The sequence below is a fragment of the Nicotiana tomentosiformis genome, chromosome 6, assembly GCF_000390325.3.
Source record: "Nicotiana tomentosiformis chromosome 6, ASM39032v3, whole genome shotgun sequence".
In the NCBI taxonomy this organism is placed as follows: Eukaryota; Viridiplantae; Streptophyta; class Magnoliopsida; order Solanales; family Solanaceae; genus Nicotiana; species Nicotiana tomentosiformis.
The window spans coordinates 26,041,262-26,113,350 of NC_090817.1; the positions used below are offsets into that span (position 1 = coordinate 26,041,262).

At 36.1% G+C, this 72,089-nt stretch overlaps 2 protein-coding genes across 4 annotated transcripts; one reads left to right on the forward strand and one right to left on the reverse strand.

Annotated features, from left to right (window-relative positions):
* Positions 1 to 15,739: 15,739 nt before the first annotated feature.
* On the forward strand, positions 15,740 to 28,646 carry LOC104108588 (probable E3 ubiquitin-protein ligase ZFP1). Of its 3 annotated transcripts, none has more exons than XM_033659269.2 (7): positions 15,740 to 15,884; positions 16,137 to 16,230; positions 21,728 to 22,593; positions 23,018 to 23,385; positions 23,512 to 23,613; positions 23,796 to 23,963; positions 28,149 to 28,646. In XM_033659269.2, exons 3-7 carry the CDS (start codon positions 21,774 to 21,776, stop codon positions 28,293 to 28,295), a joined length of 1,605 nt encoding a protein of 534 aa, XP_033515160.2. In that variant the 5' UTR covers positions 15,740 to 15,884; positions 16,137 to 16,230; positions 21,728 to 21,773; the 3' UTR covers positions 28,296 to 28,646. The 3 variants fall into 3 exon arrangements, with proteins under 3 accessions (XP_033515160.2, XP_070033303.1, XP_070033302.1); XM_070177202.1 differs by having other exon boundaries at positions 21,728 to 22,536; XM_070177201.1 differs by having other exon boundaries at positions 15,771 to 15,884; positions 16,190 to 16,230.
* Positions 28,647 to 39,309: 10,663 nt separating this feature from the next.
* LOC104108590 (ras-related protein Rab11B) lies at positions 39,310 to 42,522 on the reverse strand. The gene is made up of 2 exons (XM_009617663.4): positions 42,105 to 42,522; positions 39,310 to 39,971 (listed from the first exon to the last, which is right to left on the reverse strand). The coding sequence occupies exons 1-2, from the start codon at positions 42,326 to 42,328 to the stop codon at positions 39,542 to 39,544; spliced, it is 654 nt and encodes a 217-aa protein (XP_009615958.1). The 5' UTR covers positions 42,329 to 42,522; the 3' UTR covers positions 39,310 to 39,541.
* Between the last annotated feature and the right edge of the window lie 29,567 nt (positions 42,523 to 72,089).

Sequence of the window (72,089 nt, forward strand, 5' to 3'; positions counted from 1 at the left end):
GGGTGGATAGATATTCTTACCTTAAGGCTCTTTATCAAGAAGCTTACACGTCTTAGTACACACATGTTCTGCTGAAGACCTCACATTTACTCATCATAAGCATGATGCAAAATCGAGTTCCTCTGACTCAACTCTTCCACATCCACATTCAATCTCTTACCAAATGTCTTTTTAGAAGTAAAGATCATTGTATTATGAATAAGATAGAGTTTAGAAATTGAGTTCTTACAACTGAGCTCTACCACACGATCTAAAGTAAAAAGAAAGAGTGACGGTCCTAAATGCCCTGTAGCCTCCTTCTTATAAGTGTGGTGCACAACACACCCATAAACAAGACTCTACTAGACACGCTTGGAACTGCTCTGATACCACTTTTGTCACGACCCAAACCAATGGGCCGCGATGGGCACCCGGTACCTTACTCAACCGAGTACCAACATAACGTATCTTTTCGTATCTTGATATCATAGGTAAATGAGATGGAAAGGGCTATGTGGGATAAATAGAATAAAACATGCAATACCAACTTATACATAAGACATATAAACCGATAAGACCAAAATGATCACTTGTACACTGAACATAGGCCAACAAGGCCATACAATCTTTTACGTACATGACATATGTCTACAAGCCTTTAAGAGTAGATAATTATCATAAAGGTAGGGACAGGGCCCCGCCATACTAAACAATATACATCCAAATCATACTGACCAAATAAGCAACTCCGGAGCAAATGGAGCGCACTAACATCTTCCGCTAAGCTGATAGCCTACTTGGAGGACTCTCGACCTATCTATCGGGACCTGCAGGCATGAAACGCAGCATCCCCAGGCAAAAGGGATGTCAGTACAAATAGTGTACCGAGTATGTAAGGAATGTAAATCAGTAAATAATAGACATGAGAGAAACATGGAGTAAAAGACTCAATATGTAAGTCTGAATAGCTTTATGAATCATTTCATATTTATAATGTCATGCATATGCATATAAATGTCATACCATGTATAGGTATATGCGTTGATAACATCATCAAGCCTTTGAGGGCATCCCATCATATCATCTCGGCCACTGTGGGCAAATCATCAACGTATACCAGTTGATCAGGTGTTGGTGCGTATATAACATCATAATCTTTCCCATATCCCATATACATATAATATATGCGTATATAACGCCATCTGGTCATGGGTCAATGTATATGTATAATTGCATGAAATGCATAAGAAATATGTTAATAAGATTTCTCGGAATGTCATAAGATCAATATGCCTTTCGGATAAACTTTATCAAATACGTATTTTTCTTAGACCCATGAACAAAAGATATAATAATAATTCACATGGGGAATCAAGAACATAGGCACCTCTAGTACTTCTATGAATAGAGTCATTTATGAAAACTGTGCATTTGCTCGTTTCGTTTATATCGTATGAATCATGGCAAAAGGAAAGAAGGGATAGGCTTAACATACCTGAACTGATTATCTTGACAATCCCTCTACAAAATTCGAAAAATTTTCAATTGCCACATATACATTTTGAGTCCATTCGAACCCTCTCGGGAGTCATCTACTCTGCTCAAATATAAATTGTACATCCCAAATGGGCCGAAATACACGTGCCGCATTAGCATAACAACACTCAAAGAAGTAACCATGCTTTAACATCACCAATCAAATTCATACTCCGTGCACACTACATCCTTCAAATAACAACTTAATCATTCCATGATTTTCATATTTTTATAAAGTGTAATGTAACCCGTATGCAGGAATTTCCTTACTCGAGTAATCCCCGATCTCAATCTCTGCAGTTATAACTGATCCACAAGTATGTCTCAAACCAAAACTAAAATTTAACATATAACTGTGAAATTGAATTGTCAATAGTAGGCTCCCCCGCTTGGCTCAAAGCCATAGATTAAACACTCGATAACTCACAATACTCATACTCTATTACTGCCATAGTACTGCAGTCAGTTCAACCAAAAATTTTCTCAAGCTCATGCAACACCAACCATAAAGTACCTCAATCATCCGCTAAGCTCGCATTTATTCTCTTGATAGTCACGTCAACTTTCTCAACAAGATTCAAATTCAAATCTCAATACATACGCTCCACTTGTAGAAAAGAAACACTCCACTCAACATTATAAGGAACACACTTATGTAGATTACTCCGTAGGAGATAACCCACCCGCTTAGCCTCAAATTGGCATCTTGTTATACCCTTTTGCAGCCATAATTATTACAAAATCACTTAATCTGTCTGAGTTTGAACTCATCAGCACGACATAAAAATGTACTTCGCTCCACAATTAAACAGCATGACAGATCCTTCAACACATTCATACTCGAGACTATACATCAAATCAAGACAGACACAAAGCACCCAATGGCCCTTTTCACATCTCAAGCAAACTATTCTCGTCCCAATCCAACCATCTGAACACATTCGCAGTCACATCATGCTCATCATATAGTTATTCAGCCGCTCATCGAGCCACAAATTCCACTCATAGGGACACTACCGGACATATGAATCCAAATTTACAAGCTCACACAACTGAAGCTACCGAGCCTAAGCTGCGGACTAAACCTGGCCTCTAGTCCTCCAGATTGGCTCATCACCTAACCATAAAATACACATATCGAACCTCGTTCATGAAATCACAAGCCATCGATGTATAGCTGATACCGAGCGCTCATATGCGCACACGAATATCGTGGAAGGAATTTAAAGAATTTCGATACTGCACGATAAGGAAAGAAAGATGGGAAGTTTATCCTAAATGCCCTGTAGCCTCTAGAAGATAAGTATGGACGTCATGATACGATCCGCAAGACTCTACCAGAAACTTGCTCATGACTTGTAGAACATATGAACCTAAAGCTATGATACTAACTTGTCATGATCTAAAATCCAACTAGTCGTGATGGCACCTAACCCAACCCGTTAGGTAAGCCAATTTACAAATATCCGAATCAATTAATATTTAACTAACTCTAATACACTCCCCTAGGACTGATAGTACAAATCATGAGATTCTAAGATTAGAATTTAAAAAAAGAACTGGTGTGAAATAAAAATACGTCATCTGTTTGAAATATACATGAACAGATTAAAAAGAATTCTAAAGCTACCATGAACAAGAGGCAGCAATGACTGGAACGCAGGTACATCTTCAGATCTAGCTCCCGCCATGTACAGCAGCATCAACATCTAAAATCTGCACGCAAGGTGAAGAAGTGTATTATGAGTACAACCAACCCCATGTACTCAATAAGTAACAAACCTAACCTTAGGTTGAAAGTAGTGACAAGACGGGACAAAGGTTAGAGTCCAACACCAATAGCCAATCAACAGTTCATAACAACATAATAAAAATGATAACAGAATTAAATCATAGATGTAGTGCTCATGTCATTCAAAGTTCCGGAAAATAGGCATGCTTTTCAAGAATATTAGTGAAAAACCAAATCTTTTACCGAACTCACCAAAATATGAGTACGTTTGTAAAACTATGATTTTTTTTCCCCAAAACTTTCAACAATACTTAAGATGTTTCATTTTTCAGATAGCATAAGGAAAGTACATCTCTATGCCTACATTTCAACGTATATGTGAAGTCATGAATGATGCAATATAGTACAACATAAAGAAAATGCATCTCTACGACTGTATGTTAAGTGTGCATGTTGAATACAATGCAACTCAGTGATAAAACCATATGCATACTCTCAGAGTATCAATCCACTCAATCCTCCAAGTAGCTCTGCACTCGTGCTCGATACTCACACTCGCACTCAATAGGTACCTGCGCTCACTGGGGTTGTGTGCAGACTCCAGAGAGGCTCCTTCAGCCCAAGCACTATAAACCGCATGGACAACTCACGTGCTGCACGGACAACTCACGTGCTATAATATAAATATTTGGATCTGCAGGGACAACTCATGTGCCATAGTATAAATATTTGGATTCGCACAGACAACTCACGTGCTGCACGGACAACTCATGTGCCATAGTATCCATAACCTCACAATCAGGCCCTCGGCCTCACTCAGTCATCAATCTCTCTGGTCTCTCTGGACCACAATGCCATGAAACTAGCCCAAAAAAGATGATATGATGTGTCAATATATAGCAACAGAGACTGAGATATGATATGAAATGAATGAACATGACTAAGTATGAAATTGCAATGTAAGCAAATAACTCAACAATATTAATGACCTCAGTGGGTCCCAACAGAATAAGCATTTAGCCTAGGTATGGTTTCTAACATGGATCACAACTCAATAACACTAGTACGTAGAGATTTCATGATTACAGATAAGTTCAGGTAACTACACAGTACCACAAAAATAACGGAGTTACAATTCACACGATGCACGCCCACACGCTCGCCACCTAGCATGTGAGTCACCTCAACAACAAACACATAACACGAAATTCAGGGTTTTATACCCTCAGCACTAAGTATAGAAGTGTTACTTAACTCGAACAAGCCGAATCCAATGCCGAGCAGAATAAACAATACTCCAAAAATTCCATTCTGCACGTATCAACCTCCAAATGCTTGCTATCTCCTCAATTCAAGCAAAACGATCCGTACCTATTCAAACAACGTGCAAATAAATCACAATTTACTCTAATTCTTACAATTTAACAATTTACAAAAATTCCCAACTCTGCTCGAAAAATTGATAGTGGGTCCCACGACTCAGAATCCGACGAAACTCACAAAATCCAACAACCCATTAAATTACGAGTTCAACCATACTAATTTCACTCAAATTCGACTCCGAATCAGTATTCAAAACTCGAAAATTCATTTTATGAAATTATAAAAATTTCCTTCAATTTTCTCTTGAAAACTCGATAATCATACACCAAAAATGAAGATTAATCCATGAAATATAATCACAAGTGAGCCAAGAACACTTACCCCAAGTTGTGTGGTAAAATTCCACTCAAAAGTCGCCCAAACCGAGCTCCAAAATCCGAAAATGGGTGAAAATATCGAACCCTCGAACTTAAAGGGTTCTGCCCAGCGTTTTCGCATTTGTGGTCGCATTGTCGCATCTGCGACCATCGCTTCTGCGGTGTAAATCTTGCTTCTGTGAGAAAAGCTTGGCCAGCAGTGATCGCTTTTGCGATGCCTAGGACCGCACCTGCAAAGTGTTTCGCTCCTGCATTATCCAGTGACCGCACATGCGATGTCGCAGTTACGCAAATGTGTCCGCTTCTGCGATGAGCAGCCTAACTTCCCATTTCGCTTCTGTGAGGATCTGCTCCCTTCTGCAACCAAGGTTCAGCAAAAGCTATGACACCAGCACCAGAATTCTTCAGCATTTTCCCAAGTCCAAAATTCGATCTGTTAGCCATTCAAAACTCGCCCGAGGCCCCCGGGACCTCAACCAAATACACCAACAAGTCCTAAAACATCATACGAACTTAGTCGAAATCTCAAATCACATCAAACAATGCTAAAACCACGAATCATACCCCAATTTGAACCTAATAAAACTAAAAAATTCTAATCAAGTACGATTGACCTCAAATCTTTCACACAAGTCATACATGACATAACAGACCTATCAGAATTTTCAAAACTGGATTCCGAGCCCGATATCAATAAAGTCAACTCCCGGTCAAACTTCCAAACTTTCCATTTCTAACTTTCGCCATTTCAAGCCAAAATTAACTACAGACTTCCAAATAAATATCCGGACACACTCATAAGTCCAAAATCACCATACAGAACTATTGGAACCATCAAAACTCCATTCCGGATTCGTTTGCACAAAAGTCAAACTTCGGTCAATCCTTTTCATTTAAGCTTCCAATATGAAATTTCTTCATCTGAACTAATCCCGAAACACCTGAAAATCAAATCCGATAATACACACTGTTCATAATACATTATATGAAGCTATTCAAGACTTCAAATAGTTGAAAGGAGCGTAACTACTTAAAGCGATCAGTCGGGTCCTTACACTAAAATACGATATTATAGCCTGCGATCAACACCCCACACTTAAACCATTGCTTTTCCTCGAGCAATCAAACTATACTTCACATAGAACGCGACCTATTTTCAACAACTATCATAACTCATCACACCAAGAATATTTAAAACAGATTAAGTACAACACCGTAACATCCTAGCCTCAAAATTTGACTCAAAAGCACCATGTATTTTTATAACTTGCTCACTTACTCTAACACATAGGTCAACGACATTACCTTTCCTTCGTGAATCAAGTACCCTCATACAACAATAGAGAGTAGTTCTACACACAATAAAATTTAAGAACAATCAGGAACTCAAGATAAAAAGAATTCACTCACTCTCAGAAACAACATTCATATGCCACAAAAGACATACCATAGGCTTGCCCGTAATGTACTATTCTACTAATTGAGCTCATTCAGTCAAGGATCAAGTAGAATTTTAATTGGTTGTAATGTAGGCTACGGAATGAGTAGGATACATTTAGATATAAGAGTGATTACACCTCCCTAAGCACTTTAATACATACAATTTACCATTCAACACCCGACACTTATGTCTAACCAAAACTCCACCTTCACATCAATATACATTAACTCCCCACTTCTTTAAGCACAATTATATCAAGAGTCATCATTATCAAGGAACAGTTTTTTACAATTATACACTTATTATTATTTTTTATTTTTCTTTTCTTATTCAATTCAAGTGGCTCTTACTTTTTCAAAACAGTGCACCTTCTTCCTTATTTCATTAGTTCTACTCAAAAGCCAAACCAATTACCCCACACTTCAACTTTTACAAAGCTCATAACAAATTCAAGTGCTCACGAGAGGTAAAAGGTTCAAATAGATGGTCAATTCAAACAAATGGGTAGCGCTTGTAATGTGGTTGCCAAAGAAATAGGATTACAGGCTCAACGAGGTTAACTAAGATACATAACAATTAGATGGGTAATAACATATAACTGGCTCAACAAAGAAATGCCTAAATCACTTTCAAGACTGAACAAAACTACCATTTCGCTTTGCAAACACACGGGGCAAGTTCTAGACATCAAATGTAATGCACAGAATAACACAAAACCTCACACACACACCTGGCACATAACTAACTCAGGATCGGACTCATCACGATACTCTAGTCAAAGCAGTTAAGCAAAGTTAAAATTCTACATTGTAAGGTACTTATACAAGAGTCAAAAACTGAGCCTAAGCGTCACAACTAAAACACTCACTATTCTCAAGGCATAAAAAAGTCATGAGACATTGCTTTAAATTCAAATCATAGCACAAGGTTTCCTACTCTTAAAAAAATAAAATTAACTACACCCGGTTCAAACAAAATCTTTGAAAAATCGCGGCACAAAGAAAAACCAAGGGGGAATTGTTACACTACCTAACAAAAGAAAATCTTTTTGTCTTTTTCTTTCAACTTTAATCCCTCAAGAAACCCGTCGAATGATATCCATCATCGGGAGAAATCAAAAAAATTTCAATTTTCCAACTACTACAACTAACAAAACTAACATATATACATACAACATACAATTGTCAACACCCCACACTTTAAGTTGTGGCATGTCCCCATGACACACAATTAAAAAGTAAGAGGTAAAGGAAATTTTCCTGAATTTTCTTCTTTTCCGAGAACTTATGAACTCCACCCCTAATTCTGAATTCATTCCTCGTTTTTGCTCCTTGGGATTCTTTGTGGAGCTCATTAAGCCCAATTGTTCTGAGGATACCCGCAAGACCCGCTCTTTTCTTTCTTTCTTGTCCTCATCTTGAGCGGTGACTTGCTCGTTCATGATAATCATTAACTTGTTTCTACATTCTTTCACATGATCTATACATGCATATTCCTATAAATCCCCAAGAATAAAATCCACATGATCAATGTTAGAATAAGAAACACAAAGAAAAAAGGTCATGTGAATATTCCTGTGGCATGTCCAAGACAATTTATTTCTCATTCTCTTTTACTAAAGGTTGCAAAGGTGGATGGGGGTTTGAACTCTTCCTCCATTGCTTCACAATCAACCAAAACCTTATTTTCAATCATCTCAGTTGAATCATAGTCCTCCTGCATAGTGAAATACTCTCTTTGTAGATGCTCATTCTCTTGGGTAAACTCATTCTCACAGGACATCTCCTCCATATATTCACTATCACAATGTAATAAGCTTTCTGAAAGTATATTTACTATTTGACTCACTTGCGTTGTTAGGTTCTTAATGGATTCATCAATTTGTATAAATCCTTCTTGATTTTGTGTAAATCTTTCTTCAACACTATTCATGAACTTATACATAAGCTCTTCTAAACTACCATTCTCCTCTTGAGGTGGTTGTCTCACTTTGCTTTCATTCCAGTCATAATACGGGTATTCATTCCAACCAGAGTCATAATTGTGCCCATATGAATCTTTATACCTATACGAACTAGAAACAGAGTAAGACTGCTCAAGATACGAACTATAGGAAGAATACATACCCGCTTGACAGTCAACCCATAGATGATTTCCACCGCATTTAGAACACATAGCAGACCGCTGATAATGTTTAGCTGCTAACTCTTCAATCATTTTTTTAGGTTGGTTGTACTCCATCTTTACAGCATTTAGAGTTCAAAATCTACAGTATCTTCTCCAACTTGTTAGGTACTACAAAACAAATCTTGAAAAGAAGTTAACTAATAAAGAAAATAAAATAGAAAAGGAAAAGAAAAGAAAAGAAAGAAAGAAAGAAAAAAAACTAAAACCTAATTCCTGAATTAGCACCAAAAACTATTTCAAATACTATTGATTGCCAATTCCCGACAACGACGTCAAAATTTGAAGAGCACAAAACACACACTTAAACTCTGCTCGCTAGTTAAATATAGTTTAGTATAATATCGTATCCACAGGGATTGAATTTAAATAATTTTCTCGTAGTTTCTTGCTTAATTGCTATCCAAAATGATCAACAATTGAGAAGTATATGATTTCTAACTAAAATTACTAAGAGTCCTAAGCTATTGACTAGTGATAATCGAAACAAGGAATAAGCAAAGAAGGTTATAAATGGGAGAAAATAGGGGTTGATAGGATAGGTGCAAGATAATTGTTTGGGATCTAACTCTAGATAATTCACTTATAATGTTCAAGTGAGTCTCTCGAATTCACTCAATTATTAGTTCAAACGTTTAGCAAAAACTCCTCTCTCGATTAAGTCTTAACCTCACGAGATGAACCAATTTAAGCACATGAAGATATACAAGAATGCGTCGTGGATTGGTCTTTAGGAGAACCTCTCTCGATTATCCTCCTAACTAGGTTTAATAAATGATTCAACTAGCCTCTTTCGATTACTAAAAAGAATTAATGAACTCAACCAACAATTTAATGTAAAGATATTACAAGTTATACCTCTCTCGATTACATGATCAAGTGAATATAGATGCAACAGTTAAATCATTCAAAACGCTTCAATACACAAAACTAGAGTTATAATCCACAAACAGTCATCAATACACCATATCCATCAAACTCTAAAGGGAACTACTCCATAGATATGGAGCAATTCATCACAAATATAATTAAAGTATAGAAAAACATAAATTCAATCCAAACTCGGATCTTAAGTGAGGAAAAAATGATGAAATCCTTGTGCTTGTATTCTTCCAACTCCTCCTTAGCCTCCTTAGATCGAATATTTATCAAAAATCCTGAAAATAATATTTTTTCATGTATTTATAGCAAGTAGGGTCGGGCCCAGACGAAATCATCTTCTCCTAGCTGAAATAGGAAAATTACTCTGTAAAAATTACACAGGCGAGTCGCATGGGGCGACGCGCCATGCAGGGCATTAGTGGGGAAATCCAGAGAGTTGGTTGTGACAGGAGCATGAATTTTGCACAGCCGCGGCGCGCCACGTACCGCACTAGTGCACTTTTCTCAGAGTACGGATTTTTCTTGCGTTTTGACGTCCAAACTTGGTCCTCGACCTCCGAACACGATCCCTGCTTAATCCCTTGGGCTTTTACTCAGACTTCAAAGCTCCAAATTACTCAAATTTATTCTATAACATCTACATAGCTCAGAATCGCTCTTACAAGGCATAAAACACATAATAAGTACAAAACACTAGCGATTAAAGCTCAAACACAATAAAAGTGCAGTAAATTAGAGTGCAATAAGCGACTAAAATATAAGATTATAGCCTACCATCAAGGCCTGTGTGGTTGTAGTCTAAAGTCGCTGAGTTGGTAACCAATACATTTAGATTGATCTTATAAACAATAAATGAACATTTACGTATAGCATACGAGATTTATAATTTCACCTAAATCTTTCATTTTATAAAAGATAAAAATGGAGCAATTCTGGTAATATTTAGTAATTAAGCTCTTAAAGAACTAACTTTTGAGTTTGAATTAAGCCATATGTCTATTTTATTATTAGGTTTAATGTGCTTGGCATTTGAACCTTTGCATGTTTTAGGTCCTTGAGCTCGTGAAGTTTGCTAATCCCTTGCACGGGTACCACCCAGCACTAGGGATATTCAAGTTAATTGAATAATCAATCCAAACCGAAAATCGAACTAGATCACATTTCTTTTGTTTGATTCGGTTTTACTCTTTTAAAAAGGACAATCATTGGTGTAGTTGATTTTATTTAACGAACTAGTTTTAGGATACGCGCGATGCGCGTGTACTCTATATCAATGTGTATAAAATTATAAAAAATATAATCCCTTGAAAATAAAATTTTTAAAAATATAAGCTCTTGAAAATGACGAATATTGATCCTATTTAGTCAATAAGTAGCGAATGGCCTAGCTAAGCATGAAAATAACCAAGAATCTTGAAAGATTAGTGTTCTATTATGTATCCCCTTCTTTTATTTTAATTTCGAGTCAAAATGATCGTCTAGGTACTTAATATAGACATGTCAACTACAAAAAGAAAAAAAAAATAGTGATGGACCAATTATGTAGCTAAATAATATAAAAAATTCGCTAACCATATTCAATGACTGAATTAGTGACAGATTATAAAAATATCCTATTAACTACACGATGAATTTTATAACTAATTCCTATTTTGTGAAGTCAAATTCTGTAATAAACTTTCTTAATAATAATATTAGTTTCTTTTTTACCAAAATAATAATAATTTAGGTACTTTTGTAATTAATTATGGAAATTAATTTTTATCACAAATTAATAATTCTTGTTTTTTCCAACAATAATTACTATTTTAAAACCTAATGCCGCCGTAAATTTTAAGAACAAAAACACATGGATTGAACAACCAAGCTTCTAAAAATATACGTCGTGGAGTTTCCTGAGAAAAGGTCCTCCTACTTTTTGGAAAAGAAACTTTCCTCCTGCTTTTTTTGTATTCTTTAGTGTCTTAATATTTTGTATCCTTATTAGGAGAAGTCTGAGAAGATATCAAACACTAAATTATAATTTCTTTTAAACTTCTTTAATTTAGAACTCCAAAATATTAGGAATCTTTTTGATTTTACAATTTTATCCAATGTAAAATATATTTTTAAAGGGTAAATAAGGCGAACGACATTTCGCTAAGGGCCTTCGTGCTTAAAACCTTCAAAATGCCAACTTTCCACAATAAGTGCCGTAATGCTCCTGGGCGACCCAATACTCAACTCGAACATACGCCTAAGTCCGAAATTACCATACAAACCTATTGGAACCTTCAAATCCCGATTCCGAGGCCGTTTACTCAAAATTCAACCTTAGTCGATTCTTCCAACTTAAAACTTCCAAATTAGAATTTTCTTTCCAAGTCAACTCCGAACTTCCCAAAATTCAATTCCGACCATACGTACAAGTCATAATACCTGAAGTAAAGCTACTCGAGGCCTCAAACCGCCGAACGACGCGCTAGAGCTCAAAACGACCGATCGGGTCGTTACATGTAAAAGAAAAAAGTATAAATTTCTAAAAGTTATGATTGTTGATCTTGTTTAGTTAACTCGGTAAAGGAATAAACTTCCACAAAAATCTTTAGTTTATCTCCGTCAATATATTAAACTTAAATTTGTACCGATATAAATAAATAATCTTTTAGAAACTTGTTATATAAGAAATACTAAATGATTTTAAGGTACAATCTTATACTAAAATATCTCAATTAAATAACTATTTTGTCTAGTGTGAACTCTATTTTAAAAGGGTAAATAAGGCGAACGACATTTCGCTAAGGGCCTTCGTGCTTTTAATATAGTATAGATATAGACAGATCAAAAGAAAATCAAACCAAACCGATAAATTTTATAATTATTTACAAATAGCATTTTAATTTTTATGCATAATTATAAATAATTTATATATTTCGTCCACAATTTTATTTTTCTTATTGATGTGACCACTAATTGGCTATTGGCCTTTAGAGTTGAAGCACTTTTCTTTTAGAAAAATACACTCAATCCAAATAGGCAAATATGGCAATGGCTCAATTCTATATATTTTTAGCATCTGCAAGGAATAATCGATTTCATGTTGGGTGATGACTAAAGCGATTTGCTTTTTACCTGTTCATATGCTCCATTCTTGTTCATATTAGCTTCTTCCTGATATTATAAGTTTCTTTGTTGTGTATTTTTTCAAGAAACATGTATAGTTGAGGAGCCTATCTTAGACTTCATTTTGTTTATATCCAATAGCTTCAAATAATGAGACAATCCTTACATCTTGTATTGAAGTAGATTCTTTTCTTTATTGTAATCAAATTTCTAACTAATGTTAGATTTTTAAGTTATTAGTAAAGATAAACTAAAGAACTGACAGTAACTAAATCAATAAATTTGTACTATATTGCTTTGATTTAGTTTTAATAATTTAAAAGCTAATTAAATTAATTTGGTTTTCAAAGGGAGGTGTAAAGTACTGTTGCTTGCCCTTTTTTTGTGGTTTCTTACAGTATGTCATAGATGAATATTGCCAAAACTCTAAAGCAATTAATGCGAGCAATTATTCTTGTCATATGTTTTATACGCATTAAACAACTCATTTTCAATAAGTTATACATTTGTTTTCATGCAGTGTACTCTTCTCTTTAATCAGACACATACTCTGAACCTAACACACTACACATTAGTCGTTTAATTAATCGTATAAGGTATCTATTGAATTATTTGTGAATTGGAGAAATAAACAATGTAAATATTTATTACTAGTTAAAGAGAAGGAATACGTAGCATCAAGGGAGAGGTTGTGCAATGATTAAAATTTTATTTGTTTTTATTTTATAATAACACTTTTAACAGATTTAAACTTGGAGACCATGTGGGAAAAGAGCTGTGCAATCTACCGTGCAAAGCCGCAATAAACCTCTTCCCATTACAGCAAATCGCAATCTTGTAAAGCACTTTAATTAGTTATACCGAAAATTATGGTGGATTAATATGATTCTTTTATCTTAGTTAGAGTTTTTGGATTTGAGTTTTAGGAATAACGAAATTTCTTAGTGGAAAGTGTTTCCATTTTACCGAGCTTTACACATCGCAAATTTAATGAATTAGTCGAAATCCCAACCCATAATGGAAAACCAAAAAAAAAAAAAAAAAAAAATTTAGCAATGGAAGCTTCAAAGAATTATGGGTATATTGGTTGTTTAGTTGATCCAACATGGTCTTCTTTGAAATCCTATTCACATTGAATTTGGTAGTAATAGTAGTTAACCATTTTTTGCGTGATAATTGGTACTATGATTCGATCTGCTTTTCCAATTGATTACTCTTTACATGTCAAAAAGATACATAAACTAATGCACCCCCATAATTCGATGCTTTAATTCATTTCAACTGATAACCAGTTCATTCTCCATCTTTCACATTTGAGATATTTTTTGATCCCCGCAATTATAGTGACAAATCCAACAATGAGTTTGCGTGTTTGATAATACTTTAAATCGAACTTTTTTTTATATGTGTTTAGAAAAGATAAATATAAATAGAGTTCTCATTTTGTATTTTTGAACTTAGAGTCTAAAATTCTAAATCTGTCACGATTCCAAAAACTCACTACTTACAAAAGTCTTACAAGTTGATACTAAGCATATTTACAAGTTGTACAACCTAAGATGAATGATGCTTTTCCAAATTAACAAAATGCACTTTGCTTTGGTCGTTCAAGGAACTAATTAAACAGCTTCAAACAAAATATTGACCCTAGTTTGGCGTAAAAAATAATGGGAATGTATATACAAGGGTGGTAGAATTATCATCATAATTTCATAATTCGAATTATATAAATAGCTGGTATTGTAGCTTTATCCCATGGCCATTAAGTACTCAATTGCAAATATAACCATTTTATTTACTATGTATTTCTTAAATTGTTGGATTATTTTTATTCTGTCATTGTGCATATGTCGTCTTTGATCATTCAATCATCTGCTTTTCCATATTTAACAATAACAAAAGAACCAAATTGATTATTTGCTGATTAGTATTGCGTTTTGATATATTACTTTCTTTTTCATTCAAGTTATCCAAAATTTAGTGCTTAAAATTCTCATTAGAAATAATTTCCTGATGAATATATATATATATGAACTTTATCTACTGTACGAATTATTGAACTTCTAGCTATATAGAACAATATGCATAACTTAATTGTGTTTTTGTGTTTTTCATTTTTTCTAGTTTTGGGAATATACCTTTTGTGATGTTTCAAAATAAGAATATACCTGGACGACGGTTATGTAAATTGCAAAGAAAGGGAAATCACACGAGCAGTTAGCTAGCAGTGCAAGCATCGGACCTACTCTTTGTGTGGCAGAAAGCATTTTGCTCACTTCACCTCCTCAACTAAGCTAGTATATTTTTAAATGCATTTGCAATCTTTTTTCATCATATGTATCGAATTATTCTGTCTATCAATATTTAAGTCGATGGAAAGAAAGTTAAATTTTTTAATTTATGATGAAATTTAAGGTTTACACCTATTTTGTTGACCATTAAGCTAGTCTTGAGTGCTTCACCGGTAAAAAATAATTTAAATATTATAATTCCAATCATAATTTTACAAGTTCAAATTTTACGATGTAGCAACTTTTTACTAATAAATTCATCAAATTTCTCCATTAGATTTTTAATATATATTATACACGTATGTATAGAGTTAATGAAAATAAAGATATTTCAGCACTCAAAAAATATTCTTTATTGGTTAAACTGTCAGCATTATAAGCCAAATTATTAATTCGTTAAATAATAAACATAATGTCAAGCCAGTCAATTTGTAGGTGTTAATCGAGTTTTGTAGTCTACCTTTCCATTTTTCACGTGATTTTAAGTGCACCATTAGACATGAAAAAATACTTTGGTATTTTAATTCATATCTTGAGTAATTGTGAAGAGTGAATTTTAGCTTTTGAACTTCAAGTAAACATTACTCATAGTTTGATTTCTTGGTATATATTATGTGAAAAATTAGTTTCTCGTCACGACTCTTCATGTTTTATATTCTTCTTCTAAGTAAATAAAAGTTTATGTCTAAATGCACTTCTAAATACACTTTATCAATTTTAATTTCTAAGGGATCGTGTGATTACTGGGATTCAAATAATAATTTTAGCATAGAATTTGAGATTGTAATAGCGATATAAACATTATAATAGTATTGAATTTTACATGAGCGCAATTACTCAAATACCCTCGAATGTCTTATCTTGTTAAGGATGACAACATAAATTACTAAAAGAAATAACGTGGCCAATTAATATTAATATGAGAATCAAACAGCCAATTAGCAGTTAACCGTAAATAATTTTACTTTCTCCATTGAAACCTCTCTTCTCCATTCTCCCTCTGGGATCTATCGATCGCCTTGATCAACCTCAATTTGGTTAGTTTTCGTAACCCATTTGATTAAAAGTTTTAGTTATTATCTTTAATTACATGAAATTTTCAAATTGGTAGTGTATAGTTATTTCTTTGTTTTCTTCTTTTTAACATGCAAAGGGTCCAATAGGAAGCAAATATTTTGTGGGGTTTTGTTAAAATTTCAATTTGCTGATTGTTGATCACCATTTTGATATCTAATCCAAATTTTGGGGTTTTATTGTTTTTAATTTTTAATTTTTATTTATTTATGTAGGGGTCTCCCACTGCAGTTAATTTATCTGAAATTTCTGTTAGTTATAATTAAAGGCCACAACTGGGAAAGAAGTCGATATTTGGATGACAAAAAGGTCAGGCTTCGATTTGCCATATTTTTTCTTTTTTCATCCATGAATTGCATGTGATTGTGTATAAGTTGTATGTTACATTGACCTTAACAATGCTAAAAGATTATGTTTTCTATGTTCCTATTTGGATGTATGCCCGCATTACTTGGTTTTTCTGTGATGGGGTTTGGCAATAATCAAGGTCTTGTGATTTATTATTTGTTTATATACATTCCTTCACTAAGTTGGTTTGGAGACTTTTGAATAATTCATGTAGTTTCTGGGTAGTGTTTTTTGACTAGCAATTGAAGCAGTTGATTAAAATCTGTGTAATTTGTCTTTCCCACTCCTCTAGTAGCTAAACATAAGAAGGGAAGCCTAGTGTACTAAGCTTCCACCATTTGTGGGATCTGAGGAAGGGTTGGACCACATTTGGTCTTATGCATGCAGCCTTAGTTGCATGCTTGAACTTGTGCCCTCGTGGTCACACGACAACTTTTACTGTTGCGCCAAGGCTTCCCTTCCTCTAGTAGCCACACATGAGATGATTTAATCCTGAAGTCCTAATGTAGGGTTTGGCTGTTTTTCTAAACTAAATTCAAGATTTTATCCAGGTGTGTTCCTTATATAAAAAAAGTATCCGGGGTTATTTGGGTGTACGTTGATGTATTAGGTTTTAAGAAATTGGGTTTCTTTTGATTTGGTTAGATCTCTGCCTTGGCTACTCCTTGTCCTAAAGGTTCTTTAAGTTACTTAAAGTAGGTTCAGAAGCGAGAGTATGTTTGACTGCGTGTTCTAGCTCTATGACGGTTGATAGGTGTTTCCTGAAGAAATGTACCATGTATAGGTGACAAACAACTCCTCCTATCTTGTCTAAGAGAAATGTTCATTCTAATCTTGTGAAGATTATGTCCTAGATTGCCTGCTGCTTTGCATCAGATAGGAGAGCAATTAATTATTTTCTGCTCTCTATTCTTTCTCTTTATATCTCCATTATTTTTTCTGTCCATGACTTTCTCTAAACATTGTTATTTTGTTACTCCACAAGAAATGCAAAGCCAAACTCGCAAAGTTAGCTAGCTGGACTTTAGGACTGGTGATCATAACTGAAAACCAGCCTGTGCATAGTGGTTGCAATTCAAGAGTGCTGATATGGCATCTCTCTTAGACCAGAATGGCTATTATCTTTTTTGTCATTTTTCTCTCATTTTACCTAAACAACCTCTTTCTTTTGTTTCATGATTAATGCTAGAATGGGAAACACTAGGATGTTTAGAATGTGAAAGGTTGGGGCATTTACCATAACTGACCATTATGTATAACAGTTATATGGGAAAATAAGTAGAAGACAACAACTTTTAATCGTGCCAATGGTTTATGAAGGACAACCCCTTGAAAGATATATATAAACCGGGTAATAACTGGCAAGAAGACAAGATGTAGGTCAGGCTGGATTGGAAGGTATTATAAAGCCAACTGCAAAGATGGCTGATGCTGGCGTCCGAGTGAGGCTGCCGGGAAACCTGAAAGATCTGTGGTGGGAGGATTCATGAGTTTCAGACGAAGAAATAAAAAGGCTAATTCAAGGAAAGAACGGAAGCAAGAGAATAGATAACAGTTCGGGCTTTGGTGCAAGAAGCATAGTATCATACCGTGACAGATGTTTGCTAGGGATGGTGGAGTAGTGGATAGCTCTTCTTGGTTGGCATCAGTGGTTTCGACATTGGGATTTGAGAGGGAGGAAAGTAGGGTTGGTTGGGGTGGAGGTGGGTAAGTTCTATCGTTCAAAGTATTTTCTTAAAGCTGGTAAGTGTATATGCGTAGAGAAATGAAAGATCTTGATATTTTTGGACTAATCTGTGGTAGATTTCATCAGGTACTTTCTCATTTGCTCCAACATATTGATAGTTGATACCAAATCCCAGTCTACATCAATGTATCTACTACATTGCAAATAAGAAAGATTTTAGTCGATAGTTTTCAGTGGTTGATATCACTGTAATGAACGAATGTGTTTTTATTCAATGGTAAAAAGTACTTTGGAGTTAAAACAGAAAATGAAAAATATCGCTAACAAATAAAGTCGATTACGTTAGATGTTTATTAATATATCAAAATTCATGTTAAAGGAGAAAATATTTATTTATAACAACAAATTGTATTTTCACTATTTGGGGTTTAGTGCAAAGATTAATATTGTGATGTCTGGTTCTTGATTTGCTCCATCTATGGATAACTAGAAATGAATTTTCTGGGTTTGGTGTTTAGCGCGGAGATAGAGATTAGTACCGTGATTTACCCATTTTATATTGTTTTCATTTGGATGGTAAAAAGAACAAAACATAAAAAGGTTACTAATAATTTATGCACGGGTATTTACATGATTGACTGTGTTTTTATATCCTTATACATTTGATTTTCAGTTTTTTCATGTGTATGTATTAAGAGTATAGCATTCATTGATTTTGGTATTATAAATTTTTTATTCCCTTCTATAGCACAAAATTTACAAAAAGATATATATCTAATCGCACGAAGCGCGAGCAAATTAACTAGTAAGATATATTTGAGTTTTACACAAGTGGCATCAGTTGGATGCTACTCATCTTTAACCATGAGTCTTCTGTCAATCATCACATATTAAATTGTATTTTTTGGGTTTTTAAAACTGGAATAAGTATCTCTGCAAGATGGGTCTTCTCTTTTTTGGTTTCTAATTGGACCTGTTATCTACTATTTGGAATTGATTCTTATTGTTAGTTAAACGGTTGTGATTATATACCAAGTTCTCATCTTCATCTCTATGATTCTCGCTTTTTTCTCTTTGTGTGAATTTTTTCTGTTTATGTGAAAAGGAATTTCTATTTGGCAATATGTGAGGATAGAAGTTTCTTTTGCATTCTATGATAGCTTTCATTAAGGACACATGGCCTATGTAGGTACTCATTTTACTTACCAAAAATAAAAATAAAAATGAAAATAAGGACACATGGACTGTTGTAGATCACGAGACTTTTATATGCTTTTTTAAATGGCTATAGGAAAATTACTGGGAAGGAATGTTAATTCAGAACAGAGTTGGCTTTTCGACAACTGTGAGAGTGTGAAGCTTTATTTGGTTTGTCAAATTGGTCAGAAGTTTCAAATCTGAAAGATATATCCAAAAAAGAAAAATTGGTGTTCTTTCTGTGTGCCTTTATTTAATATATCAGGAAGCTACAAGGAAGGAGACCTCAGCATTTTAACGCATATTTGGATACATAAATGTGGAAATGGTTACAAGGGAAAGAGGTTTGGTCATTACTTGCTAAAAGTAGGAGTTTGCATCTATGTTGTATGATCAGGCAGAAGACACCGATGTAATTTTACATTACTTTTCTTCATCTTCCGTTTGGTTGAAACAGACGGAAACGTGGTTTGAGCAAAGAATGCGTCTTAAAAAATTAGCTAATTCCTTTTTATTAAGGTTATACAGATGATATATCTTTACTAGTTCTAGTAAATTGAAGTTGTCTGTGAGTCACTGTTTGATGTTATTACTCTTTGGCCATGGATGCATGGGTTGCTGATAAGTCCTCATCTCTGTTTAAGGATGACAATAATTACTATTACCTAGGAGTTGGTTGAGTAGTTATTGCTGATTTCTAAAATCACTTTGTTGTTTGGAGGTAAAGCTATGACATGTAATTGGCAACTCGTTTTGATTTCATGAATGTGGGCAATTATGTGTATCACTTAAGTAGAGTGTAACAATATCAATTATTTTAATCCAGTTCACAGTTATGAATATTTAGGAGATCTGAGTGGTTCAGAACTGTTGGTTATGAGTTCTTTTCGTTTTTGTTAAAAGGTTATGTGTTCTATTATTTCGATTATGTAAGAGTTTATGAATACATATAAGATCCGTACTCTAATTTTGGTAGAACAGTGACTAGTGGAATCTTTGGTATGCTAGCTGCAAATGGGTTCTAGTTGGTTTGATTTCACAAGGGTGCTTTTGGTTGAAAACTGCAGAAGACTCCGTTCTGCTAAAGCCATGTTGTGACTCAATAAAATCGAAAATATTTGGCCCTCTAATGCTTTTCTATTGCAACAGAAAAGACTCCATTGTGCTAAACTGCTAATGAATTAAAACCCTACTGCCAAGTGCTACCAAACATCAACGGCTTCTCCTTTCCAATCTGTTTTATTTGTTTAGTCGTACTTTACTTATGGCGACTTTAAGACATCATCATATTTATGGTGTATATCGGTTTCCTCCATCAGTGAAACCCACGCCCTCCACCTTAACCCCTTAATGTAACTTCTACATTAGCATCCTTCTGAGTTCATTGTTTTCTGGGGCAGTGTGTATCAGTGTCACTCCCCTGCCTGAATATCTACCACCAGAATGGAGATCTCTATATCTTCGGTGAAATGGCTGCTCTCTGCTAGAACTGATGTTCTTCTTGATTTTTGGGACGGGTGAAGTTAGAAAGATTGTTTATCTTCATCTTTGTGCTTCTGCTACATAAAGTGATCTCTCTATCGCAGCCTGTTTGCTCAATCTGAAGATGAATGATGGGTCCAATAGTTTTCTATGCAATTTGGTTTGCCATCTTGAAGATATACCCTTCATGAGTAGTGTATTCGGCAATAATAGGTTGAGGTATTACTGATAAAAATATAAAAATTTATTGGTTGACGTGTTTGTTTTCTGAATCAGGAAGAAGAGCTTGCTAAGTCTCCGCATGCCATATTTATTCGGTTCATTGTATTGTTTCTATTTCTATACGGTTTGGTTGCTTTTACTGCATAAAACTACTATAGAAAAAACACAATCAGCTATGTGGCTACCCAGTGTGATCCCATGATTGGGGTCTGGGGAGCATGTAGAAAGGCTTTTTCCGATAGACCCTCGGCTCAAGAAAAGCGTTTTCAAAACAGGTTTAAAAAATACAAGAGTGAAAAGCTATGATAAAAATACTGAAGAAACGAAAAGTATTGACAACAAAAATAGTAAAGATAACCAGAGAAAAAAAACAATACTAGTAATAAAATTTAAGAATAAGATAATAATAGAATAATAATACTAAAATTGATAAGGAGAAGAGGGAACAAATAGGGTGCTCTAAATCTCTCCCACAGAAAGGAGGGAAATGGCTCGATGACCTACTAATCTTCTACCCTAATCCTCGACCTCCATGCTCTCCTATCTAGGGTCATTAGTGTTATATTGAGCTGATGATGTGTTAGCCGAGCTCAATTTTCTGAATCGAAGATGTGGATCCTAAATATCTTGAATAAGAACGGCTAAGTTTTAGAGTCAATATTGAACTTCACTTACTGAGATGAACTTAGAGAAAGATATTGAAATAATAAGCGTCCACGGATCTAAATGTCAGTGTTCTAAAGAAATGGTTATCACACAACTTTCTAAATAAATGATTTTCAGTTGGCCATCTATGAAGTTTACGCAGTGCTTTAGTCAATGATATTACTACAATGCAGTACGTCTGATAGCTTGTTCTCCTCCAAGCAGGCATCACCCGAAAAAATTGTAAACCACCAAGATAGGCCAAAGGAGTATGTCACACGGTAATCATATATTTAATTTGGAAGCAGATCAGCAGGGTCAAGAGTTCTTTCATTCTGAGCCTTGCATATTTTATGGGAGCTTAGCGGCTTTACCACAGCCTAATGTTCACACAGTAATACCAGCTCCTGGAAATGCTGGTAATATCTATTTGCACCATGTATCAGACCATCAGCATGGGGTGACACAGTACAATGCGGTTCAACATCAGCATCCAGCCACCAATCTTGACCTTGCCATTTCTGCTTCATCAAATCACTACAATCCCTACATGGCTGTTCCATCCGCTTCTAGAGATTTCCCCATTCCAATAAATCATGGGCCACATGATCAGCGTCAATCAAGCTCTCACAACATCCTTGGAATGAATTCAGACAGCTATGGAAGGAACAATCATTACATGGATGATATCAGAGGCTCATTTAAGAGAAAGAATGCTGAAGGAATCCCTGCGAATCTTCAGTATCATCATGCTTTGGCGGGCTCCAGTTCTTCTGTTGGTCCAGTGATTACAAGGGCACACGAATCTGATGTTTTAATGGATGCTGCATCATTTACACCACCAGATTATGGAGGCAATTCATCATCATTCATTGAAGATGGAGCACCGAGAAGTATGAGTAACAGATCTGGTACTAGTGGTCCAGATAACGTCGCAGCACATAACAATAATCATCTATTTCAAGGAAACTATGTAGGTCAAGCCCATCAGTTGCTTGGCAATCCTTGGTTGGACGTGCAGTTTAACAGCAATGGTAGTGAGACTCAAACTTGGGCCTGGAATCATGCTGCTCCTTTGCCCTATGTACCTGGTAGTTTATGGTCATTTTTTAGTTGAGATTTAGGGATCTATTTTCCCTAGGTTTACTGTTGCTAATCTTCTCCTTGTTTAAAGTTTTGTTTTCTTATGTGCTACTGGCATACCATCCAGCTGAACAATGAATCTATTAGATTCCTTCCTTATAAAAAAAAAAAAAAAAATTCTTTTAGCTTCTTTTGGCCTGGAAAAATCCATAGGAAAACACGTCTTATTTTCTTTTTGCCTTTGCTGATTCTAATTGCTAAAAGTTGACTCTGATAAATGATTGCATGTGTCCCACCTTTTTCTATATCTCCTCCAGTAACGTCCTCTCCCCCCCCCCCCCCCCCAAAAAAAAAAAAAAAGAAGAGAAATTGATGTCACTTGGAACCTCAGGAACTGATTACATCTGTTTTGCTTTTCTCTATTACTCGTAGATGCTGGAAACATGGGTGTGCAAGGTTATCAAATAACATCCAGCAATGGAGGTTTAAATTGTTTTCAACATCCACCCATTCCTCAAGGGCACCCAAGCCTTCATCATCTGCCACCTAATTTTCAAGGAATGAGAGGACAGACTATTACCTTCCCTCCGCAAATGACAGCATCCTCACGCAGACACCTACCAAATAATTCGTCCAACATCACCACTAACTTACTGCAAGGCGCTGTAGAGGCAGGGCCAAGATATATGCCCTCACTACCAACTGGCATTGGGTTGTACAGACCTCATCGAAGGGCTATCATGCTTGAACGGAATACTAGACATCGGAACCTTCCTAACATGAGAGTTCTGCCAGAAGATGTAAACCTTTTATCTGTTTGACCATGTCCCATCACTTCCTTTGTCATATTATTGTCTATTTTGATGCATCTGAAATTATGGGATTGAATGCTAGTGGGATTATCTTTTCTTGGTTGTTATATGTAGGGAGTGGCAATGCTGGATATTCCAGTCTACCGTGAAGTTAATAACCTCCCCATTGATCAGCACAGAGATATGCGCTTGGACATAGATCACATGTCCTATGAGGTGAGGAATAGGTTTGTCGATTAGATGTACTGTCTAACATTTGTTGTGATGGTTGATGAGTATATGCTAATTCTCTACTTTATTTTTATGTTAGTTACTAGTTCGGTATTATTCTCTGCTCCGCAATTAGTTTGCATAACATCTAATAATTAAATTTCTGCAACTTTAAAATTCTTTACCAGGAGCTTCTTGCACTGGGGGAGCAGATTGGCAATGTAACAACTGGATTGTCAGATGAAATAATCATTAGCCATTTGAAAATAAGAACATTTTCGTCCCCTGCAATTCCCTGCCTTCTGGAAACTGCTGCATGTGTGGATCACGAAACTGATTTCTGTGTCATATGCCAGGTATTAGTGCTTATTTATACTTTGAGTAGAGTAGGTTTGCCTATGATATTTGCAGGGATTACCGTTGGGATGGCTCTGTTGCCTCATTTGTTTTTTTAAGATTAAGACGTCTGAATCTGAATGCTCATCTGGATATCAAGATGTGTATTAAGATTAAGATGTCTGAATTTGAAGTCTGAATACACATCTGAATACACATCTGAATGTTAAGATGTGTATTAAGATTTGAATACTAAATGATTAAGACTGTTTGTTTTTTCAATATTTGAATGAATAAAATTTATCTTTATTTAAAAATTAATAAATATAAAATTTAAATAAAATACTAATTTACTTAATATTTTATCAACAAATTATTTTTTAAAACAAATATATGGCAGTTGATAGTAGTGATGACTAACGGTGATGTTTGTTGATGCCGACTAGAGGCGGTGGTTGATAGTGGTGGCTCGAGCTAGTAGCTAGTATTGATTGGTGGAGACTATGGTTGAGAATGGTGGGCAGTGGTAGTTGATAATGGTGGTGGTGGTGGTTGAGGAAAGTGGTGGTAGTTCATAATGGTGGGTACTGACTGCTATGGTTAATAATGGTGGTGGGGGTGGTGGTTGTTGAGGTGGGTGGGTGGATGGTTGTGGTTGAGGATGATGGTGGCTGTGGCGGTGGTAGTTGATAATTATGGGAGTGGTGAGTGGTGGTAGTCAATAATGGTGAGGTGGTGATCGGTGGTAGTCAATAATGATGATGGTGAGAATTATACTTGATGATAGTGGTAGTCGGTGGTGGTGGTTGAGTATGGAGGTGGTGGGTGGTACACGGTGGTAGTTGATAGGGAAAATGGCCAAATATACCTCTCTACTTTCGGATATTGTCTACATTTAACTTTCGTTATACTATACGGACAAATTTACCCCTACCGTTATACTATTCGGTCATATTTCCCCTACTATTAACAAACTTTTAAAAATTACTCCTCAATCCGTCAGGTGACCTAGAATCAGTGTTTTAAAAGGCGTGGGCGTTTTACATATGCCTCAGCGGGGCGTAAGCCCCATAGGTATTTAATTTTTAATATTTTATAAAATAATATAATGACAATTAATATTTATAAACAGGTAAAATTGCATAAAAATTGAAGAAAACTATATATATGTGTGCTCCATCCCCACAAAAAAATTAATCAAAACAATCTATTATACGTTACTTACAAGCACAAGTAATTTAAGTCTAAAAGAATAAAGTTTTCTATATAGAGGAACAAAAAGGATGATTAACCTGCAATTTGAACTTTGAATTTGCTGCTATGAAGAAAAATGTAGTTCTCTTTGTATTTGTAAAAAAAATTAAATATTCATTGCTTTTGGAAGATATTAGCAGACTAGCGGACAAGATAAAAATTTGAGAAAACCATGAATTAGGGCTTGAATCAATAAAAAAGGTCTTTACTTTTAAATTTAATACTTTTGAGCTCCTTTTTAAACCTTTTGAGTAATTACCAAACTCACTTGTGAGAATTTGGGTATTTTATGAAGGACTAATTCAACAAATTTTGTTTTAATTTGAAAAAGTCTCTGGGGCTTACTCCTTACTAAAAAAACGCGCCCCGAACGCCCGGGCGTACGCCCCGAACGCCCGGGCGTACGCCCCGAACGCCCGGGAGTACGCCCCAAATTGCGGGGAGTACGCCTCTTGAGACTTTCGCCCCACACCATCGCCCCGGGGCGTTTTTGGTACGCCTCGCCCCGGGGCTCGCCTCAGAAATGCCTTTTAAAACAGAGCCCAGAATCTCCCAAATCATTTTAATTAAGTCTTTTATTCTTCTTCTTGATCCACTATTTTTGAAATAATTGGCAATTTACCTGCTTTCTTAATTGGAAAAAAAATAAGAGATAGAAATATTAAAATAATACAACAGTTCGTAAAGAAAGTATAGTAAATTGAAGAATCTAAATTACGTAGCTTGTCAAATTTCAAAAGTATTTACAACACCTCAACTTTAATGAATTCGGTGCACCAAAGGTATGGAGACTTTGCAAGTATTAGTGATAGAAGTTGAAGTTCCTTGAAGACTTTACATTGTTGAATTCAACTTTGCTTTAATAAAATGCCTACGTATTGTGCACTCTTAAGTTAGTCGATCGAACTCTACACTAACCAGACAATAACAAAATATATTTGAATATACATGTACATACATGATGAGTAGCTACATATAATACACAATAAATAGACCCACTAAATTCTACGTTGTGTATATGGTTGAAAAATAATAAATTTTTTAAACCAATTCCAAACCCGTTATCACAAGAGAAGTTGGTGCATTGGTAATTAAAAATATCCATGAATAATTTGTATAGTCTAGTACCTTTAGCATTCACATTAATAGTAATTTCTGAAAATAGTGGAGCAAGAAGAACAACAAGTGACTTAAATAAAAGGAAATTGGGAGATTTTTGATTACCTAATAGATCAAGGGGTGATTTTTAAAAGTTTGCTGATGGTAAGGATAAATTCGGCCGGATAGTATAACGGTAGGGGTAAATTTGGCCGGATAGTATAACTGAGGTTAAATATGGATAATATCTGAAAGTAGAGGGGTATATTTGGCCCTTTTCCCTAGTTGATAATGGTGAGCAGTGGCGATAATTAATTATGAATGTGGATAGTAACATCTTAATGAAATTAAGTCTCTGTTATGGATCTTAAAAATTCAGACCTATTCAGACCCATTAAGTGGTTGTAAAATTTAAAAAACACACTTAATGTGTGAGATCTGAAGATTTAGACCTATATAAAGTGCAAACAAATGAGGCCCTCCTTTTCTCCGATCATTTTATTTTAGGTCCTGTTTAAGCACACTAACCAAGACAAAGCGTTAATCTCTTGCACAGACAACCAGATTAGTAGGTTCTAATTTGTTGTGAACTTCAACTCCATTGTAGACAAAGTGTTAATCTCTTGCACATACAACCAGATTAGTAGGTTCTAATTTGTTATGTTCAACTCCATTCTAAATCAACTTCCTAGGAAATGTTCTTATATCTCTTAGTTTATGTTCTTATAGTTATTCTTGTTTTCACTCTCATAATCATTAATCTTCTATTCACCATTTTTTGTAATGTAAGTAGTCGCTTCTAAATCCTATTTTAAAAGCATTACCCCTCCAATTCCCCCCAAAAAAATTTACCTATCTCTTATTTTCTCTCTCATTCCGACCTTGGTTTATTATTTTTTAAAGTTAATTTATAAAGCTAGAATCTGAAGGGGAGCCTTGGCGTAACTGGTAAAATTGTTGCCATGTGACCCGGAGGTCACGGGTTCAAGCCGTGAAAACAACCTCTTGCAGAAATGCAGGGTAAGGCTGCGTACAATAGACCCTTGTGGTCCGGTTCGGCCCTTTCCGGACCCCGCGCATAGTGGGAGTTTAGTGCACCGAGCTGCCCTTTTTTATAAAGTTGGAAACTAATGGCAAGATTACTAGTTACTAATTTAGGATTAGAAAAATATTGAACACATCTAATTAGAAAAACCACGGTTAAAGAAATTTCGCTTGATGCTTCATTTGGTAACTAAGTCGAGTGGGTGAGAAATTTTATTAATTAGAAATATGAAGTTAGCACCACTGTCTCCTTATAATGCTTTATCTTCCTCCTAGTAAAGAAAATAATGATTTTGCAAATCCATCCACATGGAAAACTTTTTTGCGCTTGGAATTGATTTTGTCTTCTTTTCCTATATTTTCTTGTAACTCTAGAAGTGACAGTATAGAATATTTTGAAGAAAGAATAGGTTGATATCCAATTATAAGAACCAAGTGTAGTTGCAAGATTATGCTTAGAAAACTTATACTAGGATCTTAGGTCGTATCTATGTAAGAAAGAGCTTACACTGTCAGCTGAATTGTTGACAACAGTTTACTAGAGGATGCTTTGGATTCCTTCCTAAGTCTTTATAAGCTTGCTTACCATCTCAGTTGGATGACATCATTAATTTTTGGATTTCCACCAGCCAAATTGTTGCGATGTTTCTTTTCCATAGAATGCTGTGTATCGTATTATGTTGTCTTGGATTTGTAATGCATGATTATTATCCAATTATGTGCTATTAATTCTTTGCTGTGCTTCCCTGTGGAGCTACATTTCTTTGCTTTTCCTTTCTTTTTGAGTATCTTTATATCTCTGCTTTCAGGCTGATTACGATGACCAAGAAAAGATAGGAACTCTTGATTGTGGGCATGAATATCATGCAGAATGTGTAAAGAAGTGGTTGGTCGTGAAGAACACTTGTCCCATCTGTAAATCCACAGGATTGTCAATAGCAGGAAAGAAATTGTGAATACAGGGAGTTGGTTGGTGGATGAATAATTTGGAAGAGTGGGACATTTTGCTTCTCTTGCTAAATATTTATTCTCTAACAAGAGGAAACGTTCCTGAACCTGTATTATATATATATATATATTTGTATATACTTGGCTAGATGTCCAAAGCATGTATGTGGTGACCTTAATTTTGTCACCTGAATTTGTACAGACCCCTTAATTTTGCTGAACCGTGCATAATTGTGAATTTGTACAGACATGTAACATTTTTTTGGTTCGACCGCGCATGATTATTGTATCCTTTATGGATTAATGTGATGCGTTGTGTATGATGGAGATATCCAGATTTAAATGGTGGATTCAAGTTAGCAGATTTGTACATGTTTGCCTATGATTTTTGTTAGCAATGGGTTCTCTGGAAGCAGTTTCGTGCATAGCCTAGCATAGTTCTGATATGGTGCAATTGTTTATACATAGCTAATAATTTCTGAAAATTTGTGAATATCCGCACGGAAAGGGATCAAAAGTGCACATTTTAAGTAATGGAACGTTTCATGTGTTTAATCGAATATTACAAGGATTACAATCAGACTTTTACAATACCTGAGAGACCAAAAATTCGTTGGAGTTTGTTTAGTCGGTTAAAAACTAATTAAATACTACCCTGTTTCAAAAATATTTGACACTATTTTCTTATTAGTCTGTTTCAAAAAGATTGATTTCAATATTTTCTTAATATGGAGTATTTATAGCTATACAAATGCTTAATAGGAAGTATTTTAAAATTTAAACCACAAGTTTCAAAAGTTTTACACTCATACAAATGATATGACTAATGAAAGATTTAAAACCATGTATCTCAAAAAGTTTTCCCTTATTTATTAAAGTTTGTGCCAAGTCAAACTATGCCAATTTTTTTGTATAGTTCATAGTTGGAAGTTTTACCTCATATAGCAAAGGTATATACTCTATTTATCATAAACCAAAATTATTTTAAAATATTATTTTCTATAGCTACCTTTTATATTTTATAGCAAAATAGGTATTTATGGTATATACTAACATTGAGATATGAAATACGCTATTTATATTTTTCCTCTCTTTCTTTCAATTAACACAAGATTCTCTCCGAGATTTTTTCTTCTTTCTCTCTTCCTTTTCTCTTTCTTTCAATTAACACACGATTCTCTCTCAAAATCCCAATAAAACTTTTCTTCTTTCTCTGTCTCTTTCTCCTCTCCCTTCGAGCAAAATACCTGCTTAGTTTTATATGCCGGATATTGCAATGGATTTGTACTGCTTAGTTTTTACGCTGGATATTTGCAATGGATTTGTACTACAATATTAGAAAGAAAGAGACTGCGGCTTTTTTCTACGCCGGATATTACAATGGATTCCTCTACACGGACACTGCAATATTTTTTACGCCGGAGAAGATTTTGAGGGCTAGGGTTTTTGTTCGTCTCCATTTTTAGTTTTAATACAATGTATACAATATTTTGCTTGGCCATAAAATACCATCTCCGGTGAACTTTCTTTCCTTCTTTGCTATTTAATCACATACAATGATACAAACACATTGTATTATGTACAAATTCACTCAAATACATTATATTTTCATATAAATACACTATTTTTTACATATATATATGTATTTTGAAGGTTTATATTTTTTTAATACAGCTGAATACACTTGTATTCATACATGAATACAAGATATAAACATTGAAATACACTGAATACAAACATTAAAATAGAACAGAAAATAACAGTGAATACATTTAATTTTAAAATACAGTAAAATACACTGAATACAAATAGAAATACAGTGAATACAACCAATAAAATATATTGAATACAACAGTAATAACATATATTAGGACTGACTAAAATACTGTTAATACAAATTCATTTGAATATACTGAATATAAAATATCGAATACAGTAAATACAAACATTAAATCTAATGAATGCAACAGTAAAAAAATATTGAAACACACTAAATACAACAGTTATATACAACTAAAAAATTATTCTAATTAATTGGATTGATAATGAGGCATGCTAGAATTGATTTTGTTGAGTTATATTAGGAATGTATCACGCTAATTGATATTATTTCCGTTATTAGATAACTGGACATACCTATTTTTAAGGTGATTGTCATTACTGTATTCATGAATACATGACGCTAATACATGTGAATACATGCGCGTACAGCTGGACTGCTATGATTTTAGGCATTTTTTGTTAGCGCGAATACATGTGAATACATGCGCGTACAACTGGACTGTTCTGATTTTAGTCGTTTTTTGTTGTTGTATTCATGAATACAGCAGCGCGAATACATGCGCGTACAGTTGGACTGCCATGATTTTAGGCATTTTTTGCTGCTGTATTCATGAATACATCACCGCGAATACAACGAATACACTACCGTAACAACTGAATAGTAGCTATAGGAAGTAATTATGTATATGATAGCTATAGGAAGTTAATAGCCATTAAACATTAGTGGTTTCTGAAAACTCCTCTTCATAGTTTAGCAATTTGTTAATAGATCATTTCAGATACCTCTCCCGGGGTTTATAATATTATTTTTACCTTCATGTTTTTATTCCTTTATTTTTAATGAAATTTTTTTTAATTGTTATAAATAGAATTGTATTTAAGGTGAATGCCTATCTTTTAGAGAGCTTTTAAAGTTTGTTACTTTGTGGCTAATTCACTTTTCTCCTATAAATAGAGGGGTTTTATCCATTATAATTCATCCCAAATCAATAAGAACTCTCTCTCTACATTTCTCTGCAATACCTTTCTTCTTCTTTTATTGTTTTATAACATGTTATCAACACGAGACTTTTTGCATGAGCCTCTTGTGTGAATGCATTGATATTCCTATACTAGGCATCTGTTGTGGTCACCAGACTTTGGGATAAGTGCAGGTACTTAGCTTGTACATAATATTAAGCATAACGATTGTCAATTATTACATGAACTTACTTCAGGAATAAATTCTGGATTTAAGGTAAGTATTTTACTTCATTTTTCTCTTTAAAATTCTAATTTGATTTTAAATACAAGCATGGACAATAAGTTTTAATTATAACTCTAATAGAGTTTGTGAGAAATTATAACCACACGAAGTGATAAAATTTTTATATCTTGCTATGATCAAATTCATGTATGATTATGAGCACAAGAAGTGGAAACCCGTCCCATTGAATTTATTTCATTCTCGTTCCCTTAAGAGAATGTGGTAGCAATATGTAATAAGTCTGAAAGAAGATAAAATTATTACCGTGAAGTATCAATGGTTGTGCACGTGACAATAGATGAAATTATAATCATCATCATTGTGGTAATGAGAACAATAAGTATTTTCAAAATAATCCTTCACTATGTGAAAGTAATATTTATCATTGATTTGACATGAGATTTTGTAAAGCACATATAGATGATTATGGTCCATTCATGATGTGAATATGACAACATGTGATTTATGAATACATATTTATTTTTGGAAGAATATGAACGTGCTAGTGGTAGTGAATATGTCATTCACCTCTAGAAAGAGGTTTGAGATGAAATAAAAAAATAATTTTATTATTATGGCATGAATGGTCATTGATCACATACATATGGTGATTATGCCAAAATACTATGGCAATGTGATTATTACAGGGTAAAAGTAATGGAATCAACATATCTTGCCTATAATGATTTTGACCATAACCATAATGGTGGAACTCTCTTTGAAAGATATATTTACCATATGGATATTGATGAATATGTGGTAGTACAAAATTAATTGAGAGCTCTGGAAGAGCCAGTTATTACTATTTTGGGAAAATAAAATTGATTATCAATAATGTATTATGTCGTAGTAAGTCTCAAAGAAACTTGTTTAGTTTCTAAAGTATTCACGAAAGTGGTTAGTTATATTGAGATTATAAATAAAGAAAAAAGTTAATATCTTCTATTACTACAACTTGTAGCGGGGTAATATGTATGTGAAAAGTTACCCGCCTTATTCTCCAGTTTGTACTACACAAATAAAAGAATGTCACAATAAAGTAAAAATTTATTGATATAAAAATCCATATCATAATAAACTTGAAGTTTATTGATAATTGTACATGTCATGGTGTAAACCTGAAGTTTATCAATATTGATAATTTATTCCTTTGGCATAATTAATTTTGCAATGTTAATTTAAGTATGATGTGCAAGAATAAAAGAGAAATTCACATGGGTAAATATTAAAGAACTAGAAAGTTCTTTACGAATTCTCTTATGTTGCTTGTTCTTATTAATTAATAGACCAACTAAAATTGGGATTGAATCCCATGAATGCCGGAAATATCAAAGGTGAATATGGGCTCATTCACCTGCCATGTATACCACATAAGATGCATTTATGAGATGGTTACATATGTGATTATTATTAAGCCACAACCTTGCGAAGTAACTTGCTCAATAATTTAATTTAGAGCATAATTTTCAGAATTTCTATTCAAGACAATTCATCTTGATAAGTTGGTTTAATCACAGTTAGTTTAGCAAAATAATATGTTAACTGCCTCCACTTAATAGCAAGCAATTGCTTATGAGAACAAAGTTATCTATATCAATTTGATATACGCAATATACGAAAGTATATTACATTCTACCCTCATAAGTGGTTCAGGGTGAGGAACCAAATAATTTCATCTTATTATTATTGATGTGCGGTGTATATTTTGATTAACATCATAACATACAAAAAATAGGTTTTCAAAGTTGAGGAAGCAAGTTAGTTTTTCTAACATGAGGGGGAGACATGATAAACACTTGAGAAAAAGTTACGTGGAATGAATTATCATCTACATCCTCGAATAAAATAATATGAACTTGAAATTCATAAAAAAATAATTCATCTGTAATATATTGCAAAGCATACTAGACGCATTTGTTGACCCAAAGAAAGTAACTATATTCTCACTGCAAATGTTCTTATTAGAATAAGTCCTAGAAGGACAAAATCTATGGTACACTTAAAGTGTATAGACAAATCGGTTTCAAATAAAATTCTTGATAAAGAAGATGAGCAAATAATCATAATAAGGAGGCAAGTGATCTGGAAGATCACATGACATAACACTTCATAAAGTCTTAGGAGAAGCTCAGGTACCTGAAAATATGAATGAAGAGATCTTTATGTCATATCTTTATGAAGAAAAAAAATGGTTGGAACCAATATAAAATGTTCGTCGAGTACATCTATGCTAATGATAAATATATACGAGGATCTTAAGTCCGGAGAAATAATTCAAGTAGAATTGGTTTCATATGAAAGACATATAGTTTTGGACTTGCAGTTCAAACACTTGAAAGTATAAAGTCAATGGTGTGTGCAATTACTTTTATCTATCTTATATATCTAGCATGACATGAAAACTTGATATGCATCTAAAGTCTATTTATATGGCTTATATGACTTAACTTATATGACAATCCCTGAAGGATTTAAATCGCTTAAAGCATATAAAGTTCTTGGTCCTTAAGTACCATTTCCTAAGTGTAATTTTTGTACATATGCATTTTTCTATAACCATAAGGATGATAATGTGATAATGAGAATTCTTACCTCTATGAAGATATTGAAAATACCATTCCACGACATTATATGAAGACATTACATATCTATCAAGAATGATGATTTTAAGGTGTAACATATTCTTTAAGTTAATATGGATGATTTGTTTATCAAATCTCTACCAACCATTTTTTGAGGATGATGCACAAGATTAGAATGCGAAGGCTCAAAGATGTGAATTGATTATCTCATCAAGGGGAGTTAATACGTGTTGTACTCTTTTTTTTTAATAAGGTTTTGTTCCACTGAGTTTTTCTTGCAAGGTTTTTAACAAGGCAACCAAAAGACGTATTGTTAGATATATAAACTCTTTATCCTTCACTAGAATTTTTTCCCACTAGGTTTTATTTTAGTTAAGATTTTAACGAGGCACATTATCTCTTGAATAGATATTCAAGTGGGAGTGTTATAGTTTGTTACTTTATGGCTAAGTCTTTTAGAGAGATTTTAGAGTTTGTTACTTTATGGCTAAGTCACTTTTTCCCTATAAATAGAGGGGTTTTATTCCATTGTAATTCACCCCAAATTAATAAGAACTCTCTTTCTACTTTTCTCTGCAATATTCTTATTCTTCTTTTATTGTTTTATAACATTAATATAAAAAAGTTACTACAATTTAACTAATTTGCACTTGCTAATATATTCTTTTGTTTAATTAAAAAGAAATCCAATATCAACAAAGGATAGAAATATGCATGAAATGCACGGTTACTATTTCCAAATCAAATTAAGAATTCCGATATAAATTGTGTGTCATTTTTTCGTTCCTCGAGATTCAAACTAGGTAAATTTTGATCATTTTAAAATATATTGTGCCATCATATTTACATGAGAAGAATGTTCACTTGTAATAATTTTCATATAGCTTTTAAATATCTAAATTTTAATTTTATATTATTGAGTTGATGTAATCCAATTTAAATTCGAAATTAGTCAAAATTGACTCTCGAAAGTGAAAAGTGACACTGCTTTTGGGACGGAGGAAGTGTAGTAAGTAATTTTTCTATCCAATAAGAAATCCAATATCAAAATGGAATAGGAGTTAGGAACATATTTGTAAAGCACCGTAAAATTTGGTAGATTTAAATATTTTATGATTCGCTAATGATTTATTTGGTCATTGTTTTGCATGCTAGGACTAATATCGGATGAGAAAAATATTATACATGCATGGTGTTATTTATACGAAAGTTTGGAAGTTGTCGAGTTGGAAACTATGCAATGGATTAAAGTTTCAAATAAGTTTGTACAAGATCCGACTTCAAACAAGCACAACTCCGAAGATATGAAGAGTTATTTGGTATACAACCTATCAAATGAAAGATCTAGGAGTCTAGTTTTCAACGCATTAAAATTGTTTATTATTTGGATATTCCTACGATAAGTTATAGTGTTTTTACTAAAGGGTATCAGAACCGCCGTGAAGCTACGCAAAGCATACTTAGCCGAGGCACCATCCTACGCACCTTGCATAGGTAATTCCAATAGCTTGCCAAAAGAAGAAATAGAAGGGCCTGGCCATGTGTAGCCTATGCACCAACGCTACGCAGGAGACTAACAAGCTAGGCAAGCGTTCAGATCATTTTTTTAAGGGGCTGAAATGTGGGTTTAGAGAGGGGAGAAATTTAAAAATAGCCAGATTTATAAGTGGTAATTGAAAAATAGCCATATTTTCAAAAGTAATATAAATTTAGTTACTTTTCATGTAAAGATAAATCTGAACGAAAACACTGTTCAAAATTCGGAAAATATTCCACTATAATATACTGGAGTTCCAGTATAATATACTGGAACTCCAGTATATTATACTGGAAGTTCATACACAGATGCTCCAATCTCCAGTATATTATGTTAGAACTTTTCGCGTGTTGGAGTTCCAGCATAATATACTGGAAGTTCATACACAAGTGCACCAATCTTCAGTATATTATGCTGGACCGGTCCGTGTTGCAGCAAAATAGTGACTATTTTTCAATGACTTTGCAAACGGTGACTATTTTTAAATTATCAGTCCGAAAATTGGCTAGACCGTGCTATTTTTATTTTAGAGAGAAAAAGAGTTACGTAGTTCTTGGATTTGGTCTTTAATCCTAGAGAAAACTCCTGCTGAAGGGTCTGTCGGGCGAATACAATCAAACATAATCCAATTCTGATGCAAAAATTCAAATTCAAAACAGTATTTTATGAATTAAAATTTTTATACAAAAAATTGAATATCTTAAAGTTAAAAGGTATAAAACATTTACAAAAAGGAAAAGAAAATTTTAATTTGTTACTGATATTGACCCTTGAGTTTGAATAATCCGAAGCGTATAAAAATATTTTTGATTTTTTATTGAGTGGGTAAAAATTGAGATCACTAGATAATAAAAACCTGAAAAAATATTGACTTAGCCTTGATTAAAACATAATAGCCACTCTGACATGGTAGTTTAGGCTTATTTTTTAAATTATATTGCGTTAAAGGAAATATTACAAGTAGAAGATAAAATTATAATCGATATACCTAATAAGATAACAAGACTTGATTTTTTTCTAATGCTTATATTCTTTATAGAATAAAATATACTATAACAATTGCATCCGAGGAAAGAAGTTTTTTCAAATTAAAATTGATAAAATTTTGTATAGGATCAATGATGTCTCACGGGAAGCTAACTGGATCAGATTAACAGTATTATCAATTGAAAAAGAATTATTAGAATAACTCAATTATAAGAAAATTATTAATAAAATTTTGCTTTAGGCCACCAACAATGTTGAGCCGCTCCTGAAGTTTAATGATCTTTTTAGGCTGATTCCAACTCTCCAACAGTTATATTAACAAGATTAGACCTTGGGAACGTTAGATTCTTGCTTGAATCTTCATTTTGGACGAACGACAAGAAATTTAAAATTCAAGATTTGGCCATGAGGTAATTTCTTCACCCCATACTTGAATATGTTTATGGATTAAATATGTGGAAGGTGTTGTGAAATAGAAAATAATATTTGTATGAAGAATCACACTATTACTTGAAATGGGTATTTTGAGCTAGGGTTTATAATCAAGAAGACGGTGAATAATATCGGGTTAAGGTAAACGATGAAATTGGGTTTTTCTAATGAATGGATTGAGTTCTTTAACATCTTAAATGGAGGAATTATGGTCGCTATTAGAGGTGTACATGGACCGGGTTGGTTCGGATTTTATCAAAACCAAATCAAACCCATTATATCGGTTTTGATTGGTTCGGTTTTATCGGATTTTCCCTATTTTTTGGGTTTTTTTTTACATAAATATTATTTTAATCTTGCATTATTAAAGTTATAGATAAAATTTTGATAAGTGAATATATGTTTACTAAAAATTTTAAAAAAAAATAAACATATGATCTATTAAAGTGATCTTATGGGAGAATTTGTTTTAGTAACACATAATAGTTTATTTTCTTTGTCGTCTACCAATAATTTTTTGTTGATGTACGCTTTCAGGGTTAACCAAATTTAATAATTAAACATAAAATTCAATATGATACCTAAATAATGATATGTTCTATGTAATTTTAGATTATCGAAATATCACTTCAAATTCGAAAAACAAATAATAAATCTTGGCATATGAATATGAAAGAATAAAGAGATGATAGACGCATTTCAATAACACATAATAAGAAAGTGATACAATCTATAATTTAAAATAAATAAAAATGAATGCACTTTATAGTTCTATTAAATATTATATCCCATGAGAGGATGTCAAATATTTCTAGACATCTTTTAAATAAAATTCTATACAAAGTCTTAAAATTATATATAAAAAATTACTATATATTTATATGTCGGTTTGGTTCGGATTTTTTTACTCAATACCAAACCAAATCAAACCAAACTTAGTCGAGTTTTTTAATCGATTTGGTTTGACTTTTCGGTTTGGTGCGGTTTTCCGTTTCGGTTTGTACACCCGAGAGAATCTTATTGATGATGAGTATGTATTGTAACTTGTAGATTAACTCTTGTTGAGTCATTTGTGATACATGAAGCTATAGTTAGCTAGAAGGACATGTTGAGCCGAACTTTTACATAGAATTATTTCTCCAAAATTCCAAGTCTTCCAATACATGTCTATATGTCTAAGAGTATATGAAATGTTAATGTATGGGACAAGTAATCATGCATTACTCCTCTGTTTTGAAATGAAACTACTCGAACTTTATGTTTTACAAGGTGTTGTGACTATAAGTGTTTCTAAGATTTCAAATAAACATGATAATACAATTTTCAAATGAACATGACTACGATTATAAATGTTTCAAGCCTTAAATGAAAATGAACATGGTGTTCATGCTTTCTCATGAATATGAATATGACTTCATAGCTTTCAAATGATAAATGCAAATGAATAAATGAAAAGAAATTTTTATGGCTATTGAGCCTAATCTAAAGATTATGTTAAAGGGCCAAAGGTGCCGATTTTTTTATGAAAGGGCAAAAGGTGCCAAAAGATATAAAAATATTTTGAGAGTCTTATTATGTAACGAGAAGGCATTGGTCGAAAGGGGCCAATACCCAAAGCTACACGTGCTGGTGTAGGACTATGGTCGTACCATTGTCTTGGACGAATAGATAGTCTCCCTTAGTTGGGAGTAACGAAATTGCTAGCAAACTAACGGTATTGTGGAAAGATGACTTAGCCGATCAGGCCGAGCTCGGACTCCATGCAGTACACATGGTGGTTTAACGAAATGTGGTAACTAATGAACTCCCACCAATGATAATAAGTTTGCTTAAAGCTCAAACTCTTATATGTTTTATGAAATGAAATGGTTATGATTTAATTTGCTAAATGGATATTTTATGCCTTGTTAAATTGATTCATGTTATTTGCATAGTCCTCTCATGTTCTCCCAGGGGGGTTTTCCAAAATGAATAAAGCAAAAGAGAACATAACTGCTTTTAATAATTGATTTCTAATTGGTCGAGGATCCTCCTGTAAGGTGCAAAATCTTGAAGGAGATCAATAAAACAAACTGCCACCTTGATGCCTAAAAACCAGGAAATTTTTCCACAAAGATTCTGCTATAATATATATACAGTAAAACAAGAGCTGATTTACTGTATGAAGAAATACAGTAAAAACTAAGTAATATATGTATAACCTTGATTTACTTCTCAAAATACAATACAAATGATGTCATTTTCCCAGCCTCAAATAATACTGCATCAAAATTCTTCTCCTGTAAGATAAAATGGCAACTAATCAAACAATCCAAGAAATATTACTTCTTTAGATAATCTCTCTGCAAAAGGTTTTAGGAGCCCTTCAACATGTCCTACATTAGCATGTAGAAATCTCTTTAGTAACAAACACTGCAATGAATTGTATGAAAAAGATGCAAGATGCAAAGAGCCAAAGACCAAAACAAAGTAGTGTACAAACTAAAGGTAAGTTAATGAAACAATACAAGATGTCGAATAAAGTGATTAAAGACATCATCCTGCGGATAAGGATGAACATAATGCTACATGTCCTAAGAGATTCAAAACTGAATGCAACTAAGGAGGAGCATTTGCTGGTTGCAGTAAGCATTTGGAAGTATAGGCACAGAATCGCAGTCATCACTCACTGATTTCTTAATCTTTTGCTTAGACGGAGCAGCAACCAACTTTTTTCACAGCTGAAACATCATCCTTGCCAACATTAATAGTTTGCCCCTTTGGCAATGCAGCAGGATCATCCCCAACTTCTAGCGCTTTACGACAGACCACCTTGTATATCTCAGTCAATACTTCTGTAAAGGCATTCTCAACATTCAACGACTCGAGTGCTGAAGTTTCCATAAAGAAGGTACTCTCTCTTTCAGCAAACGCCTTGGCATCCTCTGTCGAGACAGCACGCAAATGACGTAAATCAGCCTTGTTCCCAACAAGCATTATGACAATATTTTGGTCCGTATGGTCTCGAAGCTCTTTTAACCATCTCTCCACATTTTCAAATGTGACATGTCGAGTGATATCGTACACTACTAATGCACCAACAGCCCCTCTGTAGTATGCACTTGTAATTGCACGGTACCTGTTTCCCCAAAACAGGAAAAGAAAGTTCTAATTAGTCTCCACTAATCTAATAAGATGCCAATTTAACCACACCAAAGAGAACAGAACAGAGTTCAAACCAAAGATTGAACAGGGTTCAAACATAAATTTTCATACTTAAAATCAAACCCTAAAATGAACTTATCAGGAATTAGGCTAGCTGGCAGAAGAAAGTCACAGGTTGAACGATAAAAAAGCAAAGAAGGAAAGCAAGCAAGATAAGGCTAACCTAAGAGAATCACAACAAAAGAACTCTAAATTTCCAACAGTGAACCACCCCTTAAAAATGGCATTATAAGGAGATTAATTGTAACAGCTAAGCTGCTGAAGTAGATAACAGTCGACTGTCATGATAGATAAAGTGCAAATGGTACCCATTCTTTAAAAAAGAAGAAAAGTTGCTTGAAAAAGTCAATTAACAATTCAATGAGATGGTGTTAGATAGGAGAATATAGACTAGTAACCATAAATGCAAAGTCCAACTGTTCCAGCTAGCCTGCTAGAAACATAATGGTGACAACCAGCTAAATTTGCTCCATTCTTTAGCTATCCGTACTTGAAGTGCTTCTTTTTTTTACTTATAGATAAGATAATATTCATATTTGATACCTTAAAACCTCAAAAAAATTTAGCCTTTGTGATAAAGAAGAATCATGCTTGTATGGAAGTTCACCGTGCAGATGTCACTTTTTTCCCATGCCTAATTTACCATGATAGAAGAAAAATATGTAGAAGGTCATCATTTAGAGAAGTCAAAAGTAAATTCAGGTCAACCAGTGATGACTTAGCACGCAACTACACTTGCCGTTGCCTAAAGGAAACCCATAGTGACTAACTGGAGGCATTGACCCAGAGGGAAAGTCCGTCCCTAATAAGTTGTATACTTGATAGCTAACTACCAAAAGCAACTCTATAATAGCATCGGCAAGACTGTGCAATCCTATTCTTTACATCCTCCTTAGAGAAAGATACTAAAACAAGGTACCACAAAGACAGGGCAAGGAAATAAGAATCAAATCTCAAGGAAAAGAACCTCGTAAAGCCTGGTATTTAAGCGGAGAATGGTAGAGGAGTGGCCCATTATCCACTGAGTTTCGAACTGTGTGATACGGGCTCTCGGGGAATTCTTGGTTATCCCAAAAAAAAAAAAAAAAGGGACCCATAAAAGAAGGAAAAGATCTAGACGAGAACAAACTAAGTAATGTGGTTTATTCCTTAAGAGGCATTCTAGCTTCTATATATATCTCCAATTGAATTTCAAAACTTTCTCTTTTGGCTGTGGAACTACCGATTATTCAAATCTTGCAAAAACTCAAAAAAAGTTACTAACTTTTTTTCTTTCTTTTTGGAACTGTACAAACTAAGTATTTCAAATTCGTAGAAAACCTGAACAACCCCACCTTAGAAAGTCAAATTAGGAACTTTATACACAAAATTCAAGTGAATGAGATCAGTTAATTGGCCTCACTTATAAAATGGGATTACCAGTTTACCACTGTTCATTGATCACACGAGATTCAACCTATTTTTTTCCTTAGGACCAATCGCAACCTTCAAAACTCGGGATAATAGGCCCGTCCCTCTATCATTCTCCACTAAATTCAAGTGAATGAGATCAGTTAATTGGCCTCACTTATAAAATGGGATTACCAGTTTACCACTGTTCATTGATCACACGAGATTCAACCTATTTTTTTCCTTAGGACCAATCGCAACCTTCAAAACTCGGGATAATAGGCCCGTCCCTCTATCATTCTCCACTAAAATGTCAGGCTTAGTTTGTAGGATGCACTGCTCGAACCAAGATTCAATCTAATTTTTTTTATAATGGTAGTGTCCGGAACAGTTTATGCACAGCCCGACAATTCCATCGGTACCTGCTACCTCCCACCAGCGCAGCTATCGGGTAACACCAAGGCTTGGGCATATGGGAAGAAATTAGCTGGTGTTTGGATTCATTTGACCACTAGGTCACACCCACGGGTGCTAGATTAAAAGTAATATTTGCAGTCAATAAATCCTAGCATGCTGTTTGTTACTAAGGCCAAATCTCTATCACGTGATTAGCATACTATAGCAGTGAAAATTAGATGAAAATGAGAAGAAAAAGAACCTTTCTTGGCCAGCAGTGTCCCAAATCTGGGCCTTAACGATCTTATCATCGACCCGAATGCTACGGGTAGCGAATTCAACGCCGATAGTGGACTTGGATTCAAGATTGAACTCATTTCGCGAAAATCGAGAAAGCAGATTAGATTTGCCGACACCAGAATCCCCAATTAGGACCAACTTGAACAGGTAATCGTAGTCATCCTCAGCTCTGTACCCACCTGCCATTTATATGTTAATCTCTTAATTGCAGTATAAATATACTTACTGATTATGTGGGTGTACTTAAAAAGAGAGAGAGAGAGTTGAGAGTTCAAGAAAGTTGAAGTTTAAAAAGCTGGAGCTGCAACTCCTACTAAGAAGGTAGCAGGTATTAAAGGGTTCATTTGAGGATTGTGACTTGTGTTAGACACAGGAAAAGTGAGAGTTGAGTTGGAGTTTTAAGGTTAAAATGCTAAAATCCTATGTTTCAATGCAAAGTTGAAAGCTTTTTACAGCAGTGAAAATGGAATATGCTGGTCAATTACACCTTCTCTATATTTTCTACAAACATATAAATTGCCAAATCTAACAGACTTTCAAAAATTTCAAAACTATTTAATTTTTCAATTATCACCAAATTCTATGCCCAAACGCCTATAAGCTCTTTAACATTGTATGCATTTAAGTTTATCTAATAAAGTGTAAATGTTTCGTTTGTACTACCAAAATATTTACAAAATTAATTACAATTAAATATGTGGGCACATTGTTAAATGATAACAGGCAAATTAAGGTAAGCAGATGCAAATACAAAGATTTTGGGAAGATGGTGCGCTATTATGGAGAGGTGAATCCAAAATATAAACTTTCCAAATTCAGCGTTAGTTTTTTTTTCTTCATATTTGTCTATACTCTTCAATGTGTCAAACTTGAAAATTATGAAAAGAATACACCAAACAAAGAAAAAAAGTACTTAATTAATACGCAAAAAGTGGCAGACATGTCCATATCTTGTGGGTACGCCAAATTCTAGAAAAAATAAGATAGATTCTTATAAGATTTAACTTTGAGTTTCACTAAGAAAAATGCACTTAATAATCATCGCATCATATTATACTTTGAGCTTGGTTGCACATATATATTTAAGTATTTTTTTTAAAATACAATATTTTATATAATCTAGGGAGGGGAGCATGGGTTCACGTGACTCTGGGACCCCTAGATACACCCCTATTAAGGACCCGTTTGTCCATGAACCTTTTTTTTTCTTTTTCTGGAAAATATTTTTCAAAAATGTGTTTGTCCATGAAATGTTGTAAGTTTTTGGAGATTTTTCGAAAATAATTTTTTCAAAAACCAAAATTTTAAATTCCAAATATCATTTTTCAACTTAACTCCAAAAATTACTTTTTGTCAAAAATTACAATTTTTATGTCCAAACACCTGCTAAATCAAATCGCTAGAAGCCTACAATTGGTTAAACTACACCAATAATGTATACAATGTAAATGCTAAAAGTTTAAATTATACAATAAAAAATTCAAACAATCAATTTATATAAAAACTAAATTGAGGTAAGTGAATGTGCTAAATGCTGGTAGGTAAACGAATTAACATGTCAAACACCCATTATAATAGTAGGTTAAACTATGAGAACAACAACAACAATATATTTCTATAAGTGAGGTGTGGGAAGAGTAGCGTGTACGCAGATTTTACCCTTACCTTGTGCAGGTAGAGAAGCTATTCTCGATAGACCCTCGGCTCATGTAAGCACAATATCAACAATAAAGAAATGCAATACAAAAAATGAACAAGTCAGAGAAAGGAAACATAAGCAATAGCAGGATATTAACAAACTGAAACAAAAGAAATATCAGGTAATAATATGAATCTAAGAATAAGCCACAACTAGAGTAATACTAAAGCTATCGGTATGTAAGGGAAATACGTTTTCCTACTTACTATCCTTCCGCCTTAATTTTCGACCTCCACAACTTTCTATTAAGGTTCATGTCCCCAGTGAGCTGAAGATGTGTCATATCATGCCTAATCACCTCTCTCCAATACTTCTTAAGCCTTCCTACCCCTCCTTAGACCCACCATGTGCAACCTCTCATGCCTCTTTATTGGGGCATCTCGGCATCTCCTCCTAACATGTCGTACCATCTCAACCTCACTTCCCACAACTTATCCTCTATGGAGGATACCCTCACCTTGTCCTGAATATCTTCATTCTTGATCCTGTCTCTCCTAGTATGCCCATACACCCACATTTTTGCTATTTTCTACTTCTGGACATGAAAATTCTTAACTGACCAACACTCCGCCTCATACTATAGTCGGTCTAATCACCACTCTGTAGAACCTACCTTTAAGTCTTGGTGGCACATTCTTATTACACAAGACAACGGAAGAAAGCTTCTATTTCATCCATCCTTCTCCAATACAGTGTGTGATATCCTCATTAATCTCCCTGCTACCTTGGATTACTGACTCAAGATACTTAAATTATCCCGCTTGGGAATGACTTGAGTATCAAGCTTCACCTCCATTTTGAAAGTGCAAGAGGGGGTGAATTGAAATTTATTCTTTCTTTTGCGAGGTAGTCGACTAACTTGCGTTCTAGTCGACTAATATTTTCGAAACTAAGTACAAGAAATGAAATTGCAGAAAGTAAATGATACAGAGTGTTTTTATACTAGTTCGGATTCAGAGTGAATCCTATGTCCAGTCCCCTTGGGTTGCAAGGGTGATCTCTTTCAAATATGATGTGACCTAGTACAGATGGGTTGATGTTGTTATACACCAATAACCTTTTGATCACTTTGTTTTTCTCTCCTATGGTTTATACAATGCTTCACCAATATTATTTTCTCTCTCTCTTCTCTTCTTAGTTACACAAAAAATCTATGACAGGTTACAATACTTGTTTGAAGTAGAACAAAGAGATTGATTTTAGTTTGATCAAAGTATATGAATCCATGACGTCTTCTGTAGAATATATATGGTGAGTTGGTTCCCATTCTTCACGGCGTGATAGTGAAATGATTGAGCAGCAACCCAAGGGAGTTGATTTTCAAAATAAATCAAGATGATTTCATTCCAGAAATTGAATGGACTTTTCCTTTCGTTGCTTCCTTGATTTTTTTCTCCTTGTGAGCCGTTGGAGAGAATATTTTCAGAGGATCTTCTATACTGATTGATTGATGACTTTTGCAAATGATTAATTAAAAATATCCAGTTTCCATAGAACGTGCAGTTACAACTTGATTCTTGCCTCCTTGATTTGTGCTTCCAAATCTTCTGTTAGAGTCTTTTTCATTCTCATGACATCCTTTGGGATTAGTTTCCTGCAAGTAGAATTAAGTTATTATTTATTATTAAAATTCAAATCTAACAATCTCCCCCTTTTTGATGATGACAAAAAACCTTAATTCATTTAACTTCCATGTTCTAGTCGGTTCCCTCTCAACTTGGTGTGAGGTAAATTGAGTACTTGGAGTTAACTCCCCCTCATTTTTGACTTACCCTCATTCAGATGCCAGTAGTTGTCTTTACTCAGTCGACTGAACCGTATCCTACAAGTTAGTATAAATATATTCTATCAGTATAAATGTATTATACCAGTCGACTATATATCCTGCATCCTGCAGAGTTAATGAAATATGTATTCTACTTCTCCCCCTTTGGCATCAATCAAAAAGAGGGCTAAGCAGGATTAATTACCAGCATATAAGATTAGCAGACAGTCTACTTAATTACAGTCTTCATCCAAAAAAAATATGCAAAAGAAAAATTATCCACAGAGACCAAAAGAAATTATCTAAACAACCAACACAAACTTAACGACGGAGGAAATAGGTAAGGGTGTTGCCGATAACTTCTTTGAGGCGATCAAAGCTAGCGTTTAAAGTGACTGAGATTCCATCCACTTGATTATGTACCTCCTTGAAAGCTTTCACTGCCTTTTCTACTGTTTTCACTACCCTAACTCTTAACTTGGACACGTCAGAACCTGTTTCCTTTGTAATTGCATAGACATCTCCAACTGAAGTCTGAGTGGCCAGCAGTAGTTCTTTGATGGCAGTCAGCTTGTCACCAAGTTCTATTATCTTTTCAAGCAGCTCTGGATTATTGATGTCTGTCTAAGGAGTATCAACCTTTACCGTGGAACTGGAGGGGATCACTTTTGTTTCAACTTCCTGCTTCTTTACCCAAGTACCACCCACTACGACATATCCCATACTAACAAACGCCCTGTTGTTATAGCACTTAGAAACAGATACATAGAGATAGTTAGAAAGAGGGATATTGAAGGCCTCGAGGAGGTGAGTAATGACCATCCCGTAGGGTAGGCTTGAGGGATCTTCAGCACATTCAATCATTAAATTTATTACCCAAGAGGATAGTTTCACCTTGTGCTTGGTAAGAAGACAGTTGACCAGAAAGGTGTCCTTTTGAGACAGAGTGAAGTAGGAACCAGGTCTGGGGAGAATAGTGGTGGCAACAATACGGGTTTCAAAATTAATGTCACTGGGCCCTAATTGATTTGGCAGGGGATCAGACAGGGAATCAGCAAGACATTCCTTGGCTTGTTCAAAAGACACTTCAAAATCATCAGGCCAAGAGTTCTTAAACAAAGCAGAATAACCGAAACTTGTACACTTAAAGAGGGTATCGAAAGTAGAGCAGTCTAGAATAATGCGCTGACCTAACACAAGAGACTTATTTTTATCAGATTTCTGAGTGCGGAGATTTGCATAGAACATGCGAACTAAGTCTTCATAGACTTTTGGAGGGGTTAGGGCAAAGAAATTTTCCCAACCTTGAAAAGTGAAGAAGTATTTTACCTTGCAGTTTAGGGCTTCCATTTCTTCCAAATTGATAATCCTTCCATGAGCGATTGTCTTCCCTTTGAAGGAGACGAACTTGTCTCTATTGGGAGAATCCCAATAGTTTAGCTCGAACTCTAGTGCATTGTCCAGGTCGATCTTCACCTTCTTCGGAGTGTACTCTACTGTTCCTTCTTCCATGGGTCGCTTCCCTAGTGCCTTTTCTGCTCGAGCATTATCAGAGATGATCTCTTGAGAAGATGAAAAACCCTCGGAGTGGTTAGAGCCAATAGTGACTGGTTTTAATAATTGAGAGGGGTTTTTTTCTTTGGACCGGGTGCTTTTTTGGGTGGAACTAGATGGATTTCTTGACGCTTTAACCATTGGAAAGGATGATTGAAGGAAGTATGCTGAGAACTTTCAAGAGAGAGGCGGACTTATGGAGATGGAGAGAGGATTGAAGTGACGAGACTGAATCGACATGACTGGCGGGGCAGATAAAAGCAAGAGAATTGATTGGTTGATTCAGTTTCCATCTCAATAAGCCAAAAAGGCGGAAAGAAAAGCTAAAACGGAGGCGCATAATTAATGCAACAGACAACCATATTAAAGTAACACAGTAACAAAAGATATTTTTTTTACCAAAAGCTAATTTGATTCGCAATCTTTCAAGTAAAACAAAAATTAAAACCTTATTTAGAAAAGGTAATAATGCCAAGTAATTCCTTAAGGTTTTTAAACCTATCCTCTAGAAGAGGCTTAGTACAAATATCAGCTAATTAATTTTTCGTGTTAACAAAGAATAATTCAATGTTGCCCTTAAGAACATGGTCTCTAATGAAATGATGCTTGATATATATATGCTTTGCTCTAGCTAGAATGATGCACAAGGTTTTTAGAAAGACATATAGCACTAGAATTATCACAAAAAATTTTAACAGATTTAAACGAAAGATCATAATCAGTTAATTAATGAATCATCCAAAGTAGTTGAGCACAACATTGCCCAATGGCAATGTATTCAGCTTCAATTGTAGACAGTGCAACTGATCTCTATTTCTTACTATTCCATGAAATAAGTGATTTGCCAAGAAATTGACATGTTTTACTTGTACTTTTCCTGTCATCTTTATCACCGGCAAGGTCTGCATCTAAATAACCTTCAAGCTTAAAACCGTTAAGACGTGGATACCATAATCCATGTGAAGTAATTCCAATAAGGTATCTAATAATTTGCTTCACTGTAGTTAAATGTGAATCCTTTGGAGCTGCTTAGAACCTGGCACATCTGCATACACTAAACATTATGTCAGGACGACTCGTAGTTAAATAGAGTAGAGATCCGATCATTCCACGTTATCTTGATTCATCAACTAATTTTCCTTCTTCATCTTTGTAAAGATATGTAGCTAGACTCATTGGAGTCCCAATTGCCTTGGCATTATCCATTCCGAATTTTTGAATTAGCTCCTTTGTGTATTTTGTCTCACAAATAAAGATCCCTTCATCTGATTGATGAATTTAGAGTCCAAGGAAGAAAGTTAATTCTCCTATTATTCTCATTTCAAACTCACTTTGCATGAGATGTGAGAATTCCTTGCATAAAACAGGGTTAGCACTTTCAAATATAATATAATCAACATAAATTTGAATAATGAGGTTTCCAGAAGATGATATCTTGATAAAGAGAGTAGTGTCAATCTTACCTCTCGAAAATCCATGACTAACCAAAAATGAGCTTAGTCTTTCATACCAAGCTCTAGGTGCTTGCTTTAGCCCATAGAGAGCCTTAGTCAACTTAAATACATGATAAGGAAATTGTGAGTTTTCAAAATCAGGAGGTTGTTTAACATAAACTTCCTCATCAATGAAGCCATTTAAAAATGCACTTTTAACATCCATTTGAAAAAGTTTAAAACCTTTAAAAGAAGCATATGCTAATAAAATACGAATTGATTCTAATTGTGCTACCAGAGCGAAGGTTTCATGATAGTCGGCTCCTTCTTGTTGAGAGTAACCTTGAGCGACTAGCCTTGCTTTATTCCGGATAACTTTACCTTCTTCATTCAGTTTGTTTCTGAATACCCATTTGGTTCTTATGATTGTTGTATTTGCTGGCTTGGGCACCAATGTCCAGACTTGATTTTTATCAAATTGATCAAGTTCTTCTTGCATTGCCTAAACCCAACTTGAGTCTTTTAAGGCTTCGTCAACTTTCTTTGGCTTTATTTGAGATATGAGTGCGATGTTGGCCTTTTTCTTTAAAGCTCTTCTTGTTTTCATTCCATCAGTTGGATTTCTAATGATGAACTTCTAAGGATATTCCGGTTCACTTCTCCACTCATTTGGAAATGTTTCCGTACGTTGATTAGTTGAATCGTTCTGAGGTTGATCATGCTCATTTATGCCTTCATTAGTCGACTGTGGGATTTCAATCGTTTTGTCAGTAGTTTCTTCTGAAGTCTTCTATTCACTATTCTTTGGCTGATTTTGGCTGATCTCATCATCACCTGCAAAATCTCCTTTCTCGGTCATGGAGTTATTTATTATAAAAAATAATGTAAACTGATTCATCTATACATAGGTTAAACTTATTATAGATTCTAAAAGATCTACTGTTATTCGAGCAGCCCAGAAATATACCTTCATCACTCCTTGGATCAAACTTACCAAGATTGTCCTTGCTATTGTTGTGGACAAAACATTTGCTTCCAAAAGGATGAAAGTATCCAATATTGGGTTTCTTACCTTTCTATAATTCGTATGGAGTTTTCTTCAAAATGGGTCAAATCAAAAACCTGTTGAGAATGTGACAAGTTGTGCTAACTGCTTCTGCCCATAAATGATTGAGAGAGAATGTTCTAGTATCATGGTTCTTTCCATATCCTGTAGAGTTCTATTCTTACATTCAACCACTCAATTTTGCTGTGGTGACCTTGGTGCTGAGAAATTATGAGTGTATCCTTGATCGTTGCAGAATTCTTCAAAAACTCTACTTTCAAATTCTCCTCCATGATCACTTTGAATAGTTGCTATAAGAAGCCCTTTTTCTCGTTCAACTCTTTTACAGAAAATCTCAAAAGTTTTCAATGCTTCATCTTTATGAGATAAGACGTGAGTAGTCATCAACAATAACGAAAGCATATCATTTACCTCCAATGCTTGCAGTTCTAGTAGGTCCAAACATATCCATGTGAAGCAATTGTAGAGGCTTGAAAGTAGACATAATGTCCTTGGTTTTGAAAGAGTTTCTAGCTTGTTTACCAATTTGACATGCATCACATATATGATTTCTAGAAAAATTGAGCTTAGGAAGACCAATAACTAAGTCATGCTTGGAGAGCTTTTCAATAAGATGCATGCTTGCATGACCGAGTTTTTTATGCCAGAGCCATAGATCATCGGATATGGATGCTAAACAGATATGACTATCTAGATTTTCAATGCCATCAAGAATGTAGACGTTTTCATACCTTTTACCTGGAAGAATAATCTTACCAGCCTCATTTTCAATAGCACGTCCAGTTTTCTTGAATTTAACTTTGCACCCCGAATCACATAGTTGGATAATACTTAGTACATTGTAATTGAGTCCATCCACTAGATATACTTCAGTAATATCGCAATTATTGCTGAATGGAACTGTGCCAATACCAATTATCTTTCCTCTTGAATCATCTCCGAATTTGAAATTTCCTCCATTTATTTTTGTAACTTTTTTGAATAGATTTTTTGTCACCCTTCATGTGACTGGAACACGCACTATCTAAATACCACTTTCCTTTGCAACTCTTTCTGTGGTGTTCCTGCAAAATAAAATTATCACCTTCTTTTAGGTACCCAAGCTTGCTTGGGTCCTTGTTCGTTAGTATTACTTGAATCAGGATTAGTTTTGGGTTTCCAAATCCATCCTGAAATATTTGATTTATGAAATCTACAAAAAGAGTATTTATGACCAACTTTGTTATAGTAATGACATGCAGGGGTTGATCCAGTTTTCGATCTCCCACTTGTGTTAGTACTTGTGGTCTTAGTTCTAGCCAGTTCTTTTCCAGTTGACTTGTATGTCGCCTGGTTAGATTTGACAGAACTGTGATCGGTGGACTTGTGCATGACATTAAGTTGCATCTGTAAATTTCTGAACTTCATCTTGAAGTACATTTCTTTCTATTTCACAGACTTCAAGTTTAAGTTCCCAATCCTTCTTTTCTCTATTGAGTCTCCTTAGTTCATTCAATATTTTTTTAGACTCCTTTAGAGTAAGGTCAAGTATATCCTCCAATTCATTACATCTGTCACATTTATAGGATCTTACCTTGTTTGTTTCACCTCGTGCCATGAAACAATTTTCAGTATCTTCTTTGCATTCATCGTCTGATGCATTTTCATCGGTCCAGCAGCCAGAGTATCTGTTCATGTCATTTTCCAAAATGGTCATGAGGCACAAGTTTACTATTTCTTCGTGTTCTGAACTGTCTTCATCACTCCAGCTTCCGAAGGATTTGTTTTTATTGAATCCTCTGGAGACTTTTCTTTTAAGATCTGGGCATTCAGCTTGAACATGCCTATACATTCCACACTCATAACACTTTCCATCATTCTTGTCTTGTTCATTGTATTGCCCGGTTCGCCTGGGTGGCATCCTTTCCCTTCTTGTGTTTCTATACCTTCTCATTAATCCATCCATGTTTCTTGATACCATGGCAATTTATTCTTCAAGAACTTCTGGGTCATCATCAATATCATTTTTAGGTCCTTCAGTTATAGCTATAAAGGCAATTGTTTTCTTCTTTTCTTCCTAGTTTTTTTTCTTGAGATGGGTCTTCTCGAATGCTATAAGATCTCCTCGTAGTTCATCATATGAAAGTTTTTTTAGATCTTATGATTCGAGTGTGACTACTTTTGTTAGCAAAGTGGTAGATAGACTCCTTAGAATTTTTCAAACTTGATCACCACTTGAGTAGGGTTTACCAAAGGCTTTTAGATCGCCAATGATTTTGCTGAACCTTGCAAAGATTTTGTCACGACCCAAACTGATGGGCCGCGACGAGTGCCCGAGTCCTACCCGACGAACACCCTTAAGCATGCGACTAAGATATAAACATGAATAATATCCGCTGAATTATGAGAATAACATGCGTGAGGAAAACCTGTCCAAAATATATATATATACATATACGTACGGAATACAGTGGGCGAGCCGACAAGGCTGCTATACGAAACTATATACCCAAAACTGAAAGCCGACAAGGCCACATACTATCCAACTATACATAACTGTCTACAGACCTCTAATAGAAATACAACTGTACAAAGACGGGACTGAGCCACGTCATACCCATATATATATACACAATCATATCGTACCAAAATCAAAAGAAGCTCTGGATCAAGTGGAGCATGCCAACTCTCATTGATCAAGGATCCTAAGAAGGGGGACCGTCGGCTTGCCTACCAGTATATGCGGGCATGAAACGCAGGCTCCGGGAAATAGGGCATCAATACGAATAATGTACTGAGTATGTCAGGCATGAAAATCAGTACATAAAAGACATAGATGAAACATGGAATAACGAATTCTGCATGTAAAATCCACGTAACTTTGTAGATCCTGAAACATTTATAACGTCATGCACGTGCGTATGAATGTCATGTCATGCATAGGTATAGGTGTACATAACATTATCAGGCCTCTGAGGGCATCCCATCATATCATCTCGGCCACTGTGGGCAAAATCATTAACGTATACCAGCTGATCAGGTGGTGGTGCGTATATAACGCCGTAACCTTTTTCCGTATCCCATATACATATATATACATATATACACGTATATAACGCCATCTGGTCATGGGTCAATGTATATGTATAAATGCATGAAATGCATAAGAAATACGTTAATAATATTTTCTCGGAATGCCATAAAAATAATATGCCTTAAGAAATACGTTAACAAGATTTTCTCGGAATGTCATGAAAATAATATGCCTGTCGGATAAATTTTATCAAATACGTATTTTTCCGAGACCCATGAACAGAAGATATAATAATAATAATTCACATGGGGAATCAAGAATATAGACACCCCTAATATTTCTATGAATAGAGTCATTTATGGAAATTATGTATTTGCTCGTTTCGTATAGATCATGCCAAAAGGAAAGAAGGGATAGCCTTAACATACCCGGAGTAGGAAAAATATTCGTATGATATTCTTGAAAAAAGTTGCACCGTACTCTTTTAGAACCGTAAATTTTTTTATCTCGTTAAGCTTCTAATAATTCTCGTTGGATTTGGTTGAAGAAATCTCGCTGCTACTGTTTTGTAGGAATACTCACGAAATTGGAAACAATTTAAACAAGGTCACCTTACTAATCTCTAATGCTACTGTTTTGTACGAATACTCACGAGATTGGTAACAACTTGAACAAAGTCACCTTACTAATCTCTAATGCTACTGTTTTGATTGTCTATATGGTCCGTATAGTAAGTCTTAGAGTTGAGGTGTCTTGTATTTAATGAATTAAGTTGCCACCTAATAAGAAATGACTAAGAGTCATTTGTTTAAGGAGTGGCCTACTTCCACGTGGGGGTGGGATGGAAAATTTAAATCTTTATCCATTTATTAGGTAATTAGGTAATATTCCGTTATCCGATAATTAACCAATTACCCGTATAATTAAGAATTGTCTTAAATTACTTAAAATTCTACTCATTTTTAATATACTTTATACATCATACTATCACGGTCATATGGTACATTGTATGGTACTAGTCCATAAGTATCGGGTATTATAGCTCGGACCGTATTTCATCCCAAATCGGCAACCTTCAACGAAACTCATTTTCTTTAATTCGTGTACCCTTTATCTTTTATGGCGCTTACTTACCGCTTGTTATAAATAGCATAAATACGTTAACCTCAGGATAATCTCATCCCCGAGTCTACGTCAACTAACTGAAGACGAAACTTTTAACGTACGAAAATGCGAGATGTAATATCCTTCCCCCCTTAGAAACATTCGTCATCGAATGTTTAATTCCCCGGGATCTATATAACTTTGGCACTCGCCTTTGTAACAACACTACTACTAACTTTTCATGTAGAAACTCAATAACTCAACGCCACATAGGACCACAATCATCAATAACGACAATGGCCTCACACAACCAATGACAATAACTAACACAAGAATCCATACATGTACCTTAAGGTTATGACGTCTCAGTCGGACCCTTCTCTGGAAGAGGAAATAAGTAGGGATATCTAGACTTCATATCTTCCTCGGCCTCCCAAGTCATTTCTTCCACATTGTTATTTCTCCAAAGTACTTTCACCGAAGTTACATCTTTAGTTCTCAATCTCCGAACCTGTCTGTCTAATATAGCAATGGGAGTTTCTTCATATGATAGCTGCTCTGTGACCTGAACGTCGTCAACTGACACAACTCTGGAAGGATCTCCGATGCATTTATGGAGTATAGACACATGAAAGACTAGATGTACAAACTTCAAGTCCGAAGGCAAGTCTAACTCATATGCTACATGGCCTACCTTGCGTATGATCCTATATGGTCTAATGTACCGAGGGCTAAGTTTTCCCCTTTTTCCGAACCTCATAACGCCTTTCATCGGTGATACCTTTAGGAATACCCAATCGTCAACCTGAAATTCCAAGTCTCGTTGTCGATTATCCGCATAAGACTTCTGACGGCTTTGAGCTGCTAATAGCCTTTCCTGTATAAGCTTAATTTTCTCGATTGCATGCTGTACCAATTCTGGTCCTACTAACGTAGTTCCCCCAACATCGAACCACCCTATAGGCGACCTACACCTCCATCTGTAAAGAACTTCGTATGGAGCCATCTGAATACTGGAATGGTAGCTATTATTATATGCGAACTCAATAAGCGGCAGATGATCATCCCAGCTACCCTTGAAGTCTATCACACAAGCTCGTAACATATCCTCAAGTTTCTAAATAGTACGCTCGGCTTGTCTGTCTGTTTGGGGATGAAATATTGTATTAAGATTTACTTGAGTCCCTAATCCTTTTTGGAAGGACCTCCAGAAGTTAGCTGTGAATTGAGCTCCTCGATCCGAGATAATAGAGACAGGGACACCATGCAGTCGTACTATCTCCTTAATAGAAAGCCTTGCATAATCCTCTACGGAATATGTAGTCCTAACAGGCAGAAAATGGGCTGATGTTGTAAGCCTATCAACAATCACCCATATAGAATTGAACTTATGCTAGGTACGAGGTAAGCCTACGATGAAATCCATATTAATTACTTCCCATTTCCAAGTCGGAATCTCCATAGCCTACAATAATCTACCAGGTTTTTTATGCTCAATCTTAACCTGCTGGCAGTTAGGACACTGAGCAACAAACTCCGCTATATCCTTTTTCATTCCGTCCCACCAATATACTTCCCTGATATCATGATACATCTTTGTCGCTCCTGGATGGATAGAATAACGAGAATAGTGAGTTTCTCCCATAACCTGCCGGCGCAGCCCTACAACATTAGGGACACATAATCATCCTCAATATCTGAGGACCCCATCTTCTGTAACCTCAAACGGTTCCTTCTCCTTCTAAGGGGTGGTGTCCCTATAATGAACTAACACAGGATCCTCGTACTGGCGTTCCTTCACTTCAGTTACTAACGAGGATGTTGCCGTATCCTGAATAGTAATTCCAATATCACCTGAGTCCAGCAATCGAACTCCAAGACTAGCTACCTGATGGATCTCATGGGCTATTCCCCTCTTCTCTGGTTGTAAATATGACAGGCTACCCATAGATCTACAGCTGAGGGCATCGGCTACCACGTTCGCCTTCCCCGGATGGTATAAAATATCAACGTCATAATCTTTAAGTAGCTCTAACCACCTCCTTTGACGTAAATTCAATTCCTTTTGCTTGAAGATATATTTAAGGCTCTTATGATCCGTATAGATATCAACATGAATGCCATACAAGTAGTGCCTCCATATCCTTAGTACATGAATCGCTGCGGCTAACTCTAAATCGTGGGTCGGGTAATTCTTCTCGTGCTTTCTCAGTTGTCTAGAAGCATAAGCTACAACCTTACCATGCTGCATCAGCACGCAACCCAATCCAATGCTTAAAGCATCACAATAGATAACATAACCATCGGTCCCTTCTGGGAGCGTTAGAACTGGTGCAGAAGTCAATCTGTCCTTCAATGCCTGAAAACTCCGTTCGCAAGCATAAGACCATTGAAACTTTGCTCCCTTCTGAGTCAATTTTGTCAAAGGTGCTGAAAGGGAAGAAAATCCTTCTACAAATCTCCTGTAATAACGTGCCAAACCGAGAAAGCTACGAACCTCCGTCGGTGTCGTGGGTCTAGGCCAAGTCTTTACTACCTCAATCTTTTGTGTATCAACCTGGATACCTTCACTCGATATGATATGCCCAAGGAAAGTTACAGAGTTCAACCAAAATTCACATTTAGAGAATTTTTCATACAACTTTCCTTTTTGTAGAACTCTGAGAACAGTACACAAATGATCTGTATGCTCAGCCTTTGAACGAGAATACACCAATATATCGTCGATAAATACAATTACGAACTGATCTAAAAAGGGCCTGAACACACGGTTCATGAAATCCATGAATACTGCGGGGCATTGGTCAAACCGAACGACATAACACGAAACTCAAAGTGCATGTATCTAGTCCTGAATGTTATCTTCGGAATATCTTCCTTCTTAACCTTTACCTGATGGTACCCGGACCTTAAGTCTATCTTTGAAAAATACTTGGCACTTTGCAACTGATCAAATAAATCATGAATCCTCGGGATCGGGTACTTATTCTTGATCGTCACCTTATTCAACTGTCTGTAATCAATACACATCCGTAAGGAATCATCTTTCTTCCTTACAAACAACACAGGTGCTCCCCACGGTGATGTACTAGGCCTGATAAAGCCTTTTTCAAGCAAGTCCTTTAGTTGTTCCTTCAACTCTTTCAGCTCTGCGGGGGCCATTTTATAGGGAGGAATAGATATTGGATGAGTATCTAGTAGTAGGTCAATAGAAAACTCAATTTCTCATTCTGGCGGAAAACCCGGAAGCTCATCAGGAAAAACATTGGGAAACTCATTAACCACAGGAATGGACTGAATGGTTGGTGACTCTACTTCCATATCCTGAACCCGAACTAAGTGATAAATACATCCCTTTCTGATCATCTTCCTTGCCTTGAGATAAGAAATAAATCTACCTCTCAACGACGCTGTATTACCTTTCCACTCCAAAACGGGCTCCCTTGGAAATTAAAATCGGACTATCTTTGATCTACAATCAATGTTGGCATGACAAGAAGTTAACCAATCCATACCCATTATAACATCAAATTCTACCATATGTAACTCGATTAGGTCCGCTATAGTAGATCGACTATGAACTGCTATTATATAACCCTTATGTACTCGCTTAGCTACCACTGAGTCCCCAACAGGTGTAGATGCCTCAAAAGGTTTAACCAATTCAGGTTTTATTCCAAACTTACTAGCAACGAACGGAGTAACATACGATAAGGTGGAACCTGGGTCAATCAGTGCATATACATCATATGAGAAGACTGATAATATACCTGTAACAACATCAGGCGATGACTCCTGCTCTTGTCGTCCTACTAACGCATAAATGCGGTTCTGAGGACCGCTCGAGCTAGATACTTTGCCTCTGCCTCTACCACGACTCATTGGTGCTTGTGAACCTTGCTTAGGGAAGCGTACTGTTAATGACGAACCAGCTACAGATCTCGCTGGCTGAGCTATGCTTGCATCACCTCTCGTCGGACAATCCCTCATAACGTGGCTCGGATACCCACAAGTATAACAAACACCCAACCCCATACGGCACTGCCCGACATGCTGCTTACCACACTGAGCACATTGTGGCAAGGGCGACCTCATCTGACTTGACTCACCCCTATAATGAGAACCTGAGGCCCTACAATTCTAACCAGACCCTGAATATGTGGAATGATCAAATCTCTTGCCGCCCAACTGAGGGGGCGCGCTAACCGATGGTTGGGTTGGATACCTCGGGTATTGTGGTCTTTGACCACCTCGAAACTCACCAGAAGGACCCGAAGACCTCGCTCTCATATTCTGGACCCTATAATGCTCATGATCGGCCCTCTCCTTCTGCTTACGCTCCTCTACACCCTGAGTGTATGCCTGAATACGAGAAATATCCATGTCTGGCTGAAGTGAGACTGACGTACAATCGTTAAGCAAGTGCGTCTCTAATCCCATCACGAACCGGTGAACCCGATCCTCCATCTTAGATATAATAGTGGGAGCATACCTAGCCAACGAATCAAACTGAAGACTGTATTCTCGAACACTCATGTTACCCTGTCGAAGGGTCAAAAACCTATCAACTCTGGCCCGTCTAAGCTCTGGTGGCAGATAATGATGAAGAAAAGCTTCTGTAAACTCCTGCCATACTGCTGGAGGGGCATCCTCATATCTGAACAATTCCCAAGACTCGTACCAATTAACTGCAACATCTTGGAGTCTATAGGAAGCTAGCTCAACTGACTCAGTCGCAGTGGCGTTCATTACCCTTAACGTCCTCGGCATTCTATCAATAAATACCTGAGGGTCCTCGTTTGGATCTTCCCCTGTGAATACTGAAGGATCTAAATTAATGAAACCACGAACCCTCGCACTGACGGACCTATCAGCATGACCAATACCTACTTCCTGACACCGAGCCTGTGCGGCTACTAATCGAGTCAATAACTGAATAGTATCTCTCATCTCCTGACCCGATGCATCCAGCTGAGGGGCTGAACATACAGAGGCGGGCGCTGGAGCTAGTGCCCCTCGGAGCTCTCCTAGAGAGGGTGGGGTAAGTGAAGTCTGAGATGGAATCTCACTATGAGACTCCCCCCGAGCCATGGTCACTCGTGGCGCTTGATTAGTACTCTCACCAGCCACAGACTTTTCCTTCTGGGCGGCTGTAGTCTTTGGAGGCATCGCTGAAAATATAACATATCGTTAGGAACATGAATTCTTATATCGCACAATCTAAGATGAAAAGAGAGGATAACATCCTATATGTCCTGTAGCCTCCTGTCTATAAGTGTGGTGCACAACACACCCATAAACAAGACTCTACTAAACACGGTCTGTAGACAACTCTAGGACAGAACTGCTCTAATATCACTTTTGTCACAACCCAAACTGATGGGCCTCGACGGGTGCCCGAGTCTTACCCGTCGAACACCCTTAAGCATGCAACTAAGATATAAACATGAATAATATCCGCTGAATTACGATAATAACATGCGTGAGGAAAATCTGTCCAAAATACATATATACATATACGTACGGAATACAGTGGGCGAGCCGGCAAGGTTGCTATAGGCAACTATATACCCAAAACTAAAAGCCGATAAGGCCACACACTATCCAACTATACATAACTGTCTACAGACCTCTAATAGAAATACAACTGTACAAAGACGGGACTCAACCACGTTATATATATATATATATATACACACACACAATCATATCGTACCAAAATCAAAAGAAGCTCCGGATCAAGCGGAGCACGCCAACTCTCGTTGATCAAGGATCCTAAGAAAGGGGATCGTCGGCTTGTCTACTTGCACCTGCGGGCATGAAACGCAGGCCCCGGGAAATCGAACGTCAGTACGAATAATGTACTGAGTATGTCAGGCATGAAAATCAGTACATAAAAGACATAGATGAAACATGGAATAACGAATTCCGCGTGTAAAATCCATGTAACTTTGCAGATCCTGAAACATTTATAACATCATGCACGTGCGTATGAATGCCGTGTCATGCATAGGTATAGGTGTACATAACATCATCAGGCCTCTGAGGGCATCCCATCATATCATCTCGGCCACTGTGGGCAAAATCATCAACGTATACCAGCTGATCAGGTGGTAGTGCGTATATAACGCCGTAACCTTTTTGCATATCCCATATACATATATATATATATATATATATATATATATATATATATATATATATATATATATATATATATATATATATATACATATATAACGCCATCTGGTCAAGGGTCAATGTATATGTATAAATGCATGAAATGCATAAGAAATATGTTAATAATATTTTCTCGGAATGTCATAAAAATAATATGCCTTAAGAAATACGTTAATAAGATTTTCTCTGAATGTTATGAAAATAATATGCCTGTCGGATAAATTTTATCAAATACGTATTTTTCTGAGACCCATGAACAGAAGATATAATAATAATTCATATGGGGAATCAAGAATATAAATACCCCTAATATTTCTATGAATAGAGTCATTTATGGAAATTGTGCATTTGCTCGTTTCGTATAGATCATGCCCAAAAAAAAGAAGGGATAACCTTAACATACCTGAAGTAGGAAAAATATCCGTATGATATTCTTAAAAAAGGTTGCACCGTACTCTTTTAGAACCGTAAATTTGTTTACGTTGTTAAGCTTCTAATAATTCTCGTTGGATTTGGTTGAAGAAATCTCGCTGCTATTGTTTTGTAGGAATACTCACGAAATTGGTAACAATTTAAACAAGGTCACCTTACTAATCTCTAATGATACTGTTTTGTAGGAATACTCACGAGATTGGTAACAACTTGAACAAAGTCACCTTACTAATCTCTAATGCTACAATTTTGATTGTCTATATGGTCGGTATGGTAAGTCTTAGAGTTGAGGTGTCTTGTATTTAATGAATTAAGTTGCCACCTAATAAGAAATGACTAAGAGTCATTTGCTTAAGGAGTGGCCAGCTGCCACGTGGGGGTGGGGTGGAAAATTTAAATCTTTATCCACTTATTAGGTAATTAGGTAATGTCCCGTTATCCGGTAATTAACCAATTACTCGCATAATTAAAAATTATCTTAAATTACTTAAAATTCTACTCATTTTTAATATAATTTATACATCCTACTATCACGGTCATATGGTACCTTATATGGTACTAGTCCATAAGTATCGGGTATTATAGCTCGGACCGTATTTCATCCCAAATCGGCAACCTTCAACGAAACTCATTTTTTTTAATTCGTGTACCCTTTATCTTTTATGGCATTTACTTACCGCTTATTATAAATAGTATAAATATGTTAACCTCAAGATAATCTCATCCCCGAATCTACGTCAACTAACTGAAGACGAAACTTTTAACGTAAGAAAACGCGAGATGTAACAGATTTCCTCGATGGATTCTCCTTCTTTCATGTGGAAGAGTTCATAATCATGGACCAATATGTTTATTCTAGTTTCTTTCACTTTGTTGGTTCCTTCACAAGTGACTTTCAGTTTGTCCCACATTTCTTTGGATGTTTCACAACTTGAGATGTTGTCATACTCCTCTCCACTTATAGCATTATAGTGTAAATTTCGTGCCTTAGCATTGACCTAAACAACTGCCATTTTCTCATTTGTGTATTCATCTATATCTTCAGGATCAACGGGTGGTTGAGTTGCTGCTGGTAGTGGATAGTTACCCTTTTTGATAACACGCCATACTTTGACATTATAGGATTTTGCATATATTTACATTCACACTTTCCGGTGAGAAAAGTGTTGTTCATTGAAATATAGTGGTCTGACTTGCGACGTTCCTTCTTGAAAGAGTGCTCCAACAGTTACTTAATTTATCATGATCTTATCTCACAAGCTGTTAAGCAAAAAGTCTGAGACGAACTCTGATACCAATTGAAAGTGCAAGAGGGGGGTGAATTTAAATTTATTCTTTCTTTTATGAGGTAGTGGACTAACTTGCATTCTAGTTGACTGATATTTTCAAAACTAAGTACAAGAAAGGAAATTGCAGAAAGTAAATGACATAGAGTGTTTTTATGCTGGTTCGGATTCAAAGTGAATAGTACGTCCAGTCCCCTTGGGTTGCAAGGATGATCTCTTTCAAATATGAAGTGACCTAGTACATATGGGTTGATGTTCTTATACACCAACAACCTTTTGATCACTTTGTTTTTCTCTCTTATGGTTGATACAAAGCCTCACCAGTGTTCTTTTCTCTCTCTCTCTTCTGTTCTTAGTTACACAAGAAATCTATGACAGACAACAATGCTTGTTTGAAGTAGAACAAAGAGATTGATTTTGGTTTGATCAATGTTTATGAATCCTTGGCGTCTTCTGTAGAATATATATGGTGAGTTGGTTTGTCACGCCTCGACCTCTGGGAGCTCGTCCGGTGCTCAACCGAGATACCCCGGCCGAGCAATCCTGTACAATACCTTCTACTCATCTCACCCATGAATAAAGAGAATAATACATTTCATTAATTAGACAGTAAGAGGTCATGTGAATAACATTAGTTCATTTCCATTAGTTACGTCATTAACAAGTTTCCAAAACAGCACCTTGTACAATTATAGTTAAAGTGGAACAGATGACATGATTATAGTATTTTTAGTTTAACTTTTCTAAGAATAGATACAACCCACACTATGTCTACAGAGTCTCTAACAAGAACAAAAGAGTGTTATGACAATGCCGGCAACAAGGCCCAGCTATACCTCAAAACGCTATGTACAAAGGATAAGAGATACAAGACCCCGAAATAAAGTGGGGCTCACCAAGTCAGCTGAAGAGAGGGTGTGTTGCTATCACTGATCAATACCACCTGCTATGGAACCACATGCACCTATTAAAGATGCAGTGCCCCCGGCAAAAGGGACATTAGTATATATGGAATAGTACTAGTATGTAAAACTAAATACCCTCTCAATAGAACGAGTAACATTAAAAGAAGAATAAAATATGAAATCAATAAGAGACTCAAACAGTAACAATGTGTCAAGTTAGGGGAAAGGTAAATTTCAAGTAAGTTTCAGTAATTTAAGTTGGGAGATCTTTATCATCAATACACCACCGTGTTTTAGCACGAAGTCTGATCTTAGCCCGACCGGCTAAGCCATCTCACCCCGAGACATACCCTTATAATACCACCAGGTGCGTAGCACGGCGTCCGATCTCAGCCCGATCGGCTAAAACATCTCACCACAATGCCGTGTTGGTCGACATCACATCACATCTCGCTAGCAATAATCTCATCCCATTTAAGGGGAAACATAACAACACACCAATCTCATCCCATATATGGGGAAACAGTCTCATCACATTAACACGGGGATTTACCCCTCAATCACTCTTACACCGACACGTGTAGTTTCAGGGTTAGGTTTTTCAGACCTACCCTTCCTCGGTGGATAAACGATACTCCCAAGGTATTTATTATTAAAAGGATTTACCACTCAATTCATATTCTTTTACATGTCATTCATTTTATTGGCTCCATTGGCCATAACGCAATATCATTCTTGGCACGTTGGCCGCACATCATATTTCATGTTCTCTTCTTTCACTTTCAAATATCATCATGGATAATCAACAATAGGTCATTTCTAATTAAAACTTTAAACACATATTTGAGCAACTTAGGGTCTTAGGCACATGCGATTTCTTACCCAATTGACATGATAGCTTTCATTAAAAACATGCTTTTAAATCATAATGTATTAACGCACAACCCATGCTTAATCACCTTCTCAAGTAGTAACTCAACATAACAAGAACATTTGGAATACAATTGAACGCGTATATCTTTCGATACAAGGCTTATTCAAAATAATCAATTTATAATGAGAAACACGGGACTTACAAAGAGATTGTGGGGTTCAATTCTAAGAGAAGAGTTTAACCAACATACCTTGCCTCGAGCTTTTTAAATTACTACAATATTCCGGGAATCTTAGCCACTTCGATCTATTTAGAGATATAGCAAAATTGAACATAAATTAGGAAGAAGTTCATAGTTCCAGCTCAATTGAGTTTCAAGGTCCTCCTATGGTGGATTCTTTCACCCCACTTCCCAAAGTTTAACCAAAAGAGCTCAACAATATTCCAACTACCCTTGATGGTACATGCATGTAAAATAAATAACTCCCACACCCAAGAATTGCTTGGCTTATTACTTATTTTCAGTTAAAATCACAAAATTGAGGGCTATGGAGTAGAACCTTACCTCTAGGATGAAGACCTAGTGAATTCTTCTTGTAAATTCTTCAACTTTGAGCAAGAATTGATGAGTGATGAGCTTAGGAACTTTACTTCTCACTCTATGGAACTTCTTCTCTCTAGAAATATGTGTTTTAACCTTCTAAAATGACCCCCAAGGCTATTTTATAAGAATGGGGTCGGGTTCAAAAATTTAAAAAAATGAAGCCCTGATGCAGATATGCGATCGCGTATGCGACCGTAGAACGCTTCTGCGGTCCGCACAATGGCCCCCGGAACTGGGCACCCCTGCCTCACTCTGCGACCGGTTTGCGGTCGCATAATACGTTGCAGAAGGTTCCTCCGGAATCGTTTTGCGCTGGATATGCGAGGGGCTATGCGGCTGCATAATGGATCGCATAATGATCCAAAAATTTGCCCAGCAAGCTCATCGCGAAGAATCCCTACAATTGTCAACACATAAGTCTACTTCAACACCATGAAACCCCGGGTTTAGATAAACTTTTACGGGGGCTTACATGGATACCATTCTTCACAGAGTGATAGTGAAATGATTGAGCAGCAACCCAAGGAAGTTGATTTTCAGAATCAATCAAGATGATTTTATTCCAGAAATAGAATGGACGTTTTCTTTCGTTCCTTCCTTGATTTCCTTTTCTTTGTGAGGCGTTGAAGAGAATATTTTCAGAGGATCTTCTATACTAATTGATTGATGCCTTCCACAAATGATTGATTCGATTATCTAGTTTCCATAGAACACACGGTTACAGTATGAGTTTTGCCTCCTTGATTTTTGCTTCCAGATCTTCTGTTAGTCTTTTCCATTCTCATGACATCCTTTGGGATTGGCTTCCTGCAAGTAAAATTAAGTTATTGTCTATCATTAAAATCCAAATCTAACACATTTTATCCTCATGAGTTACGCCATTGAACTTGCACTCTATGTATTCTATTTTAGTCTTGCTCAACTAAATCATTTAGATTCCAGGGGTTGTCTCCAAATCTCCAACCTGGCGTTAATTCCACTTCGCGTCTTGTCAATCAACAAGTAAAACTAGGAGAAATATCTTGAAAATTATATACTTGCTCCCTCTCAACTAAGTTTGTAGATCTCATCATTATGTGAAGAACAAAAAATTAGTCACCAGAGGGAAGATCAAGACCTTCTATTGACAAACATGGATATTATAAGCCTACACACTATTTGGTATTTTACCATGTTGATGTCAAGACGAAGATAGTACATACGTTGTTGACATCCATTCCGCATTACTAGACTAAAGAATTACACCATTAGATGGTAATTAAAGGAAGACAACCATTAAAGGTGATGGACGTGTTCACTTTATTATACAATAAAAGGATTGTTCCTCAATTTACAAATTAAAGCATGAGATCTAATTTATTTCTTACTCGAAGTTACACATTAGAATTTATTTTCTCTGTTCTCTTTTACTAGTCCTTTATTTACTTGGCATGCTTATAATTAAATAATTATTTATTAAGTGTTTGTTTTATAAACTGATAAATTCAGCTTAATTTATCAGAAATAGTACGTATGCAAGCAAAACAGTATTGAAAGGAGAAGGAGAGAATAAGTAGAGATATGCAGAAATGAGATGAAGAAGATGAGCTGGTTTTCTTTCTTATGTCTTCATTACACGTGAGTGGTCCCTTTTTATAAACCATTTAACCTACTCCAACTAACTCCTTATTCCAATTTAGACTTTAGTCCCTCAACTAGTTACAAGTACATCTCAATCTAGTATATACAACAATACTCCCCTTCAAGCTGGGGTGAAACACATTGAGCACACCAAGATTGGACAAGAGGAAATGGTGTTGGGATGAACCCAAGCCTTTGGTCATGAGGTCATCCAACTGCAAACTGGTAGAAATATATTGTGGTGCCAATTGTCCATTCTTGATCTTCTCGCAAACAAAATGGCAATCAATATTGATGTGTTTAGTGCGTTCATGGAATATAGGATTAGCGGCTATTTGCAGAGATGCCTTACTATCACAGTGTAAAGACACTGGCTGCTGAACGTGGACCTGCAGTTCCTTAAGAAATCCTAAGAACCATGTGATTTCTGCAATTGTTGTTGCTAGACTCCTATACTCAGCTTCAGCTGAGCTTCGACTGACAGTTTGTTACTTTTTGACTTCTATGAAAGCAAAGAATCTCCTAACTTGATGGCATACCCTGGTACAGACCTCCTAGTATTAGGACAAGAGGCTCAGTCTGAATCACAATAAGTAGACAATGTATCTATAGGCCCTGTGCTCAGCAAAATACCAAGACCTGGTACTGACTTTACATATCTCACCACTCGCAATGCTGCATCCCAATGAGATTGTTTGGGATGCTGCATGAACTGACTGAGTACCTGGACTACAAAACTAAGATCTGGTCTGGTGATGGTTAAGTAGAGCAGTTTGCCAATGAGTCTTTGATAGCTCCTTATGTCTTCTAATTCTTCATCCACATTCACCCCTACATGTTTGTCATATTCAATAGTGTTTAACTTATGGTTAAGCTCTATTGGGATGGAGATTGATTTAGCTCCTGCAAGCCCAACTTCTGATATCAAATGAAGGGCATACTTCTTCTGTGTGAGCAGGATCCCTTTCTTTGATCTTAGAACCTTAATACCAAGGAAATATCTCAGCTCCCCTATATCCTTAACTTTAAAGGAACTGTGTAGTGTATGTTTGGCTTCATCTATCAATTCTGCATTGCTCTTAGTAATGAGCAAGTCATACACATACACTAAGACAACAACAATGTCAGAGTTTGTATTCTTAGTGAAGAGTGAATGATCATAAGCACTCTGATGATACCCTATTTCCACCAACGCCTCAGTCAATTTGATGGTCCATTGCCTTGAGGCTTGCTTAAGACCATGTAGTGATTTAAGTACTTTGCAGACCTTATACTCCCCTTGTTTCTAGAAACCTTGAGGAAGATCCATATAAACATCTTCATAAAGATCCCCCTGCAAAAAAGCATTATTGACATCCATTTGAAACAGATTCCATCCTCTAGAGGTTGTTATGCTTATGATTGTTCTCACAGTAACCATCTTAGCTACAGGAGAGAAGGTCTCATGATAGTCCAACCCTTCTTGATATGTATAACCCTTTGCTACCAACCTAGCCTTGTATCTCTCTATTTCCCATTTGCCTTATATTTTATCTTAAATACCCATTTGGATCCTATGGCCCTTTTTCCTGCAGGTAGGTCAACAATTTCCCATGTTGCATTGTCTTCAAAAGATTTAATATCTTATGACATTGCTTCTACCCAGTTTTTATCTTGACAAGCTTTCTTGAAGCTCTTTGGTTCAACTGTTGTGAGAACATACCCAAATAGGCCTTGTAATTTGCTGACAGATGAGAGTAGGACACAGTGTTTGAGATACAATGAGGATGATTCTGAGTGCTAGAGGGTGTAATATAGTCCTTCAACCATATGGAAGGTTTTGAAATCCTACTAGATTTCCTGATACTAGTTTCATCTATAGGTATGTGTTCCATATATGACTGACTTGTGACTGGATCTATGACTGGTTGCACTCTAACTGATTCTACAGACTGGGCATAGTAGAAGTATCAGCTGACTCCATTGTGGTATCAACTGGTTCCATTGTCTGAGTGTCTACTGCAGCTGTAGGTTCCATGACTGGTGCAGGTGAGAAATGATCATGGGCAGGCTCAATTGGAGTGGTGGAAATGTCTGACTCTTTAGTGGTTGCATGCTCCTCATAGAGAAGCCTGCACCAACTGTTCAGGCATAAGTTCATTTGTCATAACAGGAGGTTCATCACATGGAAATAGGTCTTCAGTGATCTGAGTTCCTTCCTTGAAAGGAAACACTTATTCCCTGAATGACACATCTCTACTAATAAACACTCTTCTGCTATCCAAATCATACAACCTGTACCCCTTTTGGGTTTCTGAGTATCCTATAAGGATTGACTAAAACATTGATTCATGCCTTTATGACTTAGTCTCTACTTGAGAAAGCCCCAATTAAAGGGATAAACCTAGAGATAGTAATACCCAACGTGAGCTAATATCACTTTATTTGCATGGATACCCATTTGGACTTGAAAAGGCCAAATTGGGCAAAATCACTCAAACTACCGAGAGGTATAGAGTGAGTACCCGGGTGTGATAGCTATATTACAATCCCAACTAATCAAGCTTGCCCTAGATTTTTCTACCCGTTAGATATCCACCTAGGTAGAAGTCACTACCCTAGTATCTTTAAACATTTGAAAAACAACAACAAAAATATTGTCCTTAGTTTTAATTATTGCAATCTTTATAGTAAAGTTAGAAGTATAAAACCCAATAAAGTTTGTGGAAGTGCAATTAAAGCCAAAACTTGCTATTAACTTAGGTATACACCTAATCCCATATTCTAACTCCCTGTGGATTCGATCCAGACCTTTGTTGGGTTTATCATTGCATCGACCACCTCGCTACTCAATTGTGGTGTGGGTTTAGCATAGATCAATTTTTGGCGCCGTTGCCGGGGACTTAAATGGATTTAGCTATATATCTAGGTAGTTGTATGTTTTGTCTTTCTTTTCTTCTGAGTCACTAATTTTGTTTGTGAATTGCTTTTAGGTACAAAACGGCCATTAACAATGAGCCACTCAAAAATTTACCATTGGGGGAGGAGGTAGATGGCGATCAAGTGGATGAGGTTCATCCCAAGCCTCAAGTAAATAGGCGAGGCCGACCGCCTCCACAAAGAGCAGCGCACCAGGAGTTGCCGAATGAGGGCTATGCAAGTGTAATAGTCCCGCCCCGGATTAGAGCGGGAAACTTCCAAATTACCAACGTGATGCTTACACTGCTTGAGCAGCGGGGTTTCTTCATCGGAGCTCCACACCAAAATGCCTACAAGCACCTCAAAGGGTTCGTTGATACTTGTTGGGGGAGCAAGGAAACAAATGTCACCGAGGATGCACTACGATTAAGGCTATTTCCTTTTTCTCTACGGAGAAAGGCTTTGGACTGGTTAGAGAGACTGCCCAATCATTCCATCCACACTTGGGATGAGTTAGCCGAGAAGTTCATTGCCAAATTTTGCTCTCCGGGGCACATGGCTACACTAAGGGATGAAATTTTAGCTTTCAAACAAGAGCCCAATGAGCCATTGCGCGAGATTTGGTAAAGATATCGCACCATGGTCAAGGAATTCCCGAACAATGATATGACTAAGGCCATGATCCAACAAACCTTCTACAAGGGGATCAAAATAACAAATCAGTGTGTGGTAAATCAACTCGCTGGGGGTAACTTCATGAACATACCTTATTCTGAAGCTTGTGAAATCTTGGATGAGATAGCGGACACCTCTTCGGCGTGGCAAAGTAGAGCCAATGTTCCTCAGGGTGACCCAAATGTTATTCACCTACACAAGGAGCTACATGATCATGGGCAAGCTATTGCAGAGTTGACAACTACCATGAACCAATTGGCCAAGGCTCAGCTTCAACAGGTTCAACGGTCGAGATAGGTGAATGCTATGGAAGGGGTGAACATGATGGTAAACAAGAGACGGCAACGAGGTCAACAAGTACAAAACCATCCATAACAATTTGAGCAAAGTAATAGTGGGTATAATCAAGATGATTCATATGATGAGGAAGATGAAGAGGTTCAATAAGTCAACAATTATCAAGGTCAAAGAAGAAATGCTCCAAATCAACAACAAGGGAGATCACAAGGAAACCAGGGAAACTGGAACAACCTAGGTTACCAAGGAAATTGGAGTGGTGGCAACAACAATAATCAAAGCAATTGGGGTAATCAAGGTAATCAAGGCAATTGGGGTGGAAAAAATCAAAGCAATTGGGGGAACAACAATAATCAAGGGGGTTGGAACAATAGCAATCAAGGAAATTGGGGGCCGGGCTTTCAGACGCCCCCGATGTATCAACAACCAAACAACCTGCCTCCATATCCGTCGCAAGGTCCTAGTTCTTCCAATAGTGAAATGGGATGGATTGAAAATATGTTCAAGCAAATGATAGAGAAAAACGCCGACTCTGATGCCCAATTAGCCTCCCACAATACTTCTATCCGCAACTTGGAGATTCAACTTGGCCAAATTTCTCAAGCTTTAAATACTCGCCCAAAGGTGGCACTACCTAGTGATACGGTGGTGAACCCGAAAGGTGGGAATGCGGGGCATGCAATGGCCGTAACAACAAGAAGTGGGAGAGGTGGAGTTGCTAGTACCTCAAACCAAAGAAGACATATGGGTGATGATGTGTTGGCGCAAGATGATGATGATCCAACCAATGATGTTCAAGCTAATAAAGAAGCGAGGATTAATATTGATGAAAATGTGGAGGAGACGCAAGAAGAAGTGAACCCATCTAGGGAGCACGTGACTGACATGCCGGAACCGGTAGTGCCAAAGGCTAAGGTACCAATGCCAAGGCCTCCTCCTCCATACCCTCAAAGACTTTCAAAGAAAAATAATGAGAATCAATTCAAGAAATTCATTGATATGATGAAACGTTTATCCATAAATGTGCCATTGGTTGAAGCCTTAGAACAAATGTCGGGATATGCCAAGTTCATGAAGGATTTGGTAACAAAGAAGAGATCAATGAACTATGAAATGATCAAAATGACACATCAAGTGAGTGCTATAGTACACTCCATGGCTCCAAAGTTGGAATACCCCAGTGCTTTCACAATCCCGTGCACTATTGGGAGTGCCGATTTCGCCAAAGTTTTATGTGATTTAGGGGCAAGCATTAACTTGATGCCCTATTCTATGTTCAAAACGTTGGGTATTGGTCAACCAATACCCACATCCATGAGGTTGCAAATGGCGGATCGGACAATGAAAAGGCCATTGGGGATAATTGATGATGTGTTAGTTAGGGTCGACAAGTTCATCCTTCCCGCAGATTTTGTGATACTTAACTGTGAGGTTGACTACGAGGTGCCAATCATTATGGGGAAACCTTTCCTTGCTGCAGGGAAGGCTTTAGTTGATGTGGAATCTGGAGAGCTCACCTTCCAGGTGGGCGATGAAAAAGTAGTGTTCCATGTTTGTAAATCAATGAGGCGGCCAAATAGCAACGAAGTGTGTTCGTTTGTGGATCTTGTGACCGGAGTAATTGTTTATGACACAAGTGATGTGATAAATGTGGAAGATAACTTGGAAATTGTGTTGTTGAATCATGATGAGGATGAGAAGGAAGGCTTTGTAGAATGTGTCAATGCTTTGCAAGGAATGGAATCATATACTCATAAGCCCCGAAACCTTTCCTTGGATCTCGAAAACCGGAAGACCTCAGGTATGAGTTTCTAGAACCTTGTTCCACTTTACCTGTTAGTCTTTCCTCGTGCTTAACTAACGTGCAGGTATATGCCACCCTTGCGGTGCTTCAAAAGAGGAAGAAAGCAATAGGTTGGACATTGGCAGATATTCGGGGTATAAGTCTCGTCTTTTGCATGCACAAAAGCATTTTGGAGGAGGATGCCAAACCCTCTGTGGAACATCAAAGACGATTGAATGAGGCCATACAAGAGGTAGTAAGGAAAGAGATCATCAAGTGGTTGGATGCCGGGGTGGTTTACCCCATTTTCGATAGTTCGTGGACCTCGCCGACGCAATGTGTCCCAAAGATAGGAGGCATGACTGTGATCACAAATGACAAAAATGAATTTATCCCCACAAGAACTGTCAGCGGGTGGAGAGTGTACATGGATTATAGAAAGCTCAACAAAGTTACGTGGAAAGACCATTTCCCGCTTCCATTTCTTGATCAAATGTTGGATAAGTTAGCCGGACGTGGTTATTATTGCTTCTTGGATGGATATTCCGTATATAACAAGATTCTTATTGCACCTGAAGACCAAGAGAAGACCACCTTCACTTGTCTGTATGGCACTTTCGCATTCTCAAGGATGCCATTCGGGTTATGTAATGCACCAGCAACCATTCAGCGGTGTATGATGTCCATCTTCATCGTTATGGTAGAGGACTTTCTCGAGGTTTTCATGGATTATTTATCTGTCGTGGGGGATTCTTATAA

Bases quoted from the DNA above. Each gene is read 5' to 3' on its own strand.
- LOC104108588 (XM_033659269.2), top strand. From the start codon at position 21,774: ATGTCACACGGTAATCATATATTTAATTTGGAAGCAGATCAGCAGGGT. The intron at 22,594-23,017 runs GTAGTTTATGGT...TATTACTCGTAG, and splicing joins TCCTTTGCCCTATGTACCTG to ATGCTGGAAACATGGGTGTG. The intron at 23,386-23,511 runs GTAAACCTTTTA...TGTTATATGTAG, and splicing joins TGAGAGTTCTGCCAGAAGAT to GGAGTGGCAATGCTGGATAT.
- LOC104108590 (XM_009617663.4), bottom strand. From the start codon at position 42,328: ATGGCAGGTGGGTACAGAGCTGAGGATGACTACGATTACCTGTTCAAG. The intron at 39,972-42,104 runs GTTCTTTTTCTT...TTGGGGAAACAG, and splicing joins GACACTGCTGGCCAAGAAAG to GTACCGTGCAATTACAAGTG.